Here is a 60715-nt window from a genome sequence, read left to right as displayed (position 1 = left end):
GCTACCTGCTTTGGGGCGGTGGTGTGCACAGGGTCACCTCCCTTCGAGGCCCAGTTGTTGAGAAACGTGCCAAAATGCCCAATTGGGAGCCAATATGTGCACTACATTACTCCCTTCGATGGTTAAAACCAAGGGGCAACATCCGGTTTGGAGAAATGAAGTCTGTGCGGAAGTGCTAAAAGTTGTTGATCATCAAGATTCCGCATGAGGCTGCTGAAAGACCAGAAACCATGTACACACCAAGCCAAAAAAACTGACTTTTACAGTATTAAAAAGCCTTTTTCCAGCCTAGTACAAAAAACAGCTTGGGCCTGAAACGCTAATTTCGCTATCAGCACACACTGTACAGGGCGTGAATGTTTCTGACTCAGCAGTTTAATAGATTTTAGGGTAATCTGATTGTCCAATGAGAGATACAGCTCAGCTCATGTGACTGATAAACGCCTTGTAGCTGTAAGAAAGGGAGCTCAAAGCCCACGTCATATCCAATATGGCCGTGTCCATCAACTGGCTTCATTTCACTGGATCAGGAACAGGCTGGTGATGTCACTGAGACTGTGTCCACATTTTATACAGTCTGTGGTCAAAACATGATAAACTCTTTCATTTCTTTTCACCCCTGCCCTTCAAAAAGTCTGTTCATGCCACTGATTAGGGGGCTCAGACCACAACTCTCAACCTCTGCTGTCAAACATCCCAGATTGGTGAGCGTCTGCTGTGTGGCCTTCCACAGAAAAACCTCCAAAACAGAATGAAACAGGAGACATAGAAAAGTGCTGGAGGTGGTCACATTCAAGGCTTACCCAAGATCCTCAGGTGTGGGGCTCCATCTCTTTCCCTCTCTGCTGTCAGTCTCAGGCTGTGGGACACCTTGTGGTAGATCCTGGCCTGTCTCCCTTGACCTTGGTGCTGAACTGCCTGGTTTGTGTACACTAGACTTCAGCTCTGTTGGCTTGATCTTACTGCTAAAATGTCCTCCTGGTTGACAAAACACGCTAATCTACCATTTTGAGCGGATAACATGCTAAACAACCTTGGCTGGTTAAAACATAATGAACTGCCCTCTTGGGTGGTAAAAATGATTTTTTAATATTTGCCCCCAGGCCTTCACATCACTGCATAGATGCAAAGCCAGTGCACCAGTGTCTCTTCATCAGTTTGAATGCACCCAAGTCATAATGTCTGCTCCCGCTCCTGCTCTAGCATTTGATTCCCAAATCTGTCACAAGTACTGCTGACTGTCCAGCAGGTGGAGCCCTGCAACAGGGATGTGCATCTCTCTTCACCATGATGATGAGCCCAAATAGTGGATGCCGGTGCCTGTCTTCATGTGGAAAAAGAGGGACGACAGAAAATGAGACGATGTCTATTTATTTGTCAATGGTTCATCTCTGGCCAAAATCCAAAAATGAGTTCTTTAAAACTTATCATGATGGAGTTTCCAAAAGGTTGTTCTTGGGCTGGATTTTTTGGCTTAACTGCTCCCAGGAGTCTTTATAGTCACTGAAGTCTGACAAACCAAACTAGGTAAAAGCTGTTGAGCGTGTCAGAAAGTCAGTAACATCTGTTAAGCATGAAGACATTCTCCATATTGGAAACCCTATGATTTACTCAGAGGCACTAAACAAGAACTGTACAAATAAAAATTGCTTGCGGGAAAATTTGTTTACTTTTTTCTTCAATGGAAACACCCCTTTTACTAAATTTTACATATTACTGTGAGCTGAGAGATACTTCTGAGAAATGTTTTAATGATGCCATCTTTGCATTCAGTAAGTATAAAATTCTACAAGCAAGAGATTCCTCTAATTTTAGACCATACTCTTTGTTTTTAACTCTGTGTGTAATCACTCTGTTTAATACTTCTTACAGCCTGGGACATGAGTACAGCATGACATTGTCAACCTGAGAATAAACTGACCTGACTTCCCCCTCGCATCTAATGGACATTGTGGTGTACTAGTGGGGTCAAAGGTCACGTTTCCAGCTGTCCACAGCTGGAGAGGGTTCACAGAAATTCCAACAGGATTATTTTATTAAGAAATTGGGGCCTTGAGTACCTGGATTTTCTCCTGCAGCTGAAGCAAGTATTTCATGAACAATTGTAAAGCTGTGACGTTAAGGTCAACAGCTTTATGTTTGAAATGGAAAACTAGACACAACCTGCAGAGCCCAGCAGGAACCGGATTTTTCTTTATGTGTAGAAACAAGAACTACTGGAGAATTTTTTTTATCTGAGCCGCCAGCCCACAACTCTAAAAACAAATGAAGATGTGGGCTGAATATTTATTTCATAGAGGAAACCTTTGATGTTATAAAATATCAATTTATTTCAGTTTTTAAGTCGTTGGTTATCTATTTCCCATTTTAAGAACCCAATTCTTCATTTAAGATGATTTAAGCTTAATTTCTAATGACAACAGATCAGGTGTGGCCAGTTTGTTTGAAATAAGATATCTCAAGGGCCAGAGATTCTGACACACATCTACAAATTGTGTATTTGTAATGCTGTGGCATTTCTAAAATATCCTTGTTGGTCATTAGGCTCATAAGACTGAAGTGAGAATTGTTAGCACCAAACTGTTTTGATCACTGTAAAATCTACTTAAAGCCTGTTTGTTTATTGGGGTCTATTTTATGTAAGAGATTATTTTAACATAGATGAGGTGTTGAACTCAAGATATTACACATCGGCCAAAGCCAACTACTTTTTTTTTTTTTTTCCCACAAAATCCCTTTTCAAACCACTCAGTGTTAGATATTAGCCTAAATGTGTTGTTGATGTTTTTTTTTTTTTTTTATCTCTTGTTAAGCTGGTGACTATGCGTGTGTTCTGACAGATTTCAAAGCAATTCCCTACTTGCAAGTTGCACTGTTTGTGGATATATGTGCTGATATGTCAGTGTTGCCCATTCACTGATAACTTGTATTGTATTAAAACATCAGTCTCTGTCTTGTTTCCTCTTGACCCTGAACTTTTGTGAAGTAGATTTGTAAAACACTGTCAAACTCACACATTCTTTTAACTGCCCTGAGTTGTTACATGAAATACAAACCTTTCACTTGGCATGCATCCCCCAAACAAAACAAACAATAATATTTTGATGTGACACATAGTCAGTCATCTTCTTTAAAATTGCCAGATTAAAGGTACCTTAAGGAAGATTAAGTTTTGGTTGTGTATGAGAGATATCCAGATGGTCGTGGCAGAGAAGATGAATTATCTTGATCTTTCAAGACATAATACGGACAGCATTAGATGAATACAGATTTAAAACTAAGTGTCTTATCCATTTTCCTTACATTTGTCACTCATTGCACATTTTAGCTTTAGTAGAATGGTCTCCCACTCAAACAGTGCTTACTCAAGGTGTGAAGATGTGTTAACCATATGTGCAAACAAATATCTGCTAACATACAAACCATTTAAATCCCATCAGTGGTCTTGGAAAAAGTTTGTAGCAGTAACTTAACCAAACATCTGTAAGGTAGTTCCTGTTGTAACTTTTATTTATTTATTTATTTATTTTATATTTATTTATCTATTTATTGAATTATTATAGCTAAATCATCTCTCTGTTCGTTAACTCTTTTTCAGTTTGCTATTTTAAGGGTCGTGGAGCCCTCAGCGAGTACATGCTGTGTCCGTGGAGTACATTTGCATTGAGTGAGCGCAGTAAAGACATCTGTCCTGCTGAGTGGCGGATAAAGGCAGCAGGGTGGTGACTCAGAAAGTCACAGAAAGAGGGAGGGAATTAGAAGTCAAATTAGGACGAAAAGAGGGGGGAGTCTGTAATGAAACCGGAGAAAGGAAAGAAGTGTGGAATCCCTCAACGAAACCTCCATAAGAAAAGAAGGAAGCAGAGGAGGGAAAAGGTTTAATTCAGAGGCTTAGCGCCTACTTTTCACCGAGAAGTACATTTAAGTCAGCGTGGGCAGAAAAGGACATCTTTCAAGTATTTTTTAATTCTCAGAGAAGACAGTCAACTTAAGTAAGTAGTCTAAATAAGTTTTTTCCCTCAAATACTAACCATGCTCTTCTATTGGCTAAAGGAAGTTGTAGGCCTGTAGCTTAACTGTAATAACGTGTGTAAGGAAAGTGGCGGCATGACGCGGACCAACCGGCTGAAGATAAGCTACACGTGGCAGCAAACTTTACAAAACTTTACATTGATTCAAAAGACACTGTTTACACAGACCGCTTACAACTACCGCGTGTTTTCCGAACTAAAAAGACTAATTGTTTCATGGAAAGTGGGAAATTTAAAGTAGAAAGCACAAAATGAAGGGGTGTAGATGATGTGGTTGTTTCCGAAGTGAGTAATAACAGTAGTTTCAGCCTTAATATAGTGGTCACCTCTTGTTTCAGTAATCTGTGTGTAAATAATGAATTGTAAGCCTGTTAACATTTAGCTTTGATCACGGCCTTGTGTTTAATTGACATGAAGTTCTACATTACAGCTTCAATTAAAGCCTAAGTGGTGACCACATTTTGATCGGAATTTTGAGCAATGTGTGGAAACACCGATCAAGCCGCCTCTAAATGAATAGAAACATGTAATGAACAACGCGTTTCGTTGACCGTGTTACTCATAATAGCTTTATAACTTGAATGTTAAGGCGAGCATAATGAGGTGCCCCGTTTCTTTACCAGACAATGCCGTCGTAAAAGCAGAAAATTCACAATCAGAACACAAGAAGGAGAAACTTTTTATTTCATTCTTCCAGTTATTCAAATCGTTAACCAGTGAATTTTTTTTTCAAGGATTATGTTGAGGATTTTTTCTTTCTTGACAAATTAACAATCATAGTAGATCTTTGAATTCACTGGTTTCATTGAAACAACTTCATTGTGCTAGCTGAGGTAAATTCCGACATCTTTGAGTGCACATGAACGCAGCAGGCGGCCGCGCTCAGCGCTGGTAACCGGACCCTGCAGTGAGGTCATGCCCACGGAGAAGCAGCTGCCTGCCGTCCGGGCAGCTTCGGGGGTAGCCTCCTTTCGTACTCATCAGGAAACAGAGGCTCTCAGGGTGCGTGGTTTATTTTCTTGGAAACTTGTGAGGATAAAGAGTTTGGCCTGCGGTCCTTTGTGTCCGACAGAGCTACATAAACACGGCTGGTCAAGGTCAGAAACATCCCCCCGGGGAAAAAAGAGCAGAGTTGGATTGGAGCACTTGGAAACACTTGAAAGAAATCAGGACACGTGCCTACACGTGTGCAGCAAAAACACAGGTCCAGTGAGATTTTACTAAAAAAAGTGAAAATGTTAGTTTTTATCACAGTAATCCCCAAAATTTGAGACTCAACTCCCTCACTGGTCTATAAATACTACATCTCCACATGGCCAGAACAGTATGAGTTTGTTGCATCATTCAGCTGCTCGTGCCCAGGTATTTCAGGAAGCAGCTTCCTTATATGGTGTTTCTTGCTGATGAAATGTTACCTGCATACAAACACAAGCAACACTTTTGGACACTTTCCTGGGTCACTCTTAAGAATACAACAAACACTCCATTCATCCTACATTTTTATTTTAGTTTAAGATGAGCCCTAAAAATAGGGTCAAGTTTCCTGTGTCAGTAGTCTACTGCTTGAAAACCTACAACAAAGTAGCATTTAAAGCCATCCTACCTTAAGTGTGACACTAGGAGTGGAGTGGCTACTGTTTGAATTGAGTGGGTTTGTCCCAGGTCGCAAAGTTGTGTCAAGAATTCACAACTACCTGTAAATGGTTGAAACCTTGCTGTAGTTGTAACTGCTCCTGCTTAGTGACAACATGCCAGTTTTGTAGTAGATGTCGTGGCACAATACAGGAAGGACACAGACAAGAAGAAATGGGTTAAGCAGCACAGTGTTGTCTGAGTATAATTCTAATTTGACTGTCGCTGATTTGCATCAGTTACACATGGTCAAATACCCTGAGCTCCTATAGGTTACACTGGGAAAGTGACCGTGTCCTATTTGAACCCTTACATAGCAACTGCATTTAAACTATGTCTCCTGAGCAATTACTCCCTACATTGTGAATGTGATATGTGTTTATTGTGCATTGCAGCCCCAGCCCCGTAAATCCAGTCCATGTGACAGAGGGCTCTATACTTAGGCCTTTAATGGCGTGTGTCTGCTCATGCTGAAGGGACTGTTCTGTTGGTCTGTCTGCTCAGCTTGATTAACACACAAGGGAAAAAACATTAAGCTAAATAGAAAACTTTTAAGCTCTTGTTTCTGAATCATATCACTGCTAAGTCAAGGTCTACGCGTACATCCAAAATGTTACAGACACAAGACTGCATCTTGAAATAGTTAGAAAGTATGAATTTTCTTTGTCACAACAATTTTATGGTAGAATCTCTTCAGTCTATTGGGGCTCTCTTTTTTATAACACTAAAACTAGAAATAAGAGCAAGTTTTCATGAATGGTGTGATGTTGAGACAAGACATATTTCATGAGGAATTCAAGGTAACTTTTTCAATCAGTGGCTTAGAAAAACAACCATTGTAGTTGTTTACATTTCTATCAAACGTAGCTTGTAAAGCATATTTGGTGATTTCACACATATAGCAAAATATTATAAACTGTGAATATTTCAGAATCATACCAATGATGGGAAATCTGTAATTTGGAGCTAAAATGAACGGTTGAACATTCATGCAAAGCTGGCAGCTAAACATAATCATTTCATCGCGAGATGTGAGATTTTGCTACCTTTTTGTTTTACAAGAGAGTAAGTCAAACAATCTGAACTAGAACTGTTTGTTTCAGGCTAAACCTGCATTTGGTGAGGTCACACTGAGCTTCAGTATTACATAATAGAGACTTTAATATGCCCAGTGTTTTATTAGCCAAACAATTACTTAAGAAAATAGGATTAATCAAAACAATGGCTGGTTGCAGTCCTAATATCCTTGTTAAATAGTGTTTCGCCTCTGATTAGAGACACCCCCAGCCAAAAAGGTGCTCACACTGCACATTTTGTGAGTGAATTATCATGTTTACTTAAGGGACCAATCACTTTCAGGACAGAAAAAAACACATTTAGTCTCAATCCAGTTTAAGTGTGTGTGTGCGTGTGTGTGTGTGTGCGTGCGTGCGTGTGTGTGTGTGTGTGTGTGTGTGTGTGTGTGTGTGTGTGTGTGTGTGTGTGTGTGTGTGTGTGTGTGTGTGTGTGTGTGTGTGTGTGTGTGTAGTGAAGGGTTTTTAGCCTGGGGTGTCAGTTACATAGAAATCCCCCCTTTCAAACTCTTTTCAGCATAAAGCCAGTTCACTGGGCCATGGATAATCTCATTACACACACGCGCGCGCCTCATGAGCTCATACACGCAGACAAATCAGCCCCATCAGATTCTCCCTCCACCAGCTCCTGTGCTGCACACACAGATATATGTCAGAAACATGTCCTCATTAGCAGTCTCAGAAAAGGTTTTTGATCAGAGGCCTGACCCCCCTTCACAAATCAAGTGTCATGAACTCCTTTTCTCCACACTTTTGATTTGCTCTCAAATGGAAAAAGATTCTTTAATAATACTTTCTTTTTTTAACTTACATGTCTTTATTTTCCAAGACATGTAAGTGTTGTGTGTGTGTGTGTGTGTGTGTGTGTTTGTGTGACTATAGTGACCAATGGCCTGTTCTTCGTGCTTCTGTTTGTGTACTTTCCGTGCGGTCAGGACTAACCTGACTCTGTTTGGTCAAACACGTCATGAGTGTCTTTTTAGTTTGTTTATGTTTACATTAGAGCTACATCACTTTTTACTTTTGACCCATTATTCTCAATGAACACAAAACTGGGCTCAAAAGCACATGTCCCACTTGCCTGATGTTACCTTCACCTGTGTGAGGTAACGTCAGGTTAACCTTGGGTTTTCAGGAGACCTACAACTGTTTAGACAAGACGGATCCACCTCTGATAAACCTCACTGGCTTTCCTTCAGTACAGCACATTATCTTTAAGATGAGACAGTTTAACCACAGAGCTTGGTCTATCCATGATGAGAGAGGCTCATGTTTCTCTGAGGTACTAACTTTTCTTGTTTCCTTTTTTGGATTCTAAGACATTCAGCATTACTGACTGCTAAAGTACTTTTCATAACTGGTGTGAACATGCCCTGTACCACGATAATAAGCCGCCAACCAGAGATGAGTAGAATCTTGGCTTGATGGCAGCCACTGTGCGAGGTGAAACCAGACGGTGAAAGAATCCTGAATGATTTGAACTTTCTTTCGATCATGAAATATTACATGAGGCAAAAAATTTTGCCTGTCAAACATAAAGCACTGGGGAACATGTAACAAAAAGCAACTAAATGGATCCTGTTGATCCTACTTCCTAGCTGAATTTAGATCTCCTTCAAGAGAGATTTTAAATCATATGTTAAAATGCTTTCCAGTGTTAAACATCTGAGTCGTTTCCTCTCATTTTTACCTTGTTTTACCTTGTGTTTTGTCACCGCACCATTAGTTCATTGACAAATCTCTCAACTCCAACTTCCTGTGAAGATTTGCTAATATTTGTTTCCTGCTCTTACATGGGAGGAAATTCAGTAGTGTTGAGTTTGTTGTTTGGCTGCTGATAAGATACATGAAGAAATCTGAAGGTGTGTGTGAACTTGTCACTGATCTTGTCTCATTTGATTAACAAAAAAAAAAAAAAACCTGTACTAACTTTCTTGTCTCTCCTCTGTCAGAGAATCAGCAATGGCGCCCTCTCTTGTCCAGGCCTATAGGAGGCGCTGGTGGATGGCAGTGACAGCGGTGCTTGAAAACTTACTGTGTTCGGCTGTGCTGCTGGGATGGGGCTCCCTGCTTATCATGCTGAAAAGGGAAGGTTTCTACTCTCACCTGTGCTCAGGTAAGATCAGAAGCTCAATATTCCATCCCTCAAATTTTTGTGTTTCGGAAATATCTTGAAAGAAAGCTTAATTGTGTTTTTCGCTTCTTTGTTCTTTAAAGCTTTCCGTTAATTTGTGGCAATTGTTTCAAAGGCTGATATTGTGAAATTCTGCCAAAGGAAATTTCTTGTTCGCTCTGCTCAAGTTTTAACCATGAAGCACGATTTAAAACAGAGGAATGAATCCAGGATCCAGCACTGTCATGCAACTCAAAAATACAAAATCAATCCTTCTAAATTACTCATCTCAGGATAACGCAACATACACTTATATTTGAATGTCCACCTTTTCAATAACCTCATATATGACAGTTCATACATACAATTTTGAGAGAAAGGAGTTTCCTTTATCATCTCATACAAGCTGTCTGATTATTTTGAGACATAAGTTAGTTGTCTTCTTGTCTTTTGGCACATGTTCTGATTTGCTTGTTTTCTGCCATCCCTCTCTGCAGCAAACGAGTCTGTGGTCGTGTCTTTGGGTAACTCCTCTGGTGGGGAAGTGGAGGAGTGGCTCAGCTGTGTGGATCAGGAGGAGATGCTGAATCTGGGCTTCACTATCGGCTCTTTCTTGCTGAGTGCCACCACCCTGCCACTTGGTATCCTGATGGACAAGTTTGGTCCACGTCCTATCCGCCTAATGGGCAGGTAATGTTTGGAAACGTGTGTCTGAAGAGTCAACATATTAAATTACAGCAAAACCTGTTTCACTAGATATTAACTGTCATTGTAATAACTGTGCTAAGTATGTGTATGTACTTTAACATTAGTGCTGTGATAATGAGAATCTAAAGTGAAAGCTGTAGGAATGAAGTTCCCGTTCCTCACAGAGTTCTGAGTTTATGGTAAAAAGAAAGCAGACGGATCACATTCCCAAAGTAGGAGGAGTGAAGACTTTGTGTTCTCACTTTGCAGATCAATGAATTTGGGTGGGGCAGCAGAGTGTGTCATTGTGTATTTTTCAGTAGTAAGTAGTGAAATTCTTTGTCAGTGAGTGTGGAGAAATGTGAACATTACTTCAGTTTGCCAGAAAATTATTTAGCACTGGGCTATCAGAACAGAGAGAAACTTCCAGCTCTGTCCCCAGTGATGAGAAAGTATACAGCACACACACAAACACACACACACACACACACACACACGGGTTCATTCACTCTTTTTGAAATGGATAGCATAAGAAGCCCTACAACTGTCAGAGGTTTATCTGGAGATATAAATCACTGACCTCTTCAGTCTTTGGTGGATAGCGTAGAACTTAGCTATTATCACTTCATCCAAAAAATTATGTCTATTCTTAAATATTATAATACATCTACGCCTACTTAACTGCGTGTGAACTACTTTCACTCATCGTGACTGTTGTGTGACTCAGACTTTAACAAACTGCTGAGTCATCACCTGTTGCTGCCTGAGAGTTTTTGTTGACTTATTTGTTCAGGCTCTTCCTTTAGTACTCAGAACCACATTTGCATCCTAGTGAATGAAAAGGTGTGAAATGTAAAATAATCTTTCACTCTGTTACAGCTCTTGTTTTGGCCTGTCCTGTGCAATGATGGCTGTGTCTGCATATGACCCACATGGTGAGTACAGACACAAATGCATATATTCATACTTGCCAGGTTCAAATTACTCTAAATGTACTGTTACATAAGTGATCTGTAATGCTTCTGTGCTTTGATGATTTATGTGGGAGCCACCTTTGTCTGAACATTGCTCAGCAAGTATTGATTGACAGCTGAAGGCAAATATATGGGGCTGTATGCTGAGATCACATGGTTCGTCTGGAGCTGCAACATTCTGCATGATAAGACAGTCTGCACAGAAATCTTCTTACAGCACAGTTATTTACAGTCAGTTCAATAAAATCATAGACTGTACAACACATGGACATTGTCTCTGTGACAGCATCCACCTGTTTCTGAAGCAGAGCTTTGAAGCTGGTCGTCATCTGGTGTCATATTGGAAATGCTTAAATCCTCATAATTCCTACTGAGCTAGTTTGAGGTTCAGAGGCAGAGGCGAGCTTAAAGCCTGTAAGTATGTTTGTGTATGTGGTTTCCAGTGCTTCCAGGGCCAGCCTTAAGCGTACACTGGAGGAACTGGGATTTTCACATAGACTGTATAATAGATGGATGAAGTCGCCACAATGTCACCCATCTGTTTCCGAAACAGAGTTCGAATCATATTGTAAATTGGGTGAGCCTTGAGCCTCTTCACAAACAGCTATAGGTGGTTCACCTGTCAGTCAGCTGAGCTGTACCCTCAATTGGGCAAACTTGTCATCCTAATATCTTCCAAACAGCAGATAAAAGAATCACCCCTCTCAGTGTGTGCTTTCAGAGAGATTAGCTATTGAGACAGGAGTCATTTCTTGTACCAAGCTGTGAACATGTTAACTATTGCTGTAAAAATCGTCTCTTTTGACTTGGTGTGTATGTGGTTTCCAGTATTTCCAAAGTCAGCCTCAAGTGGACACTTAATGAACTGCATTTTTCAGCACTTCTGCTTAGGCTGTTATTAATGTTTGCTACACACACCATAATGTGTTTATTCATGAAGTAAATAAAAACCTATGAGTCTGGGGTTACATACATGCCTTCCAGAGAGCTTTAACTCTTCTTTTGTGTCTCTTTCTCTGCAGTTTTATCAGCGCTCATTTTCTTGGCTCTCTCCCTGAATGGCTTTGGAGGCATCTGCCTGACCTTTACTTCACTCACGGTGAGACACACAACTACATATTAGCACACAGAGGAGGGTATGTTTTTTGAGTGGGTCCTGGAGAATAGGAAGTAGAAAAAACATGTTGTGGGTAATGAAAGAGGAGGCTGATGCCTGTGACCATGGTTGGTGTTTTCTTCCCCTCGTTTGATAATTACAGTTGTCAGTTGGACAAAAACAGACCCAGTGTAGTTCCTGTAAAACATCGTTTGAATTAGCTGAACCACTGTTTTTGGTTCTTTGTATTTGTGGTCGCAGTTTTGTTCAGGTACACAGCAGACCTGTGCTTAAATATCAACTTTGTTTGGTATCAACTCAGTCAAAGAAAGAAGAACGAACAAGAGGAAAACCAATGAGAAGCTGACTTTTTATGTTTGCTGGGTTAAATTCAAACCACTAATTGAATTAGATGGCCTGAATGTTTGGCAGCAGCCTTTGCTTTCACACTTTGAGCTGTATGAGAGCATGACCACCTCCCAAAGTCACTGCCATTTATAACTCTAGACAAAGTCTTAACAAGGCAAATGACGTTAGTTTAGTCTTTAATATGAGCCAAAAAAGTTTGCTAACCCATGATGTTGAACCAAAATGTCCCTCCTTATGCAAAAAAATGTGGTTATGTAACAGTGATTCTAGGACGAAGGGTTGTGTTCCAGGAACCAACAAGCAGAAAAGTCCTGGTAGCTGAGTGTCCCAGTGGGCTGGGGTCTCTGTTTGTCTCAGCTGAGGAAACAGTGTGTGTTGTGACTGGAAGCTGTGTTTGTTTGTATTCTCGCCAGGCATGTGTGTTTGCGTGTGATGTGTCAGCTGGTACCAACATTATCAAGTGCGTTTTATTATTGCCTCTGCCCCCTGAATGTGTCCTGCCAAGTATTTTGGTTGTCGTCGTGTGTTGGTGCAGTGTGTATTTCATATGGTAAGTGTTTGAGTCTGAGCTGCACATGACATCTCCCAGATGGAAACTGTTCCACCGCTGATTCAGCCAATAGAAGCGTCGAGTTGACTACACACCCTCCCCAAAGCTCGACCCACTCACCTCTACTGAGAACGCTCAAGGCCGCTCTTAGTAGCCCTCCTCTGATGTCTGCGCTCTCACATCCTTTCTTTTTCCTTTCCTTCACACTTTGTTTTACTCTCCTCAGCAGAAAATCAATCAATGCAGAACCTTTCAACTATGCATGACCGACTGCACGTGGTTGTGCAATTCATGTATGTGCTTATGTACACAGAGGGAGGTGAACATGAAACAGATGTTCAAATAAAGCTAAGTATGGACAGATGACCTCTGATATGACCCTTTTTACAGTTATCAAAGCTGGTGACTGTGAACAACAGGAGAGAAGAAAAACTCATCTGTTTTTGCTGGTTCTTAAAAAAAGTGACTTTAACTGTGACCTGTGCCAGTTTGTCTCTCTGACAAAATGAGTCAAATGTGGTGTGACTCCATTTAAACAATCAAACAACCAAAGAGTTACTTTTAAGACCTCACCTTCTGCTCTACAAAACTGTCATTACCACTGTGTCTCCCTGGAAAATCTCTCTGTTCACCTCATTACCTTCAATCCAGCTGCTATCAAACACTTGATGTATGAATAAACTTGCTCTGTATCTGCTTTATTCTTGCTTATGGACCACAAACAGATGCCCACGTAAGTTACATGGAGGCACTGTGCTATTTGTACTCTATCAATCACACACATGAGTGACTTTCGCCCCCCTCCTCTCTGTCCTTGTTAGACCTTTGTGTGTGAGTCTCTCATTCTCTGTGGTTGGGCGACAGAGTGTACCAGCATTAACTGACCTCCACACTGTTGTTGTGGTTCTAAGGAGTGAATGACGACAAACCACGAGGATGGAGAGACAAACGCACACATGATTGAGACCATGTGGCTGATGATAATAACTCAACAGATTATACAACAAGATGTTTCTGTGTTCTTATGAGTCACTGCCCTCACATTTTCCCCACCACCAACGAGCCGTAGAGGACATGATACCCCAATTCAGAGGGTCTATCATGTGCAAAACAAGATTTATTTCAATATACATGTGATTTATGTGTGTATGGAAAATTTACAACATTTTTTTTCAAGGACACGGTTTTGGTAGCTCCACATCTTTCTGTAGTAGTTTTGAAAAAGATTTTCTTGAAAAGTCACACACCAAGTCATTGTTTTTCATGAGTCTTAAAGCTGTTGAGTAGTGTCATGAACCTGTTTGAACACACACCTGTGGTTTTGAAGTTCATATAAGGACATCGAATGGACTTAGTTTTGGCTTTGCCTTTGCCAGAATCATACAGGTCATCCTGCTACCTACAGACTCCACTGTCAGTTGTCATACTTATAAACAATGTAGAGTATTTTAAGAAGCTTGTAAGACACCTTTGTTGTACTGTCATTGAAGAATGCTTGACTTGCACGTACTGAAAAAGGCGGGGATCGTCCTTTAATAGTACTGGCTGCTTGCAGAGGCTTGTCTGATCACGTGCTACCAAAGAAAGCTGCAGTTATGAGAGCGTCTTCTCTTCCATGAGCTATCTTTGGTTTGAGGAAGAGGCTCGTCCTGTGGGATGGCTCTGAAAGATGCTTTTTGTTCAACCTAACCCTAAACCCTTCAAGCAAACTACATATTTGGTGTTTTGTGCTTTCAGTTGAGAAAGTTTAAATTCAGGCTTTACTTTAAAATACTTCCATGCTGAACAAGTTTTGAGCTAGATGGATAAAGAGCTCTGTATCCGCCTTTTAAAGATAAGAATTATTCAAAAAGCTATGACAAGTGAGAGGGGTCAGCAGTGAAGTGAGGAAGAAGCTGGTGCTATTCAGCTGTGGTTTAATGTTTCCCACAGAGATCCCCACAGAGAGAGAAACTGCAGCTGGGCCCTGGGGAGATCAAACAACAGAAATCTTAGTCCCACTACCTCTCTTTGCATTGTTTATCTTTTGTTATCTTAATACACCCTCTATGTACTTTCCTCCTGTTTCATTCACTTTTCCCCAACTTTCTCATGCAATTTACATCTTTTCCAAATGTTCACGGCTGAATCAAACTTTTTTTCCTCATTAAGCTACAATTTGGCTTGCTCTAGCTGTGATTAGGATCTTAATTAATCTCAGTGCCAAAGCCTTACAACACCCAAGTGAGTGAGCACAGCAGAAACAGAGCCTGAAGTGATTAGTGATGGCAAGTGACCAGCCAAAGCCCCATTTCTGTGTGACTTTCTGACACCAGTTGACCCGTGTGTTCCTCCCCGCTGTCACGTGTTTCTGTCTACGCCCCCCTCAGCTGGCAGAGTTAGCATGCAGAGCATGTGCTGCGATGCTCTTCGTGAAGTATGTATTTTATGAGTGCAGCCAGAACTCTGTGGTGGGAAACACGCCTGCTGCTGGCACATGCACACACTTACACATGCAGACACACATGTCATGCATTTTCTCTTTTTTCGCCTCTCACACAAATGTGGTGGGCACACAGTGGTTGCAGCTACAACATTTTTAAAGCAAACACAAGTTAGCTAACATCTCACATGGCTGGAATATCTTTACTTTAACATTTGTCAGAGATGCAAACTCTGCTGTGTGCACAGAGGGCCCTCTCGCCTACATACTACAAATCTCCTCTAGTCAGAGAGTCCAGCGCTGCAGATCTCATGGCCACAGACCAGCCGTGAAGTATTTCAATTCTCAGAAGCTTTGAAAGAAGACGGGTGTTCTCTGAGATGTTTTTCTTCCCTCGCTCGATAAGGCGCTCTGTGGAACATCCTCAGGAAAGCGCTTTTTTTTCCTGTTTACCTGCCAAAGTCGCAGATGTGTCAACTTTTGAATTGACCTTCTGCATCCCACTGGAGAAAGCACAAAGAGTGTGTTAGTCAGTCAGGTAGAGCTCTCCTGTGGGAGCTTTCATGAACCCCAGAATAAGGACATTTAACACGATCACAATAACTTTTTTTGGAGGTGGTGGAGGTGGTGGTGATGGCGGTGGTGGGGAAACTAACGGGAGGCAACATCTTGTACTGCTTTCATTATGCATCCATTCATGGCTTCTGCTTCTCTGCCCTTATTCTTTTCTGATTTAGTTCTTTGCTAAATGCTAAAACATTCACAGGAGGTAATTCCTGTTAAAATAAGTCCCAATTATTTCCTCCTACTGGTCCCCTGTTTTTCTTCTTTATCTTGACGTCATAAGTCTCATGCAGCTTTCTGAGCAAACGGAAGGCATTGGCACTCACACTTCATGATGACCTCTGACCTGTGGAGTGATATTAGGTAATAACATCACCGTGATCACTGTTAAGGGAAAATGGTGAGCTTGCAATGCTGTTCTCTTAAAATCCCCAACATGTGATCATATAATCATTATTGACCCATTTAAAACTCCAATCAAAGGACACTGAGTGCGCTGGCAACACAATAGGTCATTGTTGTATTTGTTAAGCTTCTTACTACCGTAAATAGGTTGACCTAATATATGATGTGTTAGTGCCACCTCGTCCCCTTTGCTGTGTGTCAGGTATGCTCCCACGCTGCGTCCAGCGGGCGCCCTGAAGTTAATCGAGAGCTTGCTGTGGATCAACTCTCAAGTTTTTAATCCTCAGAATATGTTGAAACAGCAAGAATAAAGACGATGAATATGAGCCAGAGTATAGCTTAGACGGCATGTGAACTCCGGGGACGGAGCCAAACTAGGTCATGACTTTGTGTTCAGTTTCCTTAGGACATGGAAACTAATAATTTATTAATGAGTCTGCGCTGCAGGGAGAAGAAGAAGTGTTACCGGGTGCCACTTAAAGCAAGGATTAGTCCTCAGTGTTTTAAGGCAGGAAAGCAAATTTATTTTGGATGCACCTTTGGTAATTCTCATCACAATGAATCTTATCGATCTAATCAAATAATGTTTAAAAAGAGGAAAACTGGTGTCAGCAGCTGTTGCTGAACTGAATCAAATGACTGAACTCAGTCATTCACACACAATGATCTGTTTTGGCGACTTTGACATTTTTTTTTATAATTTCAGAATCTTGCTTACTCTTGGTGGTTTATCTCAAAGTTAAAGAACTTTTAGTCTTTTGCAAACTGCTGAAACAAAGCAGCAGTCTGCCCTCTGCTGTTCAAAACTCTACACATCTGGATTAACCCACATTTTTGTCCCAGCTCAGCCCATACAGACTCCATGTGAGCTACATAGCTGAAGGTTTGGATCAACATGTTTTGAGAAGTGGTTTTATTCTTATTTTCTCCATTCTTCCTGCAGCTCCCCAACATGTTCGGTGCTCTGAGCTCCACTGTTATGTCTCTGATGATTGGTTCATATGCCTCCTCTGCTGTCACTTTCCCTGGAGTCAAGGTAAATTATGAAGACTGCACCAGTAAAAATGCATTTTGTTATACTGTGAGTAACTTCAAGCTGACAACCAGATGAAAAACAAACAGTATTTCTCTTCCTCTCCTCTCTCCAGCTGATCTACGACGCAGGTGTCTCCTTCCAGGTGATTATGTGGATGTGGGCAGGTCTTGCTGGGTTTGTCTTTTTCAACTGCTTCCTCAACTGGCCTGCTGAAGGTTTTCCAACACCTGACGAGGTTGACTACAGGTGAGTGTAGCGATGTGGTTTGTGGTTTTGACGTCTGCAGAGACATTAAAGCAGAATGTCACTCAAACCATGATGTGTGTCTCTATGTAACAGTAAGATCCTCACGCTGCAAGAGCTGCCGTCATCGGACCAGAAAGGTGTCTCAGAAAGACTGAGCGAGAAAAATGGAGCCGTCACACACTCCACGGAAAAACTCCCTGATGGAAAGGACAGTGCACCCAGTGAGTCAAAAACACTCAGAACTCATTGGTTTACATAAGTACGCCTCCTTTTCTTTAGTTCGTTCCTCTGAAGAGAAACTCTATTCTTGTGAAGTCAGATGAGGGATCTGACCTCATCTCATACACTGAATGTTATACAATATGTAAATGTAGCTAAAACAGACTTTCTTCTTCTTCAGATGCCATCCCCTTCAGGCGGTCTGTTTTCTCTGCCATCTTCCTGTGGAGTCTGGTCACCATGGGGATGTCCCAGCTCAGGATCATCTTCTTCATGGGGGCCATGAACAAGATGCTGGAGTTCATGGTCACACACGGTGAAGCACATCGTAAGTATTCAGCCTTTTACCGCATTTACATTTCATTTTCATTAAGTGTTTGTGTTATTTCAGATGAAGATACAAAATGAGTCTTTGTTTCTTTATTTCAGCGTCCGAGCAGCTGGTGATTGAGGCAGAGGAAAACGGTGAGTCAATGGAACAAAAAAATAATTGAAGCTGTCGTCTTATCTGACTAGGTTCTTCATTTTTTAAATCAAACTTCTCCTCTTTCAGTGAGTTTCTACTCGTCCATATTCGGCACACTGCAGCTGCTCTGTCTGGCCACATGCCCTCTGATTGGTTACATCATGGACTGGAGAATGAAAGAGTGTGAAGACGAGACTGCCACAGCCACAGAGAAGAGGTAAAGAAGAGGGAATCATGACAGTCAAAGGGAAGATAATCAACAAAACGAGTAGATTTCAGTTTTGTTTGATATGACAGACAGAAGAGTTTTAATATTGTAGGAGCTGTCAGCATTTTAAAGCACCTGTGTGTGTGTGTGTGTGTGTGTGTGTGTGTGTGTGTGTGTGTGTGTGTGTGTGTGTGTGTGTGTGTGTGTGTGTGTCTTTAGACAGATCAGTGCGCCCAAGAGAGATCGCAAGATCCAGAAATTGACCAACGCCATGAGAGCCTTTATTCTCACCAACCTGCTGCTGCTGGCTTTTGGATGCTGCTGCCTCATAGACAACCTGCCTCTACAGGTAACACCCACTCATGATGACACACACTGATCGCTACAACATGACCACAGAAAGAGAACAAACAAACAGGTAAAGGGCAAACAACTAAACTGATGCTGTTGCTTCTTTTTTGTCTCTTCAGATCTTGACCTTCATCCTCCACACAATGGTCCGAGGCTTCATCCACTCCTGCTGTGGAGGCCTTTATGCTGCTGTGTGAGTGTTTAAATGCTAATAGCCGTAGACCCAACAATACAGTGATGCTTTGACACATTTTCCACATGTCTGCAGCTCAGGGTGATGTATATGACATAATAAACTCTTGGTAATCCCATGCCCCTCTGTCTCACAGCTACCCCTCCAACCACTTTGGCACCCTGACAGGCCTTCAGTCCATGATCAGCGCTGTGATTGCTCTCCTGCAGCAGCCACTCTTCATTGCCATGGTGGGACCTCTGGAAGGAGACCCATACTGGGTAAGAACATAGTTTAATACCAAACTTGAGCCAGGAGGGTTCAATTTGTGTTCAGCTGCATCTATCACGCCAGGACGGGACAGCACTACTGACAAACAAACATACGTTCCTGATAATTAACTTTTGGCACAACTGATCAGTCTGATTCCCATTATGCACAATATACATTAAAGAATCCGATAACACAGGGAACTAATGACCTCTTTCTTCCTCCAGATCAACCTCGGCCTGCTGATCTTCTCCTTTGCTGGCTTCCTGTTGCCTGGTTACTTGTTCTACCACCGTCGTCACCTCATGAAGGAAAAGCAGGCCAGAGACAAGCAGGCTGCTGAACAGGAAATGCAGGCACTTCGACACACTGAGACCAACGGCTACAAACCACACACTAACGGCCTCGCTGCAGTGGAGGCTTAAACACAGCAGAGTCAAAGATAAGGGGAGCTGTAGGATCTATCTTTGTGTGTACTTAAAAGTGAGCAGCCATTAGCTACTCTTTCATTGTTGTAATATTTCAGTATTCCTGCTCTGGTCACTGCTGGTTCACATTCTGCCCTTCAAACAATCCAAATCAGTGAATAGGATCTCCTGTGTTGTATGTGACAGATTAGGACTTGAAAACAAAAGGAACATTATCATCTTCACATGTTGCTGTTTATATTGGTTTGGGCTCATGAGCCAAACTTGTGCGATTTAAAGCCATAGATTTCACTAACGCACATAAAAAGGACACACGCACAAATCCTAGTATGGCCTACGTGTCAGACTGCGGAAATCACGGTACTTGAAAAACTGATGAAAGTTTTTTAAAAGCTTCTGATAATCAAGACAATCCTTGCTAACACCAAAGAACAGCTGAAAGTTATCAGGAAGGTTTGTCTCAAGTAAGTAAACTTTGAGTATATTGTGCTGGTTCTACTGTAAGCTTTGGAGGCCAAGAACAGCCATGCATGCCAAGTTTTCTGTGTCCACTATGTGGATCTCAAGAGCCACTTACATGGTCATCTTCAGAAAACAGACTTTTGTTGACACAAGATAATACACCTGATATTACAAGTGAAGTATAGGCTCATTTTAACCACCACACTCATTTTCACATTCTCCAAAAATTTCTTGTGATCTTGAGAAAAAAAAAATCAGTTTCCGACAGAATATTATTTATTTCACAAGTATGCATTTGTATCTTAGAATGACAACTATGAACACATCGGGAAAAACTGCACGCTTCGCTGGTCTTGACCTTCATCGATATCTGTTCAGCAAAAGCTGTAGATGTGTATCTACAGAAAAGAAATCTAACCAGATGTTTTATCTCAGAGAACATCTGGATATCCAAAAACCAAAACTTCAGGTGTGTATAAAAACTCTTCTGGGGCATTTTTAGAGCCCGTCTCATCAAAGACACACCCACATGTATGTGCACACATAGACTGGTTGTAGAGACACCACATCTACCTCCTCTGTTTCCTTTTTGTACTGTCTCTCTGCAACCAAATTCCACATCTGTCCATCCATGATTTGACCATTTTAGTAAACATGGCTCCCAAAAGTTTTTTTTCAGTTCATCATTCATGCATCCACGTTCCTCAGCCCATACATTTCTGGAATTTTTGATAAATAGGAAAAGCAATAATGGAAATTTCACGAGTAAAATAGGACTGATGTTTTAAGGTTCAAACACACACACACACACAGTGTGTTTGTATTTATGTAATGAAACACTTTTTACTGATTTATGCACAGAAATGAACTAGTGTGTGTATAAAATATGTATTTAAGTGTATTTTTATACTCTAGCTGCAGTAGCATTAAAAAGGGAAGCATTTGTCTCTGTATTTTTTGTAGTGTGCTGATCATATATGAAGTTTTGATGATTTTTTTGTGTATTCTGCTTTTGCATTTTTAGGCTTTTTGATTTTGGAGAAAAGAAACCTCCATTTTTTTTGTAAATAGAACAGAGATGTTTTTATTTGATACATATTCAGCCTGCTCAACTATGTATGGGTGTGTACAGTTTAAATTTTTTTTTACTGATGCTGTGTTCAAACTCAGTTTTTACTGTAGTTTGAACCGGTTCAGCCTGCTGAGTATTCAAACACAGAAATATACTTTCATCCAAAGTTGAAAACAGAATGTGTTTATTTTAACACTATTACAGCAGTATCTTTTTAACGTATGAAATCAGTTGTAATTATACATTTTTAAATATTTGTCTGGATTTCGGTAACAGCTTTTCCTTTCTCACCTTGTTTTTTTTGGGCAAGTGCTGCATAAATAAAACGTGTTCTGCTTGTTCTTTCTTTTCTCTCTTGCTTTAGAGGACAATGTTTTCTTTAAGCCTGTACCTTTGACGAGTATATGCAATCTGTAATGTGGGATTACTGCCTCTGCCAAACAGCTCTCTTTGTATACCAAAGCCATGTGTAGAGACTGTGCGCCAGTCGATACTCAGGAGAATCAACAGGATTGAAATAACAGAAACGGCTAAATTTACAGTGAAAAGAACACCACTTTGGTCAAAATATCATGTTCAGTACTTTGACTTGAGTATAAATGCTTATTTTTAGCACATTTAAATATGTGCTGTGAGAGTTTGTCCTTCATTTTAACTGTAAAAGTTATCTTTAATAGTTTTAACAAACAGTTCAAGAAACTGGCAAAAGCCACTAAAATCTCCTTCAAACAATGTGAATCACCCTCAAATACATTAGCTGTGTCTCTGGCTGAAAGAAGTTTATCCTGCTCTTTCTGTATGTATTATACTTTTTTTGCTATTACTGTTTGGCATTAATTGTTGATGTCATGTAAAATGTACATCTTTATTTGCTGCTTTGAATCACAATATCCAGCTAGTACATTTGATAAACAAATAAATAAATATTTGAATGCTCACATATTGTCCAAATAGTACTTATTTCTTAGGATTATCCAGTGATTAAGGTGGAATACTGAAACTTTCTAGAGCTAGTAATTTAAGAGAAAACTCCAACAGCATGTCTACCACAAACACAAAAACAAAGATAACCAAAGTTTATTTGATTTTGGCATTATGGTCAAAAGATATCACAACAGAGTCAAAGAGGGACATACATACAGTGTCTGCTCAGTCATTCATAACACCATGCAGCCCAACAGCAGCTTTCTGTCTTATACACTGTTCTGTAACATTTCTGACATCACCACACACATCCAGAGAGTTGCTGCCTCAATCACTTTCACATACATCATACATCCTCTTGCATTAGGTCTTTTAACTCCTCTCTTATTAAAACATACTGCCAGTAATACAATTATCTGGAAAACACACACATCCTCTTACAAAATGCAGACACGCGCACATTCAAACACAGGTGTGCACACAGTGGGCTCCTGTCTATCTGAGGCTGTTGCTGTTGGGTTGTGATCCAGCGAGGCCAGGGTGGTCGGGACTGTGGCGGTTCTGGAGAGGGAAAAAGAGAACACGTTAGTTTGGACTTAAACCTTGTACTTAAATCTTCTGTTCCTTACATTTGAGAATGCAGAGCAGAACAGACCATAATCTTGAAGCAGATCAGTGTTTTGAGCTGGCTGACATGAAGCAGGAGGTTGTCAGAGAGTCTACATGTCATGTACATTCTGTCTACTATAGAGATGATGTATCTTATTGCCAGTTTAAGAAAACTTGCACCTGTATACAGGTTTATTTTCTCAGACATCAGTGAAGTTGAAAGTGTTGGCAAAACGGAAGTAACTTTTCAAAATTAACTTAGGGTTCCACCTGCAATTCTGGAACAATTTCACCCTCTGCTGGCCATGATCTGATCACTGCAGGAAGGACTTATCTAAAAACTTGGCGAGGGTCACTAGTGGGACCCATTGATAGCTTCAAACAGACTTACTAGAGTACAGGCAGGTACTCCTACCTTCTTCTTTTTCTTGTCTTTCTTTTTTTTCTTGCGGTCCGGATCGTCATCTCTCTTTTTCTTTTTCTTCTTGGGGTCAGAGTCTGAGGGAGTTTCTGTGGGATCAAAATGAAACAGGTCAGCGGTCGGATAATATGTCACGATGCTCTGCAAATTTGTTGCTATGATTGATGTCAAACCTTGTGGTAATGGATCCTGTGGACGGTGGTGTTTGTGCTTGTGTTTGCTCTTCTTCTTTGGAGGCTGTATGTGCATCAGTCTGTACTGTTCTGGGAGCTGTAGAAAAAAACAAAAAACAAAAACAAAACCATGCAAGTCTTCAGTTGACCATAATAACAAAATGAAGAAAATTGGGTTCTAGATGCAAATTATCTTCTTTGTTTGAAAAAATACTGTTTAAAGTTGCATTGCTCTGCTTTAAATTCATGTTTTATCTTGCTTCCTCTGTTGGAGTGTTGTGTATTTCACACTTACCGGTCCTGTGTGTAGTCTGAAACCTGTGAGCAGAGCTCCAGTCAAAGGGCTAAAAGAGTTCCCACACACTGGAGGCTTATCAATCAGCGAGCGCAATGAGCTGCCGTCCTGAGTGCCTGGACAGTCGATCATACCTGAGGCACAAAAAAATGAAACATGTCGCAATTAGTTAGAGCTCAAAATACAAGCAATAAAGACACTTGCCACATGTTTTTGCCATTATGGGGAAGCCTAGTCATACAATTCATGTTGCTTCTACATGTGCGGTGATGAGAGATGTTCTTTGTAGTGGTCTTCCCAGCTCCCTCCCTCCCTCCCTCCCTCCCAGTATACGGAATGTGCTTGTCTGTGTGTGTAAATGGAGGCATGTGGCTGTTAAATTTAAAAAGCAAGGTATACACCTGATTATGAGAGAGGTAACTCTATATTACTTATGCTGTGATCTGGGGCTAAATGGAAAATAAAAATAACTTGGCTTCCACGGTGGGCAGCCTGCACCCCCACAGCATCCCTACGTTGGTTATTGATAGGGGTAACACTAATGTGTCTGACCATCTCCAGGAGGTAGAGATGTACTTTTATGGACATCTTTTCCGTAAGAAAAGTCAGGTTTGTGGCAAAACTATGAAGCCATGCTGTTACAACCTGTTATTGTCATTGCCACAAATTTAATCTTCATCTATGTCATGATCAAATTTGTAGGCTCTGAAGTTGTAGATGGAGCTTGAATAGAAATGCAGAAAATATGTATAGTTTGCTGAATGTGCATGTGCTTTAGTTGATGAGTCCTTGAGCAAGGCCTAAAAATACAAGTTATCAACAATAGCCAGAGTTAAGGCTTAAATAATAAAAGTTGGGATCCCGTAAGTGAGGCTACCTTGACACTGGCTAAGCAAGAACCACTTTTTCCAAGTTAATCACGCATTTGTTTTTCGAAGTGAGGAACCCACCTGGTAACTCCGGTAGAAAATTGCTGAGCTTCTCCTTCACCTTTTTCCCACAGAATTTGTTGTAGGCGTGCTCCAAGTTGTAATGCGTGATGAGGTTGGTGTTCCCCGTTAACTCGTTCCCCACTAAACACATTAAAACTGTTACAACACATTGATAAACAAGCGCTACATTTCTTAACTTATCAAAACTTGGACATAATGAAAAATACATATTCCACCAAAAATATGGCCGAATGGCTATTTCAAGCCAGAGAAAAACGGTCAGGCCACGGTTGTTCATGGCCAAGGTTTGAAACTTACGGATCAGTTCAACAGGGATCAAAAATAGGTAACTCAGTTGTGTGTCATAAAACAGTTCAAACATAGTCCTATCCCAGCCTAAAGGCTGTAGCTAGCGTACATAGTGTTTTATACACTCATTGCTGGCTAACTTTAGCTAGCATTGTAAACAAACTGCCTAGCAGCCTTAAATACCATCTCTTTTTATATTTAACTAAAAACAGGCAATGCCATATATCATGTAACACATAATTACAACATAGCAAAGTTTTCCCAACTGTACCAGGAAGCTCCCGCAGTAAGTAAAAAGGTTCATTCATGGCTGCGGGCTTTCGCAGAGCAGGCCCCTCATCCCCGAGCTGTGGTGGCAGCTGCCCCACCATGGAGACCTGATTTTGCGGTAGAGGCGGCGGTGGCTTTCCCGGTCCGAAACCGAGAGACGACGAGCCGGGCGGTCCCTGAGTTTCATTTTGTCCGAACATAGTTGAAAACATTTCCGTCATAACTATCACGAATAATACATTTAAATAAAAAGAAAATGCCGGTGTCTTAGAGCTTATGGCCTATTAGTACTCACTACGAATCTGTCCACTGTCAACAACTCGGATCTTCACTTTGTGGTATTATTTCCATGGCTCAGATACCGTAATGACAGGCATAAACACGCATGTTACCAAAATGACCTGTGTACGATGACACGTGTGATTGTGATAGACAGCATTTTTTTTTATTTGGTGATTTAATGATAGAAGAGATAACAGAGGAAAGAAATATATTTACAGAAAGTTAGTTCATACATGTCATGGTCAAATAACTAAAGATCACACATCAAAGACATCAACAGTGCAGAAGGGAGATGCCATTCTTTCAAACTCTGTGACCGATGCCTGAAAGTGAAAGGAAAAGAAACGTCCATAAATAAATAGAGATTAACTATCAAATTAAATATGAACTTAAATATTTATACTAGTTAAAAATTTTTTATCTTTTGGCTAGTGACAGATTTTCTATATCAGTTTCTTAATACTGTATGAATGAATTATTCTTTCAGATTATTTTTAGAGACATTCACCTAAAAAATGATGCCCAAACTTAAGTGAAAAATTTATAACATGTAAAAGGCAACTTTGGATAAGCACTGTTCAATAATGTAACATATCAAGACTGTGAGACTACAATTGTGATCTTTTTTATGTATAATGTAGAACTTACAACATAAATGAAAACACATACTACAGATACAAGTATTCAGATGATACTTTATCTCTAATTATTTTTCTCTCACCTTCCACTCCTCAACAGCAGCATGAATATGATTATCAGTCTGAGCGATACTCTCCCGGCCTGCTTGAACTTTCTGTGCGAGAGCAGCATTCTCAGCCTGAATCTTTTTCAACTCCAGTCGCATGTAGGCTTCCTGCTTTTGGTAGTATGGTACCAAAAAGCTGCAAAGGTCCTGCTCAGGAATGCCACTTGGTCGCCTAATAGATTAAAAACACAGGTTAAATGTGAAATTAAAATATTGCTGTTGAGATACACAGAGCAATGGGTATTACAGGTTCTTGAGTCAAGTTATGTGAACGCTTTCAGCAACAGAAACTGCGCAGTTCAATCAAAATGTTGATGTGTAATTACTACAACATTCAACTGAAGAGATTATAATGCTCTTTAGTTTACTGACCATGCTGGATCTGGGTTGTTTTTAGCTGTCTTCTCCAGTTCATCCAGCTCATTCAGTTTTAACTCTAACCGGCCCTCCTCAATCAATCTGCTGATGTCCTCCTACACAAACACATACATCCACTTTCATTTAAACAAATAAAAACAGACTGGCAGACAGCAGAAACTGCATTCCGATTTCTATTACGAACATGTTTTTTTTTTTTATTTTTTTTTTTACACATAATGTTAATGTAATGCACTGCATACCTTTATGGCTCCTTGTAACTCCTCTATGAACTGTTTGTGAATGCTCTCCATTCTCTGGGGGTTCTTCTGATACAGAGGACGAAATGTGCTGGCGAATCTTTTAAAACTGTAAACAAAATGTCAGCCATGTGTACATCAAAGAATGGCCTCGTGAATTTGTGAAATACTCAAATAATGAGCAAATTGATTTAACAGATCTCAAAAACACAATTCAAATACAGTTTTAAACACAAGGCAACTGTAAAGTAATAGATGAAGATGTCGAGGGTTGCAAATTTACAGCCTCACCAATATTTGAAATTGCTGAGTTTGTACGAATATCAATTTGAACAAATATATTTAGGTGCTGACTAATTACATTGACAAGTGAAGAATTGAACCTAGGTATGGAAAATTCTCCAAATTCCTAAAACTTAAAATTGAAACGTTTACAAACGCTGGTGGAGTATTTTGACAAAAAGGAATAGCAATCTCACTTTAACCAATACAAGTATACATTAACACGCCTTTTTAACAGCAACACAATCATCATTTACATCAGCTTTGACATACTCTGCTATGGCTTATCGGTATCAACAGCCTTAAAAACATGAGATATCAGAAATACTCGACTTGCCTCAAAGGGAGGCTCTTAGGCTATTTCAGATCCATTGTGCTGAATAACAAAATTGTCAAAGTGCTACGACCTGGAACCAGAACATATATGTATATTGCTGTAGGCCTGGGGGGCGTATTCACTATAAAGATATGCAAAAATGTTACCTGACATGCTGGATGAACCTTTCCAGGCTTTTCTGCATCACTTTGTCGAACAGTTTAAGCCGGTTAAACTTCACCTCTGTCTCGTCGGACGGCTTACACTCTGAGCCAGAGCTTGACATTTGCGATGTGACTTCTTCCGTCGCATCAGTAGTCTGATTTTCAGAGGAATCTTTAAGAACTACGTTGGGAACAGTCTCTTTCGTTGTTGACATTTCGCTTTCTTCCATTTCGGCCATTTCTGTTTACGTTTTGCAGAGCCCGCCAAATGTACGGCGAGTCGCAGCGCTCAGAAGCTACGGAATTGTTTTGTGCAGCGCAAGCGCAATGCGATCGAGGGACCTTGTCCTGTCGCTAACTTCAGCTGTCATTCCTTTTCAAGCCTCTCGTAGGCAGCTACTCTGTCCTCAAGCATGGGTCTAATAACAGGACTTTGCTCTTTCTTATACCACTTACCTCAAATTTACAAATGGCTTTTGAAACCGTATTATATCACCTCACTTTTTATGACTGTTGCCTTCCCGCTTGTCCGAAAGGCTCCAGGTCTGTGCGAGCACCTGGCGACCCAGCGTGAGGACGGCAACTCCTGCGACTTTGACTGGGTAAGGAGCATGGTGGGGACTGTGGTGCTGTGCTGTTCTGTCTGCTGCTATATATGGTGGGGCTGAAATGGGGGAGCTGATCTATTTATCATTTAATTATTCACCAAATTATGACGTGTTTTTGCACCTTTTCTGTTTTCAGAGAGAGTTGGAGATTCTCATGTTTTTAAGTGCAATAGTGATGATGAAGAACAGGAGAGCCAGTAAGAAACCCCCCACACCATCTCGTTTGACACATACACACATTTGTTTATGTGTACACAGTATGATGTCATACATGGCAATGTCTATTTACACTATATACAGACACATCATAAAAAGTGGCCTTTCTACAAAGCATGTGGCGGTCTATTGCTCAGGTTAATTAAGACAAATAAGAAATACAGACTCTTAAAAAAGTTCATATTCAACCAAGCAGGTATTTCAACCCAATGTGTATCTGATTATGACCATGTAAACCTCTAAACTAAGTAGAAACATCCATTGAAGCCTTACTTTAAACTTTGTTGTTTAGTAAACATACAGTTTCACTGTTATCCTGTGACCTTGTACGACAGTTTGAAGGTTTTGTACCTCTGCTCCATTGATTGTTTTTCTTCTCTCTTTGTCTCAGTCACTCTGGAGCAGCACATAGGCAACCTCTTCCTGTTTAGCAAAGTGGCAAATGTCATCCTCTTCTTCAGACTGGACATTCGGCTCGGCATCCTTTACCTCGCTTTGTGCGTTGGTCAGTGACCTGACAAGTTATTACAGACACGTAGCCTCATAAAATAATAGATTTTAACAGTTATCTCAGAGTCTTACTGTTTTTTCTGGTTAAACTTGCATAAGGCTACTGTTTTTATTTGCTGTTACCTCAATGTAGACTTCACTTGAACTTGCCTTTTCTCCAGCCTTTCTTATGACCTGTAAGCCACCCCTCTACATGGGCCCAGAGTACATCAAGTACTTCAGTGACAAGACCATAGATGTGAGTGTGACACTGCAGATTATGCAGTTTTAAATGCTTATATTTTCCTTCATTAACTGAAAGATTTTTCGGGCAAACTATAGAATCTAAGGTCTCTTCTGATCATTTTTGTATTTCATATTGTTTATATCAGTGTTTGACCTATAATTGATGGTGCTCTTGTCCTTTTAGTTGTCAGGTTTACATTAAAGTGATCTTTATCTTTGTAATTTTTTTTGACTCAGTTTTGTGTCATTGAATCATTAGGAGGAGTTGCAGAGAGACAGTCGTGTCACCTGGATTGTTGAATTCTACGCTAATTGGTCATCTGACTGCCAGTCCTTTGCTCCAGTCTTTGCTGACCTTTCTCTCAAGTAAGAGATCAGTGAAGCCAGACAAAAACAGATGCCCAGGTTAACTGAGTCTCTGACAAGTTATTGGTGAAACAAATGCTCTCATTATTGGCTGTGCAGCCTTCATGACAAGACAGAAAAGTAGATAAGAGTGACTCAACATTGCATCTTCTATCAGCTGTTACACCCTTAAAGCCATGGTGTTTGATATCTTCAGATGTGAAATCTTAAATAATGAAGTTATCTTAAATCTTTTCTGAAGTGCTACTGCACAGCTATTGAATGATTGGCCAAGATATCCTTGTTATAAATCATGCTTTGTTTCAGGACTTCTTAAGTTTAACTCTCATTTAATGAATAAAAGAGGGCTGAAACTTTTTTTATGAGGAGCACAGAATCAGTAGTCATGATCCATTTTTGTTAGACTATGCATTAGCGTAGCTAAATCCCACTAAGTAATCAGGTTTGATATTATTTTAAGGCTTTTATGCAAGCATTAAATGTTTTGTCCATCTTCAGGTACAACTGTGCTGGGCTCAGGTTTGGGAAGGTGGACATCGGACGCTATGGCGAGGTGTCACAGAGGTCAGTCATTTTCTCCCACCTGCACCTGTGTTTGAGAAGTTTATTCACTCATGTAACCAATTCCTTTCTTTGACTGTTTTTTTGAGTGCTGTTATTTACTGTCTCAACAGGTACAGGGTCAGCACGTCTCCTCTGGCTAAGCAGCTTCCAACTCTGATTCTTTTCCAAGGAGGACGGGAAATGATCAGACGTCCCATGGTGGACAGTAAAGGGAGAGCTGTGTCTTGGACCTTCAATGAGGTATGTCATGTCTGTGAAGGAGTTTTCTGTAAACTGATGCTCAGGTAGATATTAATTCAAGAACTGTTTCTTCCCTCACCAGGAGAACATTATCAGGGAGTTTAACCTCAATGAGATCTTCCAAAAGGCCAAGAAACTGAACAAAAGTCGTGGTTTGAAGGAAGAGGATCAGAATGACTTTCAGCCATATGAGGGCAGCGATGAGCTTCATACTGAAACTAACAACCAAGAGCTGCCTACAGAGAGCAAAAAAGACCAGTAAGCAAGGAGGATCTCTTTCAGAAAGGCTGCATGAAGTGTCTCCTTTTCATCTAATGTATCAATGCCTTACATTACAGCCAAAGTCCAAAATTATTGTGGATGTAGAGATGAAAGTTGGTTCAGCCACTCTACACTAAGTCTTTTATGTGTCAAATCAATACCCACAATGGCTGGACCACCATTCACTGCTCCCTCTGGGTATGATGCTTAGCCTTTAAGTAATGTGTATTTATTTTAGGCTGTTTTACAACATACTTAAACATATTTAAAAAAGACTTTTTGTACTTTTTCAGTAACGTTTTTTTTCTGCCTGTATTGTGTTCGCTAATGTCTCATTTTCAAACCAAAGTCAAAAATTGGATCCGAAATAAAGAAGTGCACAGACACATTCTGGTTCCTTTTTTGTATCAGTTTGACCTTTTTATTCTGAGAAGACATCTTTTTAAAAATTCTTTATAAGGCCATTTTGGAAATGTTTTTATGTAGTCATTACAGATATTTGTTAAACTCGTTCCATTCATCACAGCCCACAATAGCAATATTTTATCTCACACAGAAGTATACCTACTATACTGAAAAGATCAGATTGTTCACTGGCCACCACTGTTGGCCAGAGCAGGAAGAAAAGTAACACAGGTTCTCTTTATCTCTGTACGATGTACAATGGCTGCTTGTGCCTGAATGATGCTTCTTTTCTTTTTGCCACCCACACCTGAACCGGGTGGATGTTTGACAATATTCTCTCAAGTATTCTAGCCAGTGAAGCATTCAGCATGACAAACAAAATCACATGCACACCTAAGACAAAGCCTGGAAGGGTTGAAAAATTGTAACACAGTCATTTGGGTCGAATGACGATACTTGTGTGCTTCAAGCGTGTATTTTCTCCCAAAGACGTGCTACATTCAGCCAGCCTTAACATTCTACGGCAAACACAGCTGTGGGCTTTGCGGATAAAAAAATAAATAAATAAGAAAGCTTGAATGTAATGCCCAATCCTGAAAGACACAAATGTGCATACACACCGCTGATCCTCTCATTAGCACTCTCTCAGTGGCTATTTGTGTACCTTTACAGAAGATTGTTAAAAATGAGCAAGTCAATCCAGAAATTTTCTTTTTTTTTCCTTTGAAAAATGTAAAAAAAAAAAAAACCCAGCAAAAATTAGTGGAAATTTAAATGTGCTTGCACCACTCAAAAATTTTTCAAGGCAAAAGAAAAACAATCTCCATTGCAGACCTGTCCCTCTTCAATAATCTATTCAGTGGCATATAGCATTTACAATTTCTTTAAAGCATTTTCAGAAAAAATATTCAAGGTTCCTTTATATGTCAAAAAATAAAACAGGTAGAGACTGTTTTTAAAATCGTGTCTAAAACTACAAAGTTTTCTTGTCTTGTGAAATAAATAAGCCCTTCCCTCGCTGCCCATATTTGGCTGGCCATCTGTTAAAGGTATGAGGTTCTGCTAGCATCTTGACTGACTGAGAGACAAAACATTGAAGAAAAGAAGAAAAATAATGACACCAACAGGACAAACAATGATCTTAAAGCTACGAATAAATTTTGCATAATGTCTCTAGCTTTAACATTATAAGCGTACATTCCACAAAGATGTTTGTGCTGAAATCTCAATTCAGAAATTTCTTTGTGGCTTTCAAAAGTTGAGCTCGATTATTTGCCACTTTCGCTCTCTAGCAAAGGACTCTCTTTCTCTTTGGATGATGTCGACTCCAACAAGAGCTTATGAGTGGCTGATGCAGCCATTTAATACGAACAGGCAACTGATTTGAAATCGTTTTCATGAATAATTACACACAGTAAATCTGCCACCATCATCAATAGTCACCTTCAATACCTGACAGTTTGACCCAATAATAATCTGTAAGAGTTCATACATTTATATAAAACAATGTTTTAAAAAAAGATGTACAAAACTAAAATGATACTGTGTTTAAAGGTCGGGCTCTTCTCTCAGTGATTCTTTATGATTAACAGGTCACGTGGTCCGTTCAGACAGTACAGAAGAAGACGTTTCTATTGGTCTACAGTCCAGGATCCACTCTCTAAAACCCTACACCCACTTGGTAAAGACCATATTTTCCTTGAAGGTGTCCAACACAGCGATCCACACTCTGTGTGCTATGTACCAAAGTAAAACAGCAACTCATTGAATAGTTATGCATGTTGTATTGACATATCTGTACCATGTGACGATACAGTAACATCAGTCTATGGCTCACAAAGTGGCTGAATGGGGACAAACTGATCCTTTGAAAAATAAACCGTAGTCCCCTTTTACTCTTTGTTCAAATCTGAAAAGCTAGCAGAGAAGAATGGCCAGAAGCTTACAAAGATACCAAAGTGAGTACCGCATGGGCCTGCTCCTGGAGTCCATTGCTGCAGAGAGAGAGTTGTTTCTCAGAGTCCTGCGGCCGTGAATAATATCCAGCTCATGTACGAAGAAGCAGTCCAAAGACTTTTTCTCCTTCCCCTCGTGATAGACCATGAAGGAGATCTGTCGCTCAAACCGATATCTCGTAAGTGGTCCCTCCAACGCCTGTTACCTTCTTCACCCCGCCCCCTGGTCTGGATGTGGTGTGATTGGCCAAGACTGGGCGAGAGGCGGATCTGATTGGACAGCCATCAGAAAGGGAAAAGGGAGAGGGGATTTGGGATTTAGAATAAAGGGAGTGGAGGTGAGTGGTTCTATCTCAAAAGACAATAAACAAGCACACACTGTAAAAAACATTTCACTACCATTGATCTTGTAAGGCATTTGGTTTGGTTACTAACAGAGTGAGTTGGAAGAGGAAAAAGGACAGATTCAAAGGGCAGCATGGTTAGACATGCTTTATCAGGCTAATCACAAACCAGCATGCTTAAACACATCAACTACACCAGTACAACTTTCAGACACATCCAACTGTTACCAAATAACCGAACAAGACTGTAAACTGTTTAAGAGGAAAAGGAAGACTCACACAGATCAAGGAGGAAGAGGAGGGCTGACACAAACCAGGGAGGAAGAAGAAGAGGGTTATGAGGAAAAGGAGAAGGGAGAGTAGCAGGCAGATGGATCTGCGGACGGATCACTACTCACTGTGGAGCCTGTTGCCCTCCCCCGGCCCCCCCACCACTCAGCACAGTGCCTCCTCCTGTGGGCCGAGGCTTGTGCTGAGGTCCCGCCTCCCCAGTGTAAGACTGAGACTTCCCAAGGGAGAGCCCACGGGGTGGTGGGGAGACAGGAGGCTCTAGTGAGCGAGCCCCAGGGGAAGAGGATGAGGAGGAAGGGTTACGAGGGGCTCGGGAAGAAGGGTCGTGGTTATGATGGAGCAGGTGCTGAATCTCGGAAGGCCCGGAGGAGGGAGGGGGTGGGCTGACGGCACGTAAGTAGGCCCTGTGGGGAGAGGAGAAAGTGGCAGAGCCCTGGAGAAGCTGCCCCTCCCTCTGCTGGGCAATCTGAGCTGAGAGGAAGGGCGATGTGTAGCCCTGCAGTGAGCTACTAGGTGACACCACCTCAGGCTGGCCGACTAAAGTCACTGAAGGAAACAGAACTCGAGGTTTCTGTGGTGAAAGCTCATGAGCAGCCGACTCAAACTCTGGGCTCTCGGAAGGTGTCAGCAGGCTGTCATAGGACAGGCTGCCATTCCGAGGCGTCTGATTGGCCAGGCTTTTGTAGCTGGTGTCTGTGGTGCCCTCTGATTGGAGCGTGGCCAGTGGGTTATGTGCCGTATGCGCTGAGCGCAGACTGGAAGAGCGAGAGCCACCAGTGGACAGAACCAGAGAGGATGGGTAGGAGGTGTAAGAGCGCCCAGTCAGGGAGTGACCAGACATGCCCCCTGTCATTCCCACAGCAGTCCCACAAGGGCCCCCGGGGCCCTCACCCCTTTCCCCTCCCCCTCTGCGCACCCCTACACCTCCCCCAACTACTGTGGCCCCATCCAGGCTGCTCGGCTCTGAGCGGTAGCTGGGCTGGCGGCTGGACTGAAGAATGGAGGGAGATGGAGAGTCCAGACTCTCCCCACGGATCATCTGAGGAGAGGAGAGAGGAGGAGAAACAGACCAAAGACAGAAAGTGGGAGGAACAGTGTGATGAAGATGGAGGGAGGAGTAAAGAAGGGGGAAGAAAGATGAAACACCATGTTACCTCAGGGATGGATAACATAGAACCAAAAAACAATTGTTGTCTACAAACTGCAACATAAAATAAAAGTGGTGGGGAAAAATCAGATGCTTGACCGGTGCTCTAATCCATCATCACACTACTGGATTGGAAACATTGACTGGATTAACAAGCACTGACACTGCATGTCAAAGACTGTGTGTGTGTCAACAAATAAATGGAAGTACAATTACATACGGTACAGGAACTACACATACCAGTCAATGCAAGTCTCAGGGGAAAGGATAGATTCACCCAAACACACAGAGACAGTCAAAGGGATAAACACACACATCCACTCACACACACAGATGACACCAGCTGAGACTTACTGATCAACCGATGGCCACTGAATGATCAATTCAAAGTAAAAACAAAAAGAGGGGCATGGTATTAACCACAAAGAAAATCAGGAGGGCCAGGGTGTTTCTGACCATCTATCATATTAATCTTTGGGACATTTTTTGCTTTCTACTACACAAAATGAGTAACATCCCTTCATGTTCATCAAGTATTTAAACATGTTTCAACAAGGTTGTGTGCAACTGACAAAAAGTATATTTATAGATTTAAATGTGTTTCCAGTCAGACAGAGACACATGGTGTACTTCACTCTGTAATAAGTTATAAACTTTTGTTTATATCCGGTTTACTGAAGTTCATGCAGGTAAAAACAACATCTATACCTTGTTTGGGTGTGAAAGTGCAGTATGGTTCCTTCCTGGGCTACTGTAAGGAGGTCGATATTTGTACATTGACGGTGTAGGTGGAGCTTCAGTCAGCAAACTGCTCTCTGAAAAACCAAAAGTGACATCCAGAGCTGTGACTTTGAGGAGGCCTAATGCTTAGCTTCTCATAACCATTAGTCTGAATCTACCTATGAGTTTCAGTGTGTGTGTGTGTGTGTGTGTCTCACCCTCTGTGTCAGCACGCGGCAGGCCAGGGTATCGTAGCTCGGGCTTTGGAGGTGGTGGAGGCTCTGCATCAGCTGACTGGCTCTCCATCTGATCTAGACTACTCTTGGACTGGAAAAGGCACACAGTCAAAGAGTTTTAAAGGAAGTTTAGAGAGGAGAATTAATTCATTGAAGTGCACGCTGAGTCACACGGCACAGATATCTCAAATCCTGACACATTTATACACAAGTAAGACAAGATGGCTTTATCACATATGCTATCATTCAGATGCCATATTCCAAAAAGAACATGTTTGAGGATACTCATCCAGAAACACCATCAAAAAAATGTAAGTAAAGCAGTGTGAAACAAATGACTCACCCTGGTGCTGTGTCTGTCATTCTGGATGCCATTGTCCAGGACTTTTGCCTCAAGCTGCGCTTCAGTAAGAGGCGGTCTTAAAAATGGAGGCTGTACTTCTACTGCCTGGGGGCTTCGCCACCGTCCCATGTATCTGTGAGGAGAACACGCACATAAGATTGAATTAAATGAAAGTTAAATGCACAGAAACACATCATATTTGAACTCAACCCATATTCCATCAACTACTCAAAAATGTAAGGACAACAAAAGAGAGAAAGCTGAAAAAGTGGAAGAGGGGAGATAGCAGCAAAAATTTAGAGGAGGCAGAAAAGTAGTTTGATAGCACTGTGTTAAAAGAGTGGAGTAAAAAGATGTGTAGCAAAGAAAAGGGAGTGGTCTGACCTGGGGGCCTGGGAGCTGCACAGCACATGTGAAATATTCCTCAAGCAGCCATTGGTGAAAGGGTTAACACCGCCCCTAAACTTCCCTGTCACCTGCAAGGAGATTGAGGAAAAAAATTAACAAGCAAAACAAGACATCATAGCTCACAGCTTACAGCAGCAGAATAAAAAAAACATGATGTGCACAGTCAGTCTTTACCTGCTCATTTGTGGTCCTACCACGGGCCACTAACACCATGTGGAACCCAGTCAGGCCAGCAACTGGGACAAAAAACAAACCAGCCACACACATAACAGCCATACTTTTGGGGGAGAAAGTCAAGGAGGTTATCAAAGATAAAAAGAAAATAAGGTACATAAAAAGTTCAGGCTAAAAATCCTGAGGAATTCTGTGAAATGTGAAAAAAAAGGTCCTGCATCTTTTTGGCAGCAGAGTGTCAGTTAAAGGATACGTTACAGCAGCGTGTGGCGTGTCCAGCTGCTGGCGGTGGTGCAGGACATATACAAGGCCAAAGCCAAATACGTTTATGATGTGAGTGGTTAGTGAGAGCAGGAAGAGGAAGAAATAGCGATAATTCCTCCGACCAATGCAGTTGTTCACCCATGGACAGTGATGGTCAAAATCCTGACAGAGCAAAAAGTCAAAACAACAAAATGATGTACAATTATGTCTTTTTTTGTTCCACTGAGATTCAATTAGTGTGTAAAAATGATAAAAGCAATAAATATAATGAAAGAGAAGTCATAATAACACACCCAGTCTCATTTAGATCATAAATAATGATTCAATTAAACGTAATTTGACCTCAAAAAGCTCAACAACTCTGTTTACCTCCACACAGTTGTCACAGACAGAACAGTGCGAGCAGCGTGGTGGGCGGTAGAAGCGGCAGGTTGAACACCACTTCATGCGCACCTGGATGCCTTTGATCTCCACTGTCTTATACAGGGGAGCACGGAAATCATCCTCTTTATCCTCATCCTCCTCCGCTACGGACAACAGAGACACAGAGGTGACACAAACATCATAAGTTCATTTGCCTTCATATGTATTAGGTTATTGCTTGGTGAGCGATAGGGAATTGTTTTAATTATATATCAGGACAGAATAACTTTTTGGCACTAACGCCTGCAAACAAACACTGCGTGTTTACCTCTGGGGAAGACTCCAGGGTCCATAAAGGTTGCCATGCAGAAGTTGGCAAGGGTGAAGAGGAAGATCACAGCAATGTAAATGGGAATGACAGGGGAGAAATACTCCGACAACCACGGGCACCTGGACCAATGAAAGAGGGACAAAGATGCATTATGCTTTCAAATCAGCAGACTTTGCAACAATAAATAACGTCTGAAAATACTGGATGTCTTGGTATGACAGCACATTGATGTTTACATGTGGGGTTGTGTGAACACAACTGTACATACACGTAGGCCCTTGGGACATTGAGTGTTGCATGCATGCAGCGGTACTCACGTGAAGCAGAAAAAAAGTGTTGTGGATCCGACCAAGAACGTGGTGGCTGCAGACACGGGAACATATCTGCTAGGTCGAAATGGACGGGGAGGAGCAGAGGCAGGGCCACCTACTCCTCCCCCTACCCCCCCACCACTGAAGCCCGGCATCAGAGACAGAAAGGGGGAGAGAAAGACACAGGGAGGGAGGTAGATTTCTACTGTCTACCTAGTGTTATGGGTGCTCTACAGGTCAAAATGGCAAGTATGTTGATTTCTAGGAGGGACCATCATTTCAGACTGGGAAAGAAAAACTCACACTATGCAAAGCAGCAACTCGGCAGACACATGAAGGATTCTCTGTGCACAGTTAGTAAATGTGTCACTGCACCAGTACAATCACTCAAAATCATATGATTATTTTCTAATTTAGCAATATACAGCTCTTCTTGCATGTGTACAGTTTGAAAATACTCAATTTGTGTGCATATTCTTAATAGAGGCTTAATAAAAGCAAAAAAAATACAAAAGCAATGAGATACAAAAATATGTGTAGGTAATTCATAAATACTCTTTATGGCTTATTGTAACCGTATTTGGTGCAAAAATATGAATAAAACTTATCTTAAAAAGCTTCCTGGCACCAGTGCAACCATTACACAGAGCTGTACAGACAGATCAAAACACAAACACTCGTACACCCAACTAGAACTTGAGCAATTGAGGTTTGCCTCTGTCCATTAAACTCAAGTGTTTACATAAATGCTTATACCTGTGCTTGACATCTGATTTTACCTCTCAAAGAAAATTATTCAGAAAAGAAAAGACAGGAAAATTAAAGAGGTAGTGGGTGGAAAGCCAGCAGGCTCACAGCAGAAGCACATAGAGGAGAACAGGCAGAGGATTGACCACAGCAGCTGCTGATGACTTCTGTGATTGTCCCAAGAGGGCTTATTTAGGCACTGGGTGGGTGGAAGAAACTGAGGATGGCGACAGGAGGGACAAGTCCAGCGTTATAAACAAAGTCAGCAGGGGAAAACAACCTAACCAACAAATTTCAGATGTGTGAAGCTGCTGTACATCAAACAAAAAAAGTCCAGCTGGATTTTCTTTTAAAAAATGTGCCAAAAGGTTTTCAAAACAATGTGAAGCCTTGCCTTTACAAGATGCTCAAACAGCAAAGCAGAGTCCTCTGAAGCTTTTGAGAGCCCTCCCCTCAGTTCTTGTGAGGATAAAATCAACTCATCCCAAACAGAAGCTCTGTGTATGTCACAGGTGTGTCTCCAAGGTAGGTCAGGTCTGTGTGAAGAGACCTCTTCCACCTCCGAATTCTCTGCAGGTAGACCTCATTTCCCATTTTGCATCTCCTGATCAGAGCCATGTACAGCTGCAGTGTTATGTCACTGGAAGTATCTTAATCCTTTCACTCATTTTGTACTTTGGTCCTCCGACAATCACTGGCTCTGTGGGTAAATTGGTGGATGCCTCTTTACTGAACTGGACAAAACCTAAGAAGACAAACACACGTTGTAGGTACATTTTTAAATTAGTTTCTTTAACATTCCGTATTTTTTATTTCATTGCATGCTGTCAGAATTGTAATACTTAACAATATTATTGCAGATATTGTGGTTTTAAATATAACTTGTTAAAACAGTATGTTATCTCTAGCTGCTGGGCTAAGATGGGCTCGTATAAGATAAGCAGGCATTTCCCTCAGATTTCACAACAATCAGAATGACTAACCATCTGTACTTTTGAATTTCAGTATTACTCATAAAAAGAGTTGCTCAACAGCTTGTTGTTGTTAAACACACAACTGCCACCTCTATGCCCTCAGGTGGTCAAATTAAAGACCGCCCACAAGTGGAAATTGAGAGCACCATGAAGACAACGATCTAATCTGAACAATCAGGGTGGACGCCTTTGAGACACACACGTGCACGCGCGTACACAGAGAGGGGGAGAGGGAGTTGGTAGATCTCCCTCATCTCCAGATGAAAAACTCGTCCGTGCAGTGTGATCACACTGAAAACGGATCCAGACCAACAGTGTAATCTGATAGTTTGGACACACCCCTCTTCTCAACAATTATTATAACCAACTAATGCCAAGCTGCCCAAAGTAGAGTGTGAGTGTGTCTGTGGTTAATCACCTCATCTACCCCACGGCAAATCCCCCCTTACTATAATGGCTGTTAATCCTAAAAGCTCTGAGTCCAACCCTGTATGTCATGTCCCCGTAACGATCTAGCAAGCTTCATCTTCGAGGAAAATGATCGAGAAAATGTTTCGAAATTCAACAACAGGGACACGCTGACAGTCATTACGTTGTTTCTTTATGTAAGATACATAATCTCATAAAATATCATAACATCTCTGTATCATATGGTTACAAGACGAGACGTCAAACAACAGGCCATAGCAGAGCTAGGATTCAGTTAAGGCAAGTAATGCTACCACTGTCTGCTCTCACAACTAGGATCCTCATTAACACACTTTTATTGTTTCCACTAATAGACCACCACTGAGACATTAGAGTTCGATGTTAAAAAAAAAGTTAAATAAATACACAACATGTAATAACGGAAGCTGTACTTCGTAATCAGTTAGTTCTTACCTAGCCACGAAAGTTTTTTTTTGCGACACTGCTCAGTCCTTTACCACGGCTACAAGAGTGAGCTAACATTACCTGGCTAGCTTTGAAGCTTTACACTAGCTAAGCAGATATCATTTGGGTACTCCTGTGAGTGTCCGGCTGTATATTAACTATGAGGGGGAGGTAGGACAACGACGACGTACCTAATATCGCTCATGCGAGCTGTCTTGTCTTTGGGGTGTTGGTCGTTACGGTCCTCCTTGAGTTAGCCGCTAGCTAACCAGTTAGCTCTCCTGCTAGGCCGACACCGGAATCCCGGAAGTAGTTCGACGGCCCTCAGGTGGGCTGAGACAACCAATCAGAGCCCGAGCGAGAGAGGGGTGTGGCCTACTGAAACTGCCCAGACATCGCCTTTAATCAGATTTGTTAACAGAAAAATAGTTGTGACCTTCATTCAATTTTGACACCGACTAAAGATTAAGACCACATTTTAGAACAACATAAAAAAAATAATGTCATAGTAGCTCATCCAACAACGTGCCCTCTGGTCATATTGAAATAATACACATTTCTGAAATTCTCCCACAGGCCAATTTTCGTGAGATTATTGACTACTTTTTGTGAATATACGTCAGTGTTAATGTTTTTTGAGGGTTTAGTGATGTTCTGTTTTTGAATGTGTTTCTGATAAATTAGTCACTTCCTTACAGACTAAAGGTGCTTAATATTAACAGTGGTAACGGGTTGTGATGCTTACAACTCTTGTGTTATTTAATGATGATACACTTGCACACAGTCTGACTGTAGCTATGCACAAACATTCTGCCTGTCAGAGTCTGACTGTAGTTATAAACTAAAGCACAGAGTCTGATTGTAGTTACACACACTGACAAATTGAGTGTAACTGTAGGTATTAAGATTGTTTGACTGTATACAATAAAATCTGTGTCTGAGTAGTTTGTAGAAAAAAAAGTGAAGTTTGTATTACAGATGATAAATTCAAATTGCCCACAACAGATCCACCTACAGTGTGGCCACATCCTCCATCCATGATCAGACTGATAGCAGCATTTAAAGAGACAAAGACTGAGTACTTCTTTCAAGGCTTCACACAGATTACACTGTTTTAATCTTAAATAATAGTATGTGATGATTCTGTACAACTTTAATTTTGATTTCTATTGTTGTCTTCACACTGAAAGACAAACAGCCATTTAAATTATGTCATTATAAGCATGTCAGCTTGTAGATTATTTGATGGGCTTTCATATCAGCTGTTAGGTGTTGAAATAACAAACAAAAAATGACTTTACATTATGGTTACACAAAACAGTCACTGAAATAGTGGTACTGCATGTCAGTCAAGTAATGTCCCACAGGTTTGGCGTCCTTTGCCCTACTAACACACAGGCAAACACAACAGGATGAATAAAATGGAAAAGGTTCGACAAATGTTCATACTTCAGATATTTAACACTCTAATATTGGAAAAGCGTTTTCAAAACGATGGCATATCTACTCTTCTTGGCCTTGATAATAGATACGCCAATGTTCTTGTCTGTGTATTTGTTTTGCATGAGAGCTATGGGGTGAGAATCTGCAAGTCAAATGAAAATTTTACAAGTGCATACCAGTCTTCCAACTTTGCACAATTAACATAAGACATGAATCTTGTAAATTTAAAACATTTATTATGGAAAAAATGGTTTTAACAGACAGATTATCAAAAATATGATTCCAAAATAATTAGTTCCTTTTTAGAAGTTGCCAAAACATCTGTACAATGGGCTAACTACAAGCGGCTTCCACAACATTTTTCACTTTGTCATTAAAAAGCACAAACAGGACCAAAACAAGACCAAAATCCAGCTCTTCTTTCAAAAAAAACCTTTCAAATTGAAGCCTTCATTAACTTGAACCTCACTGTTTAAGTCCAAGTCTTCCTCACTTAAGTATAACCTCATTTCATGTCCATGAATCGAATGTCCATTATGAGCAGTGTATGTCTTGGCAGGGGTCTCGGTGCAGGGGACAACACCTTCATCACCTGCAGTTGCGTGTCCACATAAGTCACTACAATAAAGCCACAAACAGGACTCTCCACAATTCCTTTGCGAGAACCCTCTTCCCCATCTTCTGCACTGCTGACGCTCAGCACATGATAGGTGAGGTCTCTTCCTGGTGTCACAGGCACCAGCTTTAGCTGTGTGTCATCCTGAGACATTCCCAGTGGTAGGCATGAGTCAGGGATGGACGGTGCCCCAATCTTGTAGATGCGAACGTCTGAGAAACGTACTTCAAAGGAGAAAGGGTAAAAAGACACTCCACGGAAGCCATAAAAGTACTCTCGGATTTTCTCATCTCGGGTATCCCGTCTGCACTCCTTGGAGCGCTCCACTACACCTCCAGACTTTGGTAGGAGCACCACCCTCACAAAGTGAGGGAGGTCTCGTTTGAGTTCATTGTACAGCCTCTCGTGATCCAGCACCAGCACTACATCCACCTCAAATGCAGAGGCACAGTGGACCAGAGCCTGGTACCCAGAGCCTTTCACCCAGCCACAAGTGTTGATGATACAACCTCCCACACTGGCCTTCCTGTTCACCTCACAGCGCTGAGAAAACACCTCAGCAAGGCAGGACGTCAGCTACATTGCAGTAGAAAATTGCAAATGAAAATGAGAATTAACAAATTCAAAAACTGATGACAATTTTCTACACCTGTAGTCTGGCAGTTTGCTTTTAGCTTTAAACTTGTTTAATCACTTATAATCTCCCATTTCTTACCTTGTTGTAAAGTTTGATGTTGGTCCCTGGGGAAGTGGAGCCAAAGTGGTAAACCAAAGGAGCTTGGACTGAGAAACCCTCCTCCACATCTGCTGGACGTTCGATACACAGAGCCGACACTGTACCAGGTACAGACACCTGAGGGGTAGATTTTACTTTATACTGAACATTGTTGACAGCCCAACTGTCGCCAGATTCTGACTCAGCCAAATAAGTATGCATTTTTTCCAAATCTGAAACACTATCTTGACTCAAATGAGTTACACTGTAGCTCCTCTATAGAAGAGCAGAGGATTAAATTCGTCTTTGCTTGAAGTGAAGATAATAGGTCTCGATTACAAAATAATAAATAATGAAAAAAAAAAGGGCTCATAGTTATCACCTAAATGTTGAAGGCACGGTTATTATAGGTACCCTAATTAATCTTACCGCACTCTGTCCAACATCTAGTTCAACCAGCGTTGGCCTCCGGCCCACCCTCACAGCATAGCTTAACAGCAGCCGGCACACTGTTGACTTTCCCACATCATTAGGTCCAACCACCATCACCTGAGAGAGGTTTAGATATTCAATGTTGGATAGGTGCACTATAAAAGTTGCACTTAACGACTCATCAAGGAGTTCTTTATTTAAACCTACCCTTGGCCCTCTCTCATTGTCTCGCTCCGCTTGTTTTCTCATCTGTTCCAAGGCAGCATGTGTGTTAAGGTAGAGCAGCATGGGTGTATCCTTAGACACATAAGCCACCTGTGGCAGAAAAGGAGAGATGTGAGTCTTGTGAGCCTGCCATTCATCAAGTGTCACACACAGAACTATGCCTACTGTAATGGACAAACTTGAGGAATATTTTACTAATAATAATGACCACTTTTATTAGTGTGTCAAATCTAACTGGGGATATAATGATGACATATTTTCTTATGGAGTGAAAATGTTGAAAAGTCACTGATGATTTATGAATGCCCAAATTCTGAGAGAGCATTCATCAAATTCACAATAGGGAATAGTGTATAGTGTAGAAAAAAATTCACTTCTAGATGCTTTATGAAAAAAAATAAAACACACAGAGGTACAAAGAGCAACTGGTTGAACATTTTTTTTCACTACACTAGCTATCTTCTCCCTTCCCTTGAAAGACTTTACTGGACAGATAAATCTTAAGATAAAAATGCATGTGTTGCTTTGAGAAAGTTCAAGGGGCTTTGTGAAAACTTTGTTAGGCAGGGAGTTTGAAATAAATACTAAAACATTTTAAGAGCAAATCTTGGGCATTACAGAATCCAACAAGATGTTTCTGCAAAATGCAGCTCAACTTGCAAAATTGCCAAGATCATAAGATATGATTTACCAAATAAATCTCTATCTGTATTTTCTATCAAGTGTCTCAGATGGTAGCAGTGAAAGGCACTGGGGCATGAATCTTCTGCAGAGAGGCAGTTTAACTCATTTCTTGACTCACTTAAGGCGCTACATCAGCATTATTACTGCTGGACTGTTAGTTTGTTTGCCTGAGGCAACACAACAAGGGCTTTTACTTAAAACTTGTTTGTGCAATAGCTAAAGAAAGTTGAGTTAGAGTGGTGTCCTGACTGTTTTTAACACAGAGAAAGCCACACCAATTGAACATGATACCACAGCCCGTTGTTCTAACAAATTGTCAAGTAAGGGAAAACACAAAAAGTAGGTGCTCCTCTTCAAGTACTCACCTCTGGTTTCCCATACAGATTAACACTGCAGCCTTGCCACGTGAAAACTGCGATTTTGGAGCCTGGTCCAAATGTGTACTTTTTGTTTCTGTTCAGTTCAGAACCAAACACCTCAGCCATGCCTGAGATTAGCTCCAGCTCTACTTGCTCTGCTGCCTCCCCTGCCTCCACCTCAAACCGGAGCTCAGTCTCCTTCTCCAGGTCAAACCTGGTGCTGACTTTTCCCGTTGCTGGAGCATCTTCACTCGGCTTTTCCACACTTTCTGTCGCCATTGCTGACAAAACAAAGGCAACGTTACAATTACTACGAAAAAGTCACTTATTTAATTCCATACAATTACACAATAGCGTGACACGATGTCTCTCGTGATGACATATAGAAATGACACGAATGATACTTTCCTCTGTGCTCCGTTCATTGTCCATTAGAAAAACTTTTATCATAAACACTGCTACTGTTAACATAATTTCTTTTAAACACCCTAACACATCCACACAGGGTGAAAACGATTTAGCTAATCAGTCGTTTCAATGCAGTTAGCAGCTAGCAGGCCGTAGCGAATTCTTGTTTTCTAATTTAATAACAAAGCGGCTAAATGCTACAAACGCTTCAACCATCACAAAACTATCCATAGACTGTCAGGACCATAGAAAGAGTGTGTTTTTTGTGATGCGCAATACTTACAGTTGGAATTGAAGTTGAAACAGTTTTCTAAGTGAGACACAAGGCAGAAAAATCAACCCACGGTGTGGTCGCGGGGTGATGACGTCATGAGCTCTGTACTGGCTTTGCGAAGTCCGATGCTTCAGGGGAGGAGCCAAGATGGCGCTCTGAGCAGTCGTATTTCTGCGAGCTCTGCAAACGTAATTGTTTTTTATGTATTGAGTACGGCGAACAAAATACGTTCTATCTGCCCTTTGGCAAAACATTACTGCTGTCACGTTTAGTTGTCGCCAACGAGCCAAAATGAATAAACCGGAGAAGAGAAAACCCGAACAAAAGAAGTCCTCAGCTAATATCGTCGGCTCTGCTAGCAAACCTGTTCGCAGCCAGCCCGCGAAAACAACCTCTACACCTGACAAACCGACTGAAACTAAAAACCCTCTTATTGACTCCATGCACGACTATTTGGAAGCTGTTTCTGACCCATCACAGTGTGTCCTAATGGAAGAAGACTTCCCTCCACTTCCCTTCACGCCATGTGCCTCTCCTGCTGGTAAGCAAAGGAAAGTTGAAGACACGAAAACTACTGTTCTCTCTCAACTCTCATCACTCACCGTGCTGATTAACTCGAGGTCGGATACGCTCGAAAAAATGGTCAGTGGGAACTCTGTCGAGATTTCTGAGATGAAAAAGGCAGTATTAGAGAACACTGAGCATATCACAACAATGAAAAAATCCTTTGACGCTATCTGTGCTGAGATAAATGACGTGAAGGACAGAGTTGTCAGCGTTGAATCACAACTTGCAAAATACAAAGCAAATGCAGAAACACAGGAGAAGCGAATCTGTCATCTGGAGAGCTACTCGCGCCGATGGAATTTAAAACTCTACGGCCTAGCTGAGAATGAGAATCAAGATGTGCGGCGGGAGGCGATCCAGGTTTGCCAGTCTGTTTTACCGGAGGCGAAAGATAAAATACCAGACGTCCTGGATACGGTGCACCGCCTAGGTCCCAAGAAACCCAACAGTAACCAACCCAGAGGAGTCATCATGCAGTTTACGTCCAGGATCTATCGTGATGCTGTCTGGCGCTCAGCCAAAAAATCAGCCTTCCTGAAAAACAATAACTTAAAACTGGCTGAAGATCTGTCAGCTGATGACCGCGACCGGAGGAACCGTCTCTGGCCGGCTGTGGAGAAAGCGCGCAAGGAAAACAAGCTGGCGTTCTTTGTAGGAGGACGTGCGTTTGTTAATGGGAAAGAAATCTTTCCACCCTGATGTTTTATTTTGAGGTAAAACATGGCACAAAGTGTAGTAATACCTGGTTCAAATGTGTTAACTCATCGTTTTTGTTGACTGTTGTTCTATGGTTAATTGATTCCATGCTTTAATTGTGCCCTAAAGAAAGCTGGAATTAAACTGCTATTTTTTTCTTAGTTTTAATTGCCAGTTTGATTTTGAACTTTCATAAATACTACCTTAAACACTCATTTTTTGAAAATTACTCTAAGTGTTAAGAGGCAACTTTTTTTGTTGAATTAGCTATATATAAATATATTTTAAGAAAAAGGGTTTTGTTTTTCTTCCAAAAACCACATACCTAAAGGTGGGTGGTAAGCCACTTTGGCTTTATTTTCACATTAAATGTTATTGTTATGGCTCAAATGAACAGTTCTCTCGTTCAGGGCTTGCAGTTCTCACTGTTAAGTTCTCTTAAGCGACCACAAGTTTTCAACTTAAGCACTTCACCGCTTTTCGGTCTAAGCTTTCATATATTTGTCTTTATTGTTCTTCTGTTTTTATTTCTTTTTATATTTTGCCCCTATGTCTTTGTCTATTATCTCTTTAAATGCGAGAGGTTTGAGAAACAATGTCAAACGTAAAGCTTTATTCATGTTTTGCAAACAGTTCAGCACAGATTTTTGTTTTATACAAGAGTCCCACTCAATTGAACAAGACAAGTCTTTCTGGAGGTCGCAGTGGGGTGGTGACTTGTGGATGTCCCATGGTACAGAGCGTGCAGCTGGTGTTTGTATCTTGAAAAGCAAATTTAATGGTAAAATCCTGATCTCTGACTGTGATAAAGATGGTCATTACATTTTTCTAATACTTGAAGCTGCACACTCTACTTTTATTTTAGTTAATGTGTATGGATTCAACAATCAAACAGAGAATAATCTTTATTTTGACAGGTTGGAAGAGCGTTTATTGCATTGGCTGTCCAAATATCCAAGTTCCTCTATAATTTTAGGTGGAGACTTTAATGCTGTGTCTGATAATTGCATAGATAGGTGGCCTTCAAAGAATTTTGATTCCTCTAACTTGAAAGTAAGAATGTTTGCACAAAAATTTAATTTAACTGATTCTTGGAGAGACTCTCATTCAGCTCAAAGGACATATACTTGGTGCAATAAGGCACAAACCAGCCATTCACGAATTGATTATTGGCTTATCTCAAAAGAGCTGAAAGAAGTCAAAACAGATATTTGTCCAACACCTCTTTCAGATCACAAAACCATTCATATAACTGTTCCTCTGTCACCCTCCTCTGGTACTATGCAGTCGTACTGGAAGCTCAACAGCACTATTCTTGAGCATAATGAAGTAGTTACTGAAGTTAATCGTTTGATAAGGCTTCATTGGAGCAAAGCTGTAGCTGAAAATATGTTTTGTAACAACTGGGAGCTCTTGAAATATGAACTTGGTAAATTTTTTCGAAAGTATAGCATTGATTTGGCAAAGAGAAGGAGGGCTAGGGAGCTTGAAGTTATAAGTAAGATTGCATTTTTCACCTCTAAACCAGCAGAGGCTCTCAGTGAGTCTGATAAGGCAGAAATGATTGACTTGCAGCAGAGATTAGATGAGATTTATAAACATAAGGCTGAGGGAGCATTTGTTCGGTCTCGCACCAAGTGGCTTGAAGAAGGAGAGCAGAACTCAGCGTATTTCTTCAGACTTGAGAAACACCAATACAACACTAACTCCATTTTACAACTTAACATTAACGGAACTGTTTCTAAGGATAAGAACATCATAGCAAAACACTGTGCTGATTTTTATAGTAATCTCTATTCGTCCAAATATTGCCCTCAAGCTGCTTCAGATTTTTTTAACTCAATAGGTAATGTCACACAGCTAAGTGAAAGTGATAGGGAACTCTGTGGCAGGACAATTTCTTTGGATGAGGTGGTAGATGCTATAAAGAATCTGAAAGTAAATAAGTCTCCCGGTACGGATGGTCTTACTGCCGAATTGTACAAACAGTTTTCTGAGAGCTTAGCCCCGTTTCTTTTAGAAGTTTTCAAAGAAAGCATTGAAAGAGGTGCACTTCCTCCTACTTTATGTCAGGGCCTAATCACCCTAATTCCCAAACCAAGAAAGGACCTTTTATTCTTAGATAATTGGCGTCCAATTTCCTTACTGAACAATGATTATAAGGTACTAGCTCTGATTCTTGCAAACAGAGTAAAACCTGTATTAGATACTCTCATTGATGAGTGTCAGTCTGGATTTATGCAGAATCGTCATATTTCAAATAACATAAGATTAATTTTAGATATCATTGATTACCCTGAATTAGTGCAGGATGACAGTTTTATTCTTTTTTTAGATTTCTATAAAGCGTTTGACTCATTGGAACATGACTTTATTATTACTGCTTTAAATAAATTTGGCTTTGGTCAATCTTTTTGCAATGCAGTCCAAACGCTATATTCCAATAGTAATAGTTCTATAAAACTCACTAGTGGTACCTCCCCGAGATTTTCTCTGAAGCGTGGAGTGAGGCAGGGATGCCCCCTCTCAGTCTATCTATTCCTTCTTTCTGTGCAGTTCCTTAATTTACATGTCAGACTCAGTCCTCTGAAAGGTATGATCGTCGCTAATAGAGAAATATTTATAAGTCAACTAGCAGATGATACTGCTCTTTTTCTCAGGGATGCTTCACAAGTATCAGTGGCAATTAACAATATCCAGTCCTTTACAAAAGCCTCTGGACTGTCCCTCAACCTTAATAAATGTGAACTTTTACCTGTTAAAGACTGCTTGGAGGCTTCGATTCATGGAATTCCTGTAAAGGACTCTGTCACATACCTTGGTATTCAAGTCACAAGGAATATTGACTCCAGATGCTCTATAAACTTCACTCCTATGATAGAAAAAACCCAAAAAATCCTAAATCACTGGCTGCAGAGAGACTTATCTTTAAAGGGAAGAGTTCTGCTTTCAAAGGCAGAGGGAATTTCACGCCTAACCTATGCTGCTCAGTCTTTACATGTAAATAATACAACTTGCAAATCAATTGATAAAATGTTATACAGATTTTTATGGAAAAATAAAACTCATTACTTGCGAAAGTCTATCACTTTAAGTCCTTATGACAAAGGAGGTTTGAACTGTATTGACTTCAGTGCTCTTAATAATACATTCAAAATAAAATGGATAAAAAAATACTTACAAAACCCCACATCTTTGTGGAATTTTATTTCACACTGTGTTTTTTCAAATTTAGGTGGCCTTAATTTCTTGTTGCTCTGCAATTATAACATTTCAAAAATACCATTGAAACTCTCTAACTTCCATCGACAGGCTCTTTTAGCATGGACATTGATTTACAAGCACAATTTTTCTCCACAGAGTTGCTTCATTTGGAACAACTGCAATATTGTTTATAAGAACAAAACACTGTATTTAGATACCTGGTTTAACAATGGAATTATTTTGGTAAGTCAGTTGTTCAAAACTGATGGTCTGTTATATAATTATTCTGAGTTTCTAACGAGATATAATGTACCAATAACGCATCGAGAATTTTCAATGGTTTTTGATGCTATTCCATCTGGTTTATGTATGTTATTCAGGTGCTCTAATAGCTCTCCTTTAAAATTTCATCCTCCTGATGTGTCACAGTGTCCTCTTGGTAAAGTTTGCTTTTCATCAGTCAAAACTCTGAACCTCAAGATAAGAGCCTTGTTTCAGGATGACCTCATTTCTATCCCATCAGCAACACACTACTGGGCAAACTTTATGTCTGATATTGAATGGAGAAAAGTCTGGACGTTACCACAAAAGTTCTTTTTAACCAACAAAGTTAAAGAGGTCTCATTTAAATTGATACATAGATTCTACCCTGCAAAACAATACATGTCAAAATTTAAGAGCGACATAGATATTAACTGTTCTTTCTGCCAAAACCATCCTGAAACATGTGCTCACCTCTTTTGGTCCTGTGACTTCACTTATAGATTTTGGAAGGACTTCCACAAGTTTATTACTGATTTTGTTTTCTCTGATTTTCACCTGTATTATAAAAACGTTATTTTTGGTTGTCATTATTATAACCATAAAGACAGTAATGCTTTCTTCCTTATAAATATCCTCTTGTTGTTAGCCAAGTTCCACATTCACAAATGCAAATTCTTGAACAGAAAACCAGAGTTATTTGTATTGAAAAAGGAACTTGAACAATATATAAGGACAATTTCCAAATCCACAAACACTAAGGCTTTAAAAACTTTCAACATTTGCAAAGAACTCAACTTGTTTACATAAAACGCATTCTCGCACTATTCTATTATATTTTATTTTATTTTTTTCCTCTTTGTATTTTTCTTTACCTTTTCATTTTATTAACTTTCCTGTCAAGTCTGTTATTGTATTTGTATTTGTGTTATGACTCTTGAAGCTGTCAATGATTCAATAAAAAAAAAAAAAAAAAAAAAAAAAAAAAAGTCCGATGCTTCAGCTTTGGTAACTAGCACGGTTCTGGACGATTAAAATTAAAAGCCTATTCTTTTTTCTTTATTCATTTTTCTATCTACTGTTTTTTTTTTATGTGTATGTCTTTGTACATCTTGGTTGGGTATTACTGTATCTTGGCCCCTGGCTGTAACTATGTGTTCTATTGTTAATTTACGTAAGTTACTTTTGGTATTACTAAATGAAAAAAAAAAGTTTGATCCATCAGTTGAAAGGAAAATCTATCTTACAAATTTCATTATCCTCCTTGCAAAATGTTTTATTCACCAATGTACATTTGCCAAAGTAAAACCTGTTTTCTGTGTCTTTACAAAAGGAATTTCAAATCAACACCTGCCGTTATCAATATCTGCTGTTAAAAACAAAAACGCTGACTGTTACCATCAGTACATCACAGGTAAAAGTTAGCAAGATGCTAAATTCCAAATTCCATCCTTCCCATATTTAAATAAGGACAAGACAACACCACAACTTCAGGGGTGGGAATGAAGTAAAGCACATGGTCTAAAGATGTAGCCTGATGTTTAAAAACCATGCATTCTTAACTGAAGAATACAGCTATAAAGGTTGAACATCAAAATGTGGTGTAAAATATCTCACTATTACACAAAATACTTGCAACATAATACAGGTCATTGTTAAAATGATTTGACTGGTTCACCAGTGTGTATCACCGAAGTATTCCAGTTGGTAATGATTGAGCCAACTTCAGTTATTTTTACTGTTGACTGATTTACTTCAGTTAATTTTATAATTTACTTAAAATAAATAAAAAGTAACATGCAGAATCAGATCACCTTAGTGAAGTGAAAACAAAATTATTTTCCTCTTTTAGAAATCAAACTGAGTGCCAAAGAATTTTTCTATGAGCTGTTTTACTAGTCCTTTACCTTTTAAGATGGAGCCCTGGAAAATAAAGAGACAAACGCCATCAAAAACAAATCTTTCAAAAACTTGAAAATTTTGAATTCTTTATTTATCAAAAACAGATATAACAACACAAAAAGATATAACAAAATGTGGTAAACACAGTAAGGAAAAACAATCCACCAGGTGTCACCATGTCACCAGAGGATGAGAGCTGTTGGAGCGTCTATCATCAGAAAAGGGACTGAGAGCATCCCGTTAGTCCCTCCTCATCATTTTGCCTCCATTGGCCACATCCTTTGAGCTTTTGGCTACATGTTAGAAAAAAGAAAAGAACAGCAACTTAAAAAACTTCTCAAGAAAACAGAGGCCAGAAAACCCAGTCATGAATTGACACGACCATAGCTCAGGGATGCAGTAGCTTATCTAATATTGATCAAACAGTCAAATCTTTTCTAACAAATGGTAGTTTCTTCATATCTAGTGTTCCACAGAACTTTGCCTGCCCTCAGAGTGTAAAATAACAGGGCTGCAAGCTTTTATGTAACAGCTAACACTCCGTCAGAGCTCAAACTAACAAGAAGTTTCCCTATCTCCACAGCAGGTGACTTTTAAGATGTAAAGACATGAGATGAGTTAAGGTTATGACACATAGCTCTGGGGGTGGAGAAATTGAATATGTATGAGGGAAGCCAGACACATAATGAACACCCTCAATGCTTCTGAAGTAGTGTTGTTTATGTTGGAAACATAAAAAGAAACTTTTTATAAATCAAAATGTAATTTAATGTATTGACGTCACATTAAGCTCAACTTTTAAGAAATTTTGGAATAATTCAGCTCTTAGCCAACAAATTCATGATGCACAAACAGAATCTAAGGACATGTCCAAATGGAGAGATGTCAGAATGAAGGGCCTGGGCAATGAATAAGCAACCCCTCGGATCCAATGGGTTAGGTGGAGATCTACCAAAAGCTGCTGGATTAGACAGGCCTGGCATGGTAACTACAGCATTTTCAGTTCCTCAGCATTTCTGTGTAAATGCAGATTTTTCTGCTCTGCATTTTTGCATTTTGGGGTGAAATGTTGTTGTGTAAACCGGGCCTGAGTTAATGTCAGCCCAATACTGTACTAAACTCCCATCTAAAGTTTTAAATGATGTTCGACAGACCCAGGCTCTGTCCGTTGAAGGCCCCTTTAGAGGACTCACATTTAAAAGCAAAATTAAAGTTACAGAAGTAAAAACTTAGTGTCAAGAAATTCATTGAAACAAACCTTCACCAGGTGCTTACTCTGCCTTCAGCGCTTCCAGTAGAGCAGCAACTACAACATCAGGTTGAGGAAACTTCAGTTTGCGGGGGGGACCTTTCTTTAACCCGGTCCACAGTGATGTTTCTAAAGACACGAAACAGAGAAAAACCATGTCATTTTAAGCACCAATGGAAAGTCCGAAAGACCACAAGTTTAGTCATCACTTACCTTCATAATGCCTCAAAAAACAACACTATTATCTTTCAGTGTAGACTTGTGATCATTATAGAGCTCTAATCATCATTCTGACCAATCAGAGCTCTTTTACACTGCTATTCATATCAGCCTATCCACACATCAGTCACATGCTGCCACCAGAGATTGCTGTGGTATTAGCTAATCTGATTCATGCACATTCACACACCACTGAACAACAGGAAGAGAAATTGTGGGTTCAGTGTCTTTCCCAAAGACATTTTGACTTGAGACTGCAGGAGCTGCGATGTCACCCCCAACCCTTCAGCTGAGAGACGACAGACTCTATCACCCCCCTCGAGTTTCATTCAAGTAATCAAAGCCTCCCGTTGACTGTCAAACCGCAGCTTAAAGATGAAACATTCAGCCTGGGCTCACGTTCTAGCAAGATTTCATTTTGTTCATTACCTGATGTTACAACTCAGGTTCATAGTGAACATACTACCCCAGGTAAAAGGTGAATACAATTTATACTTTGTGATGTGAATTTGCTTTACCAGATGTTCAGAAGCGCAATGCCAATTAAAATCTGGTTAATCCTGATGCACATGTTAACCTTTCTGTCAGTATCACTTTTCTCCCCAGTTCTTGAATGTTGTCATATTTGGATGAAGACACATTTATTACTCCATGCTGTGAACATTAAGATTCACCTGCAGTACTAATCTTAGTAGTTCTTATCTCATTACCCAGCCCAACTAAGTGTTAACAGGTACATGACAGACACTGAGTTCTGGTGTTTCGACAAAGGCTGAAAAATGAGATGGTAATACTCTTTTAATGTGAGAGTATGATTTAGTCATGTTGACATCCTCACCTTTGCCTCCATCTCGCAGAGAGATCTCAAAGCTATTCCTGCGTGGTTTCTCTGGGTTGAGGACCACAGTCAGTCCAGGGTGGGCAGCCAGGAGGGCAGATTTCACCTCCTCAGCATTACGCCCATACACTCGTCAGCTCTTACTGCCAAAAGTAAAAGATTCTTCTTTAGGCGGACATCTTTGTTGACTAATTGAAACGATGATGTAGGTGCATATGATACAATAAATACAACCTCATTTCCAAAAATTTGGAACACTGTATAAAAATAGAAATAAAAACAGATTTTGATGGTTTAAGAATCATTTTAACTCAATCATTTGAAATTGGGCAAAGAAAACACACAACGTGTAGAACCTAAACAAATGCTATGCAGTCAAAAAACAGAATCATTGAGTGAAACAGGTGAACAAAAAGATGTCTCTTTGGTGGTCTTCAGTGTGGGGATCCAGGCTCAAACCTCTTTAAGGGATCTTTGACAGACATCAGGTCATTAACTATAAAACCTTGTTCAGGGCTACAGAGCCAAGCATCAGCCATTAAGGTCTTCATCGGGAGAGATATATGATGGTTACTCTGCTGCAAGCAGCCAAATGATCAGCAGGTCATAAGATGATAGAAACTATGAAGATAAGCATGTTGAAGCAGAAACTCATGTCAGTAGACATTCACAAAATTATGGTAGCTAAAGAAACATATGTGAGCCATTGCTAAGAAATTTTGTAGAGTACACGAGAAGCATTCTGCATGAAAGTGTTGTTAGGACTTAAATACCACAAAAGAAGTGTTGACATAGGAGGTTTCAGAGTAGTACAACTGTAACTAAATCAGGGAAAGAAATAAATGAGATTGGGATACAAATTAAGAAACATAAAAGGATTTCTTTCACATTAATCAGTGTAGTAAATAATTGAAATTATTAATCATTAAATAAATAACAGAAAACTTAGTCACTTTTATGAATGATAAAGAGCTCAGTTTAAGTATCCGTGTACTTGCTGTGATATAATCAGGGCTTGACATTAACACTGGCCAACTGGCCAAATGCAGGTAGGTTTCGCCAGTGGCTGGTAACACCGCCACTCCCACTGGCCACTTTGGCGGGTTGAATTTTATCTCAAACATGGAGCAGAGAGACAAGCAAAAAGATGACTCTGATGATGAAAGCTCTGAGGAAATTTAATTTACCTCTCTTCATTTTCATTCTCATGAAAAAATAAATGATTTTCTGATTACAATTGTTAATAAATATGTAAGCAGACAGTGTCTCTTGCTGAGTTTTTATCAGTTCAATTAATCCCCTTTACCATTTTATCATAAGCAGTAACAAACTACTATTTTAATTACTATGTCTTAATAGACTGCATATTTTCATATGAAAGGAGCACAATGTTAAACACAATTTTATCAGAGCTGAATACCTGATTAAGGACCCGTGGATATTAACATTGATGTAGTCTTGTTTTGAGTGTGGGTCATTTACATTTAAAGAGGTTGTAAATCTTTTTTAAGTAAACTTTAGCATGTTATCATTGGCTTTAATCATATTGAACATAATTATCCAACAACAAATTGTGGCCGGTGAAAATACTGAGTGGCTAGTAACTCAGGGATACCACTAGCCACAGTGGCTGGTGAGCAAAGAGTTAATGTCAAGCCCTGGATATAATGTATTTACGTGTGGCAGCACTTCTCTCACCAGTGTTCAATGATCACCCTTTGGCCTTCTTCCTCTTCTCCTCTGACGGTCTTTTCCTCCACGGGTGGTTTCGCCTCCTCTGGTTGAGGCTCCGCTTTGCGCTTCGTCCCCCGACGCCCTGAAAATGGAACCAACGGTGTGTTTGTTTTCATATCAACGTGCAATTGGGTTGCATAACTGTCAGTGACAACGTGAGGTTTGAGGGGAGTCGGAATTAATAATGCCGGTCATGCAACACCCGTCTGTCTGTAAATACATAACATTGTCAGGTAAGTGTTGAAACTCCAACTCTTGACGTTATGTTTCGCTCTTAGCCATCACGCTTGCTAGCCAATATTCGTTGCGTGGCAGCTAAAAAGATACAGTCTCAACGAAAAGGTTGAAAAAGAGAGACAGGTACAACGGAGATGTGGACAAATTATGGAGTTTACAGTAATAACATGCGGATTATTCACATATTGTGGCTTTTATTTTTCAAAGGTAGCACACCCACCTGCAGAAGACGCCATTGCTGCAACACAACTCTCGCGCGCCAAACCAAACTTATCCTGCCAATCGCTGGTGCTGGCCGCAGTACGTCACAGGTCCCGCCCACCCATACGTCATGTTTACGCGCTCTGCCCTTCTCTTGCATCTTTCTTCTTCATATTCTTTGATTTCCCACAAAGCAAAAAAGAACAGAAACATGTTAAGCTTGGTCATACATTTCATATGGGTCCTGCAGCTGTACAAGCAAGGTGAGTACTGCTTATCCCTCCACATTCCCCTCGTATCAGTTTGCTGCTTGACACGGCCCAAATTTTTAAGCATTATCACATTACCTTTAAAATCTGAATTCATTCAGATGCTGATTTTTCATTTCCATTTTAAAAAAATTGCATTCATACAGGTTTGCTGGTTTTGCTCGTATCAGTTTGCTGCTTGACATAGCCCAACTTTTTAAGCATTATCAAGTTACCTTTAAAATCTGAATTCATTGAGGTGTTGATTATTCATTTCCATTTTAAAACAAGCGCATTCATGCAGGTTAGGGACCATTTTTTTGGAGCTAAGACCAAGGAGCATCATCCAGATGAGAAAAAAAAGCACATGTGGAAGCGCTAAATCCGCTTAAAGCTGGCGGCAGAAAATCCAGAAACCACATATACGCGCCTAGCCAAAAAAATGGCATGGGTTAGACCCATAAAAAATATATAATTTCGCTCTCTGAATTAAGAATTTATTCAGATTTTAAAAAGCCGGGATTTTTAAATTTTCTGACCAGGACTCCATTTTTTTAAATTTTCTTTCTAACCTTCCTTCAAATGAAAAATACGTTTTCCATGTAATGTTTTAATAACCAACTGTTTTTGTAGCTAACTTACTAAAAGGCCTAAGGTCGTCTATGACACAATGATTGAGTTGATTGCTAAAAGTCAAAAAATAAATTCATTTCTCCATCTTTGTTTTATTTTTCCAACTGTTTGCAGCCGTAGTGCTTTGAAAACAAAATAAAATACTTTGTATTTATAAAGTGAGATATTTCTCTCAATAGACAGATGGTGTGCCAGGACTTAGGACGAAACCATGGGAGTTGGGCTTTGTTTGGTGTTCTATTTATGTTGTCTGGAAGTATTTAAAATACAAATATTATTTGAGATCAGTTTCCTCTTCTGTGTTTTCATTCTGAACACCAGTTTAACATCCCTTGCAAACAAACACATCAATGCAGGGCCCAAGGGTAATGCTCCATTTTTTTCTCCTGCTGTTTGCATCATGAAGATGACAGCAGTGTGGCTGAAAGACAGCATCCAAAACAAACACAGGGAAAGTGAGAGGAAAAACCCTGTGGAGTTCAGATGAACATGTTTAAATGTCCAAAACTCCTGAGCAAATATTGTGTTACAGGAATAGCTACATAGAATCCTGTGTATTTAACAATAAAATGGTGGGCACTCAGACAAATTGTTTAGAGGACGTCACAAGCTGTGCCAATGTCGGTGCCAACAAACACGGGCCATACAACCTACCAGAGCGAGGCGGTGTGATTGACTCATCAAAACACTGTTCTTTTGTTTGCTTGTTAACTACAAACCCACTCTCATCTTGGCTGTGCCATCGTCACTCTTGAAGTCTTTGCTATATGATTAAATCTTTCACTCAGTTTGTCCCTCTTTGTGACACAGACAAGACACAAAGCCTTATCAAATCTGCTCTTCTCATCTCCATCTGTCTTTGCAGTGTATTTTTAGCCATTTGCGCAAACATTCAGATGAGCAGACAGACTGTAGGAGTCGGACAGATGTGTCCTGCCTGCACCCTGCTCTCCTCTCTTAACTCTTGATGACTCGACCGGATGTACAGATTTCCATACACATTAATACCCACCAACAGTCATTACTGCTCAGATATTTCTGTGCTCACGCAAGCAGAGGAAAAGAGGCAGAACGTCTGCAGAAAGCAGTCTTCTTTTGTGTGTGTGTGTGTGTGTGTGTGTGTGTGTGTGTGTGTGTGTGTGTGTGTGTGTGTGTGTGTGTGTGTGTGTGTGTGTGTGTGTGTGTGTGTGTGTGTGTGTGTGTGTTTGCTGCTTACAGCTACACATCAAATCGATCTCCTGGTTCTCAAGAATAAAGCTAAGAACATCTGAGTGTGAAGCTCGTTCTCTGTTGCAATAACTGAGAGAAAATAAAAATTGAACAACCTTGAAAAGACTTTTACTTTTGTCTGGGACAAACAACGAAATATTTGATCCCCAGAATTAATCCAAAGTTGCTCTATCACAGTCTTTTCTGTTGAATGACAAATGAACAGCACCTTCACTGCTCTTGCCTTGAAAATTATTCAAACCTCAGATATCACCTCACCCACATGCATGTGAAGAGTTTCCTGAAATGTTTATTGTTGCATTCACGTGTCAGCTACCCTTGCCTTCATGTTGGACTCGTACTGGGCTTGCAGGAAAAAAGTGAACTTGGGTCTAAGATTTTGATTATTTGTATTTACACATAGTAGTCTTTTGGGGGAGATTGATGTATGTGTGAATATGAGAATAGTTCAGTCTTTCTGTAAGTTATCTCTTCTCAATATCTCTCTGGATCACTTGTCCTGTATTTGGTGAGTTGTCGGTAGTTCAGAGAAATACAGCACTGAAGCTTTTGTTTTCACACAGTCAACAATCATGTGCAGCACTTTTTGTCACACTCTATTAAGAAACACACTCTCCTCCAAAATGAAGAGAAAAGTCACTTTATTCATTCCTTTCAGATCTCAGAGTTTTCATTTTCTGCAGCCTTTGACGTCAATGTGTGAGTCCCAGTTCTCCAAATAAGCCATGTGTGATAGTGTACGTCAGCAAACACGCCAATAACACACAAATGAATGCGCCGACTCGTGTGATCAAGCAGGCTTAGCCAAGAAAAGCATAACCATGTGTGGAGAGTGAGTGCCAGGAAGAGAGACAGAGAGCGACGGGGTTCAGACAAAGACTGAGTGACAGCTTGAATGACAGGCACAAACAAAACATGAGAGGAAGTAAGGCAGAGGCAGAAAACAGGACTGAGAGTTGGGGCAGAATGAATGGGAACAGTGTGGGATTAGTGCACAGCATCAAAGTCTGACAAGTTCAGAGACATTTTCACTGTTAATGGCCCGCTAATGGCCTGCTAATGGTCTGTTGTGCTTCTGCAGCAGAAAACAGTAAATATGGCCCAGCACCCTGCTTCCAGGCACAAACGCCTACAGCTCCAACATGAAGAGAAACTACAGCTTGCGACAGAGGACTTGTATTGGTCACCATTATAGTTTGTGATGTTCATTTCACAAAAGCTGTGAATCCATTGACTTTTTATGCTACCATCTGCATGCTTTGCTGAAAGAAAAATCCATCATGAAGGTTGTGTGTTGTTTTCAAAGTTCAGAGCCGCTTAATCAAGTGTATTATCAATCTTTCTGCCTTCATGGAACTGTCTATCAAAAGCTGGAATGGCACTGCTCTGGTAGGAAAACAACAAGGAATAACTTTCTTATACAAATGATGGGGAGAGCGTAACCCATTGATTGTTTTTCAACTATCAGAGGAAGCGGTGATTGGCAGAAATGATGCTCTTCTCTTGATAAGGGAGAGATAATGGTTGAAACTATCATAACTCTTTGCATTAATTGGTTAAGAAGCATGAGAGATTGACAGACATTATTCCCACTGTGGATGAAGATGGTGAGTTGTTGAAAAGCAGTGCTCCTCAGATTTTAGTAGAACTCTTCAAGGCTGGCATAGGCTGATAAAGACTACAGTCTTTGTGGGCTGGGATGACTTATGAGTATCGTTCGTCACAGAGAGGAGAAAAGAAAGGAGAACATAGAGGAGGAAGGGAAGGTGAGAGCAAGTAAAGTGTGAAAGTTGTGACTCATTCCTGAGCAGAAACAAGAGAGGTTAGAAGGCCACTCAACCAAACTTCTTTAAACTTTTTCAGATTTTGAATAGTCGACGTGTGAGTGCCAGTGTGGATTTGCACACGTGATGTATGTTATGTATGTGCATGTGTCCCTGCATTCTTAAACACATGAACGTGTGTGTGCATCACCATCACCATCATTACCAGGGTGCAAATTAATCTGTTATGGAGGAGTGCTGGTTCCGGGACACCTTGTCACATTTTCATCCTGGTGTTTTCCCCTTCTCTGAATCATACCTCAACGCACACCCACAGCCAGAGCCCCAGAATGTGGACATGTGCATGCCACGTAGCAACAGATCATCCTCCCACATCTCTACATACACAGGAATCTCTCACACTTGAGTTACAGCCACAGGAAAGCTTCTGACTCCTACAGATGGACTTTTTGCTCAAAGATGCTCAAGCTGCCAAATTGTAAGACCTGATAACTG

The 60715-nt window shown here is 40.5% G+C and overlaps 7 protein-coding genes across 10 annotated transcripts; 2 read left to right on the top strand and 5 right to left on the bottom strand.

Moving 5' to 3' along the window:
- Window positions 1-3861: 3861 nt before the first annotated feature.
- Window positions 3862-21776, top strand: slc43a1a (solute carrier family 43 member 1a). The gene is made up of 15 exons (XM_074674541.1): window positions 3862-3992; window positions 8689-8852; window positions 9347-9539; window positions 10416-10471; window positions 11533-11609; window positions 16860-16952; window positions 17065-17198; window positions 17292-17419; window positions 17599-17745; window positions 17847-17882; window positions 17971-18100; window positions 18311-18440; window positions 18562-18635; window positions 18772-18895; window positions 19112-21776. The coding sequence occupies exons 2-15, from the start codon at window positions 8699-8701 to the stop codon at window positions 19307-19309; spliced, it is 1674 nt and encodes a 557-aa protein (XP_074530642.1). The 5' UTR covers window positions 3862-3992; window positions 8689-8698; the 3' UTR covers window positions 19310-21776.
- Window positions 21777-21907: 131 nt separating this feature from the next.
- Window positions 21908-25152, bottom strand: med19a (mediator complex subunit 19a). 2 transcript variants are annotated; one of them, XM_074674544.1, is made up of 7 exons: window positions 25075-25152; window positions 24781-24955; window positions 24219-24341; window positions 23269-23402; window positions 22974-23070; window positions 22795-22889; window positions 21908-22331 (listed from the first exon to the last, which is right to left on the bottom strand). In XM_074674544.1, exons 2-7 carry the CDS (start codon window positions 24878-24880, stop codon window positions 22266-22268), a joined length of 615 nt encoding a protein of 204 aa, XP_074530645.1. In that variant the 5' UTR covers window positions 24881-24955; window positions 25075-25152; the 3' UTR covers window positions 21908-22265. The 2 variants fall into 2 exon arrangements, with proteins under 2 accessions (XP_074530645.1, XP_074530644.1); XM_074674543.1 differs by having other exon boundaries at window positions 24781-25137.
- A 72-nt stretch (window positions 25153-25224) lies between these two features.
- On the bottom strand, window positions 25225-27424 carry pmf1 (polyamine modulated factor 1). Its single transcript, XM_074674545.1, has 5 exons — window positions 27189-27424; window positions 26427-26532; window positions 26179-26279; window positions 25783-25978; window positions 25225-25384 (listed from the first exon to the last, which is right to left on the bottom strand). Exons 1-5 carry the CDS (start codon window positions 27422-27424, stop codon window positions 25319-25321), a joined length of 705 nt encoding a protein of 234 aa, XP_074530646.1. The 3' UTR covers window positions 25225-25318.
- Window positions 27425-27598: 174 nt separating this feature from the next.
- tmx2a (thioredoxin-related transmembrane protein 2a) lies at window positions 27599-30552 on the top strand. The gene is made up of 8 exons (XM_074674542.1): window positions 27599-27787; window positions 27930-27990; window positions 28401-28514; window positions 28681-28757; window positions 29004-29110; window positions 29609-29674; window positions 29785-29914; window positions 29997-30552. The coding sequence occupies exons 1-8, from the start codon at window positions 27599-27601 to the stop codon at window positions 30174-30176; spliced, it is 924 nt and encodes a 307-aa protein (XP_074530643.1). The 3' UTR covers window positions 30177-30552.
- Window positions 30553-30575: 23 nt separating this feature from the next.
- zdhhc5b (zDHHC palmitoyltransferase 5b) lies at window positions 30576-40408 on the bottom strand. Of its 3 annotated transcripts, XM_074674540.1 has the most exons (13): window positions 40253-40408; window positions 37474-38959; window positions 37154-37275; window positions 36832-36989; window positions 36452-36624; window positions 36199-36301; window positions 36001-36092; window positions 35617-35749; window positions 35256-35364; window positions 35026-35132; window positions 33278-34209; window positions 33159-33182; window positions 30576-32805 (listed from the first exon to the last, which is right to left on the bottom strand). In XM_074674540.1, the coding sequence occupies exons 2-12, from the start codon at window positions 37620-37622 to the stop codon at window positions 33164-33166; spliced, it is 2097 nt and encodes a 698-aa protein (XP_074530641.1). In that variant the 5' UTR covers window positions 37623-38959; window positions 40253-40408; the 3' UTR covers window positions 30576-32805; window positions 33159-33163. The 3 variants fall into 3 exon arrangements, with proteins under 3 accessions (XP_074530641.1, XP_074530639.1, XP_074530640.1); XM_074674538.1 differs by lacking the exon at window positions 33159-33182; XM_074674539.1 differs by lacking the exons at window positions 33159-33182; window positions 40253-40408 and adding an exon at window positions 40071-40238.
- An 847-nt stretch (window positions 40409-41255) lies between these two features.
- On the bottom strand, window positions 41256-45345 carry clp1 (cleavage factor polyribonucleotide kinase subunit 1). The gene is made up of 6 exons (XM_074674619.1): window positions 45227-45345; window positions 44542-44816; window positions 43475-43582; window positions 43265-43384; window positions 42836-42973; window positions 41256-42696 (listed from the first exon to the last, which is right to left on the bottom strand). The coding sequence occupies exons 2-6, from the start codon at window positions 44812-44814 to the stop codon at window positions 42010-42012; spliced, it is 1326 nt and encodes a 441-aa protein (XP_074530720.1). The 5' UTR covers window positions 44815-44816; window positions 45227-45345; the 3' UTR covers window positions 41256-42009.
- A 6626-nt stretch (window positions 45346-51971) lies between these two features.
- Window positions 51972-56468, bottom strand: selenoh (selenoprotein H). The gene is made up of 5 exons (XM_074674358.1): window positions 56345-56468; window positions 55852-55969; window positions 54154-54296; window positions 53106-53225; window positions 51972-52140 (listed from the first exon to the last, which is right to left on the bottom strand). Exons 1-4 carry the CDS (start codon window positions 56358-56360, stop codon window positions 53119-53121), a joined length of 384 nt encoding a protein of 127 aa, XP_074530459.1. The 5' UTR covers window positions 56361-56468; the 3' UTR covers window positions 51972-52140; window positions 53106-53118.
- Between the last annotated feature and the right edge of the window lie 4247 nt (window positions 56469-60715).

Source organism: Halichoeres trimaculatus, unplaced genomic scaffold (assembly GCF_033239565.1).
Source record: "Halichoeres trimaculatus isolate MK-OKI-2021-1 unplaced genomic scaffold, fHalTri1.1 fHalTri1_scaffold_7, whole genome shotgun sequence".
Classification (NCBI taxonomy): domain Eukaryota; kingdom Metazoa; phylum Chordata; class Actinopteri; order Labriformes; family Labridae; genus Halichoeres; species Halichoeres trimaculatus.
The sequence above is the reverse complement of the archived record's forward strand: the minus strand, read 5'-3'. Positions and strand labels throughout refer to the sequence as shown.

What these genes read in the sequence shown, in the direction of transcription:
- zdhhc5b (XM_074674538.1), bottom strand. Translation starts at nt 37,622, where the DNA reads ATGCCGGGCTTCAGTGGTGGGGGGGTAGGGGGAGGAGTAGGTGGCCCT. An exon ending in TCTGTGACAACTGTGTGGAG is followed by an intron (nt 36,625 to 36,831) that starts GTAAACAGAGTT and finishes TTGCTCTGTCAG; the next exon opens with GATTTTGACCATCACTGTCC. An exon ending in CACTTTCACACCCAAACAAG is followed by an intron (nt 34,210 to 35,025) that starts GTATAGATGTTG and finishes TCCTCTCCTCAG; the next exon opens with ATGATCCGTGGGGAGAGTCT.
- pmf1 (XM_074674545.1), bottom strand. Translation starts at nt 27,424, where the DNA reads ATGGCCGAAATGGAAGAAAGCGAAATGTCAACAACGAAAGAGACTGTT. An exon ending in AGTTACAAGGAGCCATAAAG is followed by an intron (nt 26,280 to 26,426) that starts GTATGCAGTGCA and finishes GTGTTTGTGTAG; the next exon opens with GAGGACATCAGCAGATTGAT. An exon ending in CTGCTGTTGAGGAGTGGAAG is followed by an intron (nt 25,385 to 25,782) that starts GTGAGAGAAAAA and finishes TTTCACTTTCAG; the next exon opens with GCATCGGTCACAGAGTTTGA.
- slc43a1a (XM_074674541.1), top strand. Translation starts at nt 8,699, where the DNA reads ATGGCGCCCTCTCTTGTCCAGGCCTATAGGAGGCGCTGGTGGATGGCA. An exon ending in TGACCTTTACTTCACTCACG is followed by an intron (nt 11,610 to 16,859) that starts GTGAGACACACA and finishes TTCTTCCTGCAG; the next exon opens with CTCCCCAACATGTTCGGTGC. An exon ending in GCCACAGCCACAGAGAAGAG is followed by an intron (nt 18,101 to 18,310) that starts GTAAAGAAGAGG and finishes GTGTGTCTTTAG; the next exon opens with ACAGATCAGTGCGCCCAAGA.
- clp1 (XM_074674619.1), bottom strand. Translation starts at nt 44,814, where the DNA reads ATGGCGACAGAAAGTGTGGAAAAGCCGAGTGAAGATGCTCCAGCAACG. An exon ending in ATCTGTATGGGAAACCAGAG is followed by an intron (nt 43,583 to 44,541) that starts GTGAGTACTTGA and finishes TTTCTGCCACAG; the next exon opens with GTGGCTTATGTGTCTAAGGA. An exon ending in TAGATGTTGGACAGAGTGCG is followed by an intron (nt 42,974 to 43,264) that starts GTAAGATTAATT and finishes TCTACCCCTCAG; the next exon opens with GTGTCTGTACCTGGTACAGT.
- med19a (XM_074674543.1), bottom strand. Translation starts at nt 25,000, where the DNA reads ATGACGGAAATGTTTTCAACTATGTTCGGACAAAATGAAACTCAGGGA. An exon ending in TCAGACTACACACAGGACCG is followed by an intron (nt 23,071 to 23,268) that starts GTAAGTGTGAAA and finishes TTTTTTCTACAG; the next exon opens with CTCCCAGAACAGTACAGACT. An exon ending in ACAGGATCCATTACCACAAG is followed by an intron (nt 22,890 to 22,973) that starts GTTTGACATCAA and finishes TTGATCCCACAG; the next exon opens with AAACTCCCTCAGACTCTGAC.
- tmx2a (XM_074674542.1), top strand. Translation starts at nt 27,599, where the DNA reads ATGGGTCTAATAACAGGACTTTGCTCTTTCTTATACCACTTACCTCAA. An exon ending in TTACCTCGCTTTGTGCGTTG is followed by an intron (nt 28,515 to 28,680) that starts GTCAGTGACCTG and finishes CCTTTTCTCCAG; the next exon opens with CCTTTCTTATGACCTGTAAG. An exon ending in TCAGTGACAAGACCATAGAT is followed by an intron (nt 28,758 to 29,003) that starts GTGAGTGTGACA and finishes TTGAATCATTAG; the next exon opens with GAGGAGTTGCAGAGAGACAG.